This window comes from Abrus precatorius, unplaced genomic scaffold (assembly GCF_003935025.1).
Source record: "Abrus precatorius isolate BTA unplaced genomic scaffold, Abrus_2018 Scaffold6, whole genome shotgun sequence".
NCBI classification, from domain to species: Eukaryota; Viridiplantae; Streptophyta; class Magnoliopsida; order Fabales; family Fabaceae; genus Abrus; species Abrus precatorius.
In genome coordinates this window covers 6,130,101-6,202,189 of record NW_020874406.1, presented here as the reverse complement: position 1 = coordinate 6,202,189, position 72,089 = coordinate 6,130,101, and the positions used below count along the sequence as shown (strand labels likewise).

The window sequence follows — 72,089 nt, the reverse complement described above, 5'->3', positions numbered from 1 at the left end:
AAAAATGGGCTTAAGATAGCTTGTTGGAAAGATATAATTACAAGAATTTCATAAATTTTTATGAATGTTCATAAAGTTGGATGAAAAGGGATTTAAAAATGCATGAAAATAATTACATATAGCATGAAAATAAATTAGTTTTTCTCCTTGATCTTTGTTCCAAATCTTACTCCGAAAGCGGCTATGGAAAGCTAATGAAGTGTACTATGTGAAAGAATAAGGTCAAGTTAAAAGAAGGGGGTTTAGCAAGTGAAATATGCATAATAGATTGCATGCAAGGTAAAAAATGTAGACTTTTTTTATGAAGCTGTGAACTTTGTATTTGTCTCACTATTTTGTGCATATTTTGAGTCCGATCGATAAGCCACAACGTGTGTCAGAAAAATAAGATAAAAAGGAACAAGATGGAAGGTTTACAGGTCAATTTCTCTTCATGAAATTTTTCCAGAAATTCAAGAACATGGTTGTTGGACCAACAAAATTCAGATTGGGTCATACTTATGAGATCAAGTCATTGGATGGTGAAACAGACTCTGAATCAAGCTTGAGATAGTGCGTTGAAAAGATATCTTTATATATTTTATGAAAATCAAAATTTTAGATTAAAAGAGATCAGTACAAAGGGCATAAAAATTGGTTCTTTACAATGTTTCTGCAGAAAAACGTAAAAATAAAGGTACTCATGTACTCTAGGAGGTTGAGGGGGTTAAACGATATCGGATTAAGACTTACGATATAACATTGGAAAGATATTTATGCAGGAACATAGAGGAATGTTTGTATGTCAAATTTAGAGATCACAGAAATTAAAAAGTAGCCTCCTTCAATGTTGAAATGCAAAAAACGTAGAGCAAAGAAGCGATCTCACTGTTTTCATTATAACTTGTGAATCTTATGTTCGTTTTGAGTGAAACTACTTGCGTTTGAAACCTTTTCCAATGCAAAATTCAAATATACAATTATTGGGTGCAGAAAAATAAGTTTAGATGGTCAAAAATGTTTCACACAGTGGATGCAATGAGGGAGGTTTAAAGCTTAGAGGAGGTGCAAGAACCTTGGCTTATGCGTGGAGAGGGAAGTGTTTAAGGCTTTGGTCGTGAAGGATGGCAGTTTCCAGCCTAAAGGTCACCAGAAAATAAAGAGAAATGGTGAAGAGAGAATCGAGAGAGAGTGTGAGAAAGAGCTTACATGGTGAGGGAAAAAGGAAGAAAGTGGAATAAATTTGGTCTTGCCACCTTTCTTCCTTTTCAACACATGGCTTCCACGTGGCGTCACGCATGCAATGGCTTCTTCTTTCTTTGACACATGGTTGCCACATGGTGTCATGCATGCAAGGGCTTCTTCTTTCTTTGACACATAATTGTCACATGGCACCACGAATGCAAGGCCTTCTTCCTTCTCTGAGTGGCACACATGCAAGGTCTCGCCACCTTTCGCTACCTATCTCATGCATGCATGATATTTTGAGGGCAGTTGGGTCATTTCGTAATTAATTCTATGAAATAAAATTTTGAAAAACCATGTTAAAGCAAAATCTACCTTGCTGAGGTTTGAACACAGAGACTTTCAACTCCAGACTGAGGACTAACCCTTCTACTACTACACCACCTTTGCAAATGCATATAGCATTTGCAACTTAAATATAATTATGGAACTTCTAAATCCAAAGCATTGAGATCTGTCTTTCAAAAAAATAAACACATATCGATGAATTATTTATAAAATACATTGAATTATGTAACGCCCCGATTTTCGTAGCCTAATTGTTATCTGATAGAGTCGTGAATTTCTCGCAGTTTCGACCTGCCACTGTCGGAATAGATAGTTAGATATTAGACTCTAATCGATCGTCTCAATTCGTAGAGAGCCCTGCATTTTAGAATGACTGCATGCATGATACTCGGTCCCGACATCGTCCAATAATCCCTAATCTTGTTCCGTTGTGAATTTCAAGAAAACGCTTTGAAAATTGTGCCAAAAAGTGTTTTTACCTTTACTTTTCAAAAAAGTTACTTTTGCCTTAAAAGACGTGTAAAGTTAGTAATGATTGCTTAGATTTTGCCATAATTACTTGGATCCTGTAATGATTGCACTTTTCGCCGTAATCATTACTTAGCCGTCGCAATGATTGCACTTTTTCATCGTAGTCAGTGCCGAGCCGCTGCAATCATTGCGCCGAATCTTCCAAAATCTATTTCTGGCCAATAGAATTTCATGCAAGTGTCTCGTTTTCCGATTCGAGGACGCCTTGAAATTTGAAACTTCCTTTTGTGTTTTTCGAGGAGCCGCCATTATAAATTTTACCTTTTTCAGAATTTGTACCAAGTCTCGTCGCATTTATGACGACCAATCACATTGCATGCAATCTTAGTTTTAGAAAATCCATGCAAGCTAAAAGTTTGAACCCTTGAACCGCATGCATGATCTTGTACTAACCTAGGCCAATTTCCATTTTTGGTAGCCGAAAATTCCACACTTGTTTCTTGCCAAATTTGTTCATTCAACCTTATTTTGTTAAAATCGTGTGCATGGCTTCATGAAATCCTATCCCTAGTTTTCATTGGCTAACCGAAAATTCCATGCTTGATTCTTGTCACTTTGCACACAAAATTAACACATTCTCCTTGCTTTTGGGAGCTAGAATCCGTGAGGATGGTTTCAAATATTCACAAGTCCCTAAATTACTATTCTCCTTGAAAGTTTGCACCCAATATTCCCTTGGACCCCTCACCCTTCACGTCCACTTTTGCACCATGGGAAACATGCAAATTTAGAAGCGCACTAAACCAATTTCAGCAAGCAAAGATACCCCAATTGGCCACCCAAAACCGTGAGCATTTCTTCCTCACTTTGCATCCATCACACCACCAAACACATGCAACTTTCTCTCAATCTCACCCATTCTCTCAAAGACTAAGCCGAGAGCCACCATCCTCTCAAGCACTCTTTTCCTTTCCTTTTCTCAAGGCAAAAACTGAGAGGACCAACCCTTACAAGTTCCTCCATTTTCGTGCAAATCTCTCAAGGACATTTTTGGTGGAGAATTTTGGAGTCTTTGGTGCAACCTTTTCTTGGATTCAGCTTTGCACTTGAAGATCTTGGAGTTCAAGCCTTTTCTCCATCCATTTTTCATGTCCAAAACAAGGCAAGGGGGAGTTCGCACCTTGCTTCAATTTATTTGCCATTTTCTTTGTGTTTTTCGTAATTGTACCATGAAAGCTCTATACTTTGCCTCTTGGAAATCTTTGGTGATGTGAATGAATCCTTGCATGATGGTTTTGGAATTTTCTTGCCTCAAAGTCCTAGTCTTTACCCTTGCACATAAATTTACCCTTAAAAGTTACGATTTTTATGATTGCATGCCCATTTCTCTTTGAACCTTGTCTCGGTTTTTGACTTGTACCTTGCTGAAATTTTTTTTAGAATGCTTCCAATACTTGAAATGGTGATTCGAAAGTGTGTGCGTCCATGGCAACCCTTGCATGTTGTTTTCCATTTGGAAAGTCTTGATTTTTCCTCTTGCATGTGTTAGATCTTCAAAAAGTTTCCATTTGTTGGCCTTGCACGTTGATTTCATATAGTGGATGCCTTGGTTTTGATCTCTTTGTGCTTGCATTCTTGTTTAAAATGTACCCTTTCTTTGGAATAGTAAAGTCGTGACCTTGCATGGCTATTTGAACCTTGTTCCTTGCGTTTTTCTCCTTGAATTCCATATCTAATGAAATTGGTACTTGGATGATGTTAGGAAGTGAATGCATGTTCATTCTAAAGTGTGTAAGTGTAGAAATTTAGAGGAATTTAATGGTATTTAGGGGCTGGACAGAACGCTATTTTTTAAGTAAAAGGTGGATTATCTCTTGTAATTTGGTGTGATTACCTTTGGAAATGATGTGTGAACATAAGGCAAGTGTCTTATGAAAATGTGTTACCAAAACTTGGCCTTGCTTGCCTCGGTTTTTATCCTTGGAATGACTAGATTATTCCAAAACTTTTTATAAAAAATTTCCTTATATGCCTTAGTTAAAATAAGGTTTTGATCAAAGGAGAAAGAGGCTTTTACTTGGCTGAAATTTAGGAAAGTTTACTTGATGTGTGTAAAGAGACGTTTGGAAAAATCATGGTAAGAAATTGTGTTTTGTTGGTGTGCATTTTGCTGTATGATGTGAAGTGTTATCATGGCAAGGATATGTGAAAACTTTGATTTCTACCTATGTGTGAGGTGCTGGAAAAAGTGTGCATGATATGAAAATATTACTAGCTATGCTTGGTATTTCTTACATGAAAGATAGTGACATGTGTGCTGAAATGTGTTAGTGAAATAGTGGTTGTATGGTTTAATACATGGCTGAAAATTATATGAATTGCGTGCTAAGAGTCATGAATGTGCCATGAACTCACCTAATAGTTCAATCATGCATCATTGCATCTCAATGGAATGAAATCTTGATAAATTTGATGAATGTGGAAAAAGTGCAACCTTGACATTAAAAGTGCTATGATGATAATGAACTTGTGCCCTTGGGGCTTGGAAATGGGATTGAATTGTGGCTTGATGAATGGATGAGGTGAATTATGTAATGAAACCGAGAATGTGGAATGGTTGGTGGAGTGTATGAATTGTGAGCAAAGAAAGAAGAACCAAGAGAGATGATTAAGAGTGTTGTGAGTTTGCTTGAATTGTTTAAAGGATTAGAAGGAGCTAAGATTGACCAATTCTCCTTGATTGAGTGTGAAAAATCGAGAGGTAAAATACTTAGAATTTATGTGGATTAGTCTAATTAATTAAAGGATTAGAGGGAGCTTAAGTTTGGTTGGAATTTCTTAATTGGAGAGTGAACAACCGAGAGAAGAAACCAAGTGAGTGTGGAACTTAGTGAAAATTATTGGAAACTTAGATGGAACTAGAGGTTAATTCAATTGGGGAATCATTTAGGGTGAACCTTGAATAGCGAGAATGTCAAAGTAAAAAGTGAGACTCGATTCGAATGATAAGTAATGAATCGAATGGATTGCCACATTGGAATGTATTTTGCTGCACTTGAATGACTGTGATTGTGGAATCTATCCACGAGAATGTTGGAAATACCATGGAATCTATCCATGTGATTAATGAGGCTCATGGAACCTATCCATGTTTGCTAAGCCATTAGCTTGTGTTGTGCATCGTTCTATTTTATTCGATGCTATGCTGCTGTGCTAATTTTGATAAAATGAGAAAACTATTGAATAAGACTAAAGATGCCACCTCATGCATCATTTCATTGCTCGAAACGACTCGAAGGCACTTACAATCGCACAGCTTGAAGGTGTCGTTGGTTCGGTCCCGAGATTGACCTACAGGGGGTGGTGAAAGGGGATCTGGAGACTCAAGTGGTAACAGGTAAGAGGCGCGCCTGCAGCCGAGTCATGATCCACCTGCAGACCTTAGCTAAACCCGACAAGGACCGCGCATTCTATGGTTGTCGAGGTCCATTCCTGAAGAGACCCACTGAGGGGCCAAACGCCATTGGTGTTCTTTGATGCTGAGCGCATCCGGTATATATATAAATTTTATACTGTTGTGCAGAACGATGCAGGGAATGGAGTCCTCCGATCGCCTTTCCGACTCAATTGTTGAACTCTATGGTACCAACTGGGAGAGTCGCCAGTTATAGAGGATGGGATCCCCATGCATTCATATGCACATTATTGAAACATGAGAGAATATCTCTGTGAGGCTGAAACTTGCATCCATGCATCATATGCATTACTGTTAGGTAGTGAATTGGTTGTGATTATGGAATTCCTTGTGAGTGCTAGTATTGAGTATTCGTTTGATTTCTTCCATATATATCTATATGTCCTATGATGATGGAATGCCCTGATTATTCTGAGACTGCTATGAATTGTGGTGATTGATCTGCCTGCGCTTAAAATGCCGCCTTCCTTGGGGTATGGCAATTATATGATGTTTGTGTTTGGAGAACTCACCCCTTAGATTTGTGTTGTTTGTATCCCTTTTCTATATGTTATAGATGGCCAGGCACAGCACGAGGGTGATGGCCCTTCCGTCTGAGGAAGACATGTAGGAGTTCGACGCCGCGACCCATCAGAGTATCTTCCGTGGCTTCGCACTCGTCATTAATGGGAAGTATAGTGGAGGCTCATGGATCACTGAGTATGTAGCTGATACCCCTGTTGAGATCATCTTTTCTGCACCCCCTGGAGACCCGCAGTTACCTTACCCTGCTCCACCCATTTCTCTATCACCCACCTTTGTTGATCCCCATACACCTACCCCTGTGACCGCACCTGCACCTGTTAAGAAGGATGTGCATGTGGTGGAATCCTCAGTTAGGTGTGAGGCTAGACCTTCCTCTCCACCTCCTACCTATCCACCTCCTCATTCACCTCTTGCCACCTCCCGTTCGCCTCCTCGCACTGCTGGTTGGATTGATGATAGTAATGGAGAGCCTTCTATTGCTGCCACATCTTCTTCCCCTACCTCTTCCGAGGAATCTGACTCGATAGGAGATTATGCTCCATATTTTGTGAGATTGGGTGACGAGATGATTTTGTATTAGGGGAACTGCTCTTAGGGAGTCAGATTACTTTATTTTATATGCCTCCAACTATGTGGTTTTATTTGAGTACTTGGGATTATGTTACTAACTATTTCACTACTTTATCGTATGGAATTATTCAGTGATGTCGAGATGTTGATGTTATATTATTATGTTATAATTGTTATGATTTAAGGTAATAAACCTCTATGTGAAAGAGGGAATGTCGAATGCAATAATTTGTGCACGTTAACTCTCTTTACAAAAAAAAAAAAAAAATCCTCAGATTTTGGTGTTTTCTGAAAATAAAGTATCAGAGACATATTTGACTATGTTAGTATTTTGGGTCGTTATAAATTATCTTTGAGAAAAAGAGAAAATCGCATTATACACACGAACATGGAGGGAGCAAAAATGAGTATGTTACAAAATACACAATTATTAATGAAGGTAAAAGTAATAAAACAATTATCATTACTCAAGAGCTTTTAGCATCTTTTAATTAGTTCTATTTTCTTCATGGAGTAATCAATTATTCATTCTTTAATTTTATGGTTGAACATTAGGAGTTTCATGTCTTTAGTCCAAATAGTGTCATAAGGTACATCATCCCTTATTGGAATACTAGTTAGGATAGTTTAATATGGTTTCTCTACTTGCAACACAAGTTAGACCGACTTGGTTTTATGTCAAAACTTGGGTATTATTATGTCCGCACTGGTAATTGTAACATCCTTATCTCAAGATTCCGTACAATGTATATATTATACTTTATAATTTGATGTAAAATACGAAATTTGTGTACAATGGCTCTATTATAACAAATTACTAAAATCTTCATCTCACTTGTAGTAATTTGTACAAATATTTCTATTCTGATTAGTATAAATGGTACAACAAATATTTTAAATGGTGTATTAAACATAATAAAAATTCATAATTTAATAGATTGTACATTTCATAAATCAAGTTTAATAATTTACAAACTATTTATCATGATATACGAGACTTGAAATAATAATTACATTACCAAAACAACTACATCATATATATAAAATTACAACCCAAAGCAGTCTCAACTCATAAACCAATATTGAAGACTGGTTTTATTCATCACCCCCATGCCAACTCTCTATCTCGGCTAGATCCTTTGAATCCAGATTATCATCTGAACCTAGATAACGATCACCCGAATCAACTCTAACCTCTGTGTCAGTAACGTGCTCAAAGGTCCATCAGGTTGGTCTTCCTAGATGATCGTGGTCGTGATAGGTGAAAAGATAAGTGAGAGTTGCTGGAGTTCTAACAGTACCTTTATACATATATACACATAGAATCTAGTGTATTCTACTCCTAGGAAAGTCAAAAGGAATACTACAAGAGAAATCCATCTCTATCTTAACAAAAACTCTAGATTAATCTTCTATAAGTACATCAAATTTAAAATAATTTACTCTATGATATTCATTAAATACATAATTTAATCTAAAATATACAGAACTGTCTATTAGTCTAACTCTTCCTTGAGGCTCTGTCATCCTAATTCCCTGAAATTATTAGTAAGGATGAGCATCTATTCTATCATTTTTCAAACATTATATCATAAAATCATAAGTTATAGTATAAAGGCAACATAATTCATTTTCACACTAAATTCACATTACAAACATATTCACACATACATCATTCATAACTCATTATCTATTATCCGTTTTCTCATCCCAATACGCACTCCCAGTACACTGTGATCATAGATATCGATGCTTCTATCACTTCTTGAGGTCTTACTCAACTAGGTAAATAGTCATCGGTTAGCCCATGCACATGGATACAACATATATAATAATCAAGCCCCTTAGCAAAGGCATAGTCAGGAGTCTAGTCAGGAAACGAGTGTGAAGCTATGTGACGCATTCGCTTTCAGAAAAAGTGTGTACACATACGCGATGTTGCTCACCACCCTACATTTTCCCCAGATTTTCGTCCTCTCTAGACTTTATACTCCTAGTGTATCTCTGTAACTATTCACATTAGATTTTATTCATATCCTACTCTTAGGTCATTCTCTTTCTCATTCATAAGATCGTGCTTAGTAAAACACTTTCAAACTAATTTCATTTTACTTATATATTTATAGATACAATTTCAACTGTAATCCTTCATTTCCACATCATTTCCTCATAGCATTTTACTCAGACATATTTTATAAAATCACACAAATCACTTAGTAAGTTTCATAATATTTCACATTGAATAGTTCACATTGAACATGTACCAACCACTTAGTCTAAACAACCAAACAATCCAACTCATCAAACAAACATCTTTTCATCCATTGTTTACACAAAAGATATCTCAACCATCTATTATCATACCGTATTCACATAACAGTGCTCTATGAGTATAAAATGAATATTGTAATATAACGATAAAATATAGCTTTCCTTACCTCGAAGATGAGCTCACAGAGAGATATTGAAAAGGATTGAAGTTCACGGATGGAAGTTCTTCTGAGCATCAAGAGATATCCATAAGAACAAAAACATGGAAAACAATTGGAGAAACTCAAGTTTAATCTGAAGAAACTTACTTGGAGTCCCTTAACATCAATGTCCAAGCTTGACTTTGAAGAGGAATCAGAGTTTCTAAGGCTTTTATCTAGGAAAAAGGAAGAGAGAGTTTAGAGAAAGCTTGAGAGAAGGACGTGACTTTGAAATAGAATAAATTTCTCATGCGAAAAATCTTTTAAATACCCCTCAGTCTCGCAAGTTCTCACTTGAGCGAGGGACATCTTGCCTAAGCGGGATGGTGTTCAAAGAGCATGATATTTCTTCTATGGGTCCTCGCCTAAGCGACCCACCTCGCTTGGACGAAAATTCCATCTCGCCTGGGCGAGGTGATAGTTAAGCAACATTTATCTTATCTCGCTTGAGCGAGAATAATTTCACTTGAGCGAGATAGCTCTATAACTTTGTATTTCTGCACTCTCAAGCTCGCCTAGGGGAAATTTACCTTGCCTGAGTGAGATCTCTTGCACCAAAACTCCTCTAAAATCCTCTATTTCTCTTCTAAATATATTCTAATACTACTTAACACTAATCAAAGTATAATTTACTGAAAAATGAAAAGAGGATGTTACATTAATAACTTAACTAATCATTTTTTGATCCATTCTTGTAGCTAGAGTTATTCAAACAATTTGTTGTATAATTATTTCATAATCATTTCATCATATCAATAACATTTTCAAATCATAGTCTTTCGAATAAGGCATAAATCACATGCCTGACTCAATACATAATCTCCTTATATAGGAGAAAGATTCATCATCATCAACTTGGTCATTCCAAATTTTTTAGCTTATATGTCACATATTGAAAATTTTATAACATTCATTTGAAGTCCAAAAATAATGAAACTAGTGGGTTAAATTTTCATGAAGTGTCTCTTTTTATACAAGTATAAAAGCATAAATCAATCATATACAAATTGTAATACAAGTCTCAAGTTCCAATTGCATGTCCTAAAATACCATTTTCTAACACTTGTTTAGTAAATAATTCATATTTAATTCAATTTAACTCCAAATTCATTGAAATCAATTGGTAATTACTCTTAAGACAATCCTATCTTCAAATAATGTCTATTATTTAATTTTGAACAATCCCTGCAACTTACAAAATTTACAATTTGGTCTTTAAATATTGCTATTTTGCAAAAATGCCCTCCTTATCAAAGATTCATCAATTTTAGACATGTTACACATTTTCCCCAACATTCCTTGGAAATTCACATGTACATATAGCAACATTCATAGTTATTCGGCCCTATTATTTTTTTCTCAAATTCTTATACTTTTAAAATCGAGTTTAAAAGTAAAAAGTGTGATACTTCCTCATTCTTTTGTTCAATATTTCAAATTTTAATTTATTTTTTCTCAAAATCTCCAACGTGACTTGGTTCTGTCCATATGGAAAAAATAAAATTTCAACAATTATTTTTGTAACGCCCCAAATTTTGTAATATAATTATTGTTATTTATATAAATCTGAATGCGTAATGATGGTGATTTGTGTGTAATGAGTATGAATATGTGTATATATATGTATGTTGTGGATGTGTGTATATATATGTGTATGCATGACTGGATAGGGTTGAAAATGGGTTAAGTACCTAAGTACAGGGTGTAATACTGGGCTGTCCTTGTTGCAGCGAGAAGATTCTCGTTGTAGCGAGAGGGCTCTAGGAGGAAGGACTAAAATTGTCTCCTTCTTGCTGCAGCGAGAGACGTCTCGCTGTAGCAACAGAGCAACAGTTTGGGGTACATTTTTGGGTGCAGTCTCGTTGTAGCGAAAGGGTCTCGTTGTAGCGAAAGGGTCTCGCTGTAGCGAGATTCTGCAGAAACTAAGGTACAATTTCAACTGAGATTTTCGCTGCAGCATGTAGCGAGAGTGTCGTGACCAGAAAAGGATTTAAAGGGGTTAGAGTTCGGGGAGGGTTATTTCTCCCTTTCCCTTCAAAGTCCCTTGGATCCTCTCATTCCCAAACCCTTTTCCACCGATTAAATTGCCTCTAAAGTCGTTCGAAAGCTAGATTGAAAGTTGAATTCGTGTGGGGAACGCTTTGAGGTGAGTTTTAAACGGTTAGGATTTTTGTTTTTCCTCTCTTTTTGGTGATTTCTGGGATTTTCATGAAGTTTCTCCATGTACTTAGGACAAAATCCATGAAGGGGATCACTTCTTGGTGGATTTAACGTGTGGGTCTTCAATCCAAGGTAAGGGGGGACTCTACCTATCTTAAATGTGTTGTAATTCTTGTGTGTTTTGTTAATTAATGCAATGTGGCTAAGATAGAGAGTAAGAATTGTGTGTTTGATGGAAATTGGTGTGCAATGTGATGTGTGCTGGAATAGTTAGGCCCCGTGGGGGTGATTGTGTGTGATAGAATGCCATTGATTGGTAAATTAATGTTATTGTGAATAAATGAAGGCTATGTGCCAAGTACTGTGAATTGAATATAGGTTGTGTGCCTTGTGCAAGCATGAATATTGCGTGTGTGAATGGAATATATGTGAATGGGGCATGTAACGCCGTTGTAATGTGCTGTAAATGGTTCAGCAATACACTGGGGTGTGGAAGATGAGGACGGTAGAAATACCTTAGGGAGGAGAGAATGGTGGTGATATCGACTATGGAACGGGTGCACCACGGGTTATACACTCTCTTCCTGACTAAACCTCTGACCACTATCTTTGCTGAACGACCTCTGACTGCCCACATGGTATCCGTGAGGCGGGGGTAACCGGTGACCATTCATGGTGTAAATCTGTGATCACAGTACTACAGAGAGTGTGGCTAGCGTGCATATGCATGGGTTTGTGTATTATACTTATGGATATGAAATGTTGCCGATGCCGTGAGTGCATTGGTGTTAAATTGACATGAGTTCACTACAATAAAAATAATTTTTAGTGACAATTATTTAGTAACCATAAATTATTTGCCAGTAAATTATTTTTAAATATAAATTAATATATTTATTAAATATTAGTCGGCATAAATTAAATTTATAGTAACTATTATTATAAATGGCCGTTAATAAATATTTAAATTACATTCTTACTTTTTACTTCTGATAATTATTTTTGTATTTTTTCACTCGACACTCTTACGCTCTCATTCTTAATTGTAATACATTTGTTTTCAAAATCAAGGATCAACAATAGAGTTACGATGGCGTGATACAACAGAGCTCCATTGATTTCTATTCATAGGGTATGGGTTTTAGCTTTCACTTATAGTCTGATTCAGCTTTCACTTTGTAAGGTATGAGTTTCTTCCATTCTTTGGATTTCTACTTGCTCGACACTCATTTTACTCTCATTCTGCATAATATAATGCATTCCATGGCAAGCGTGAGGTGAGTTTTAAATCTCACTATCTCTTGATTTTCAGATCTATAAGGCGAGTTTCCGATCTTGCTCTATCTCTTGATTTTCAGATCTATAAGGTGAGTTTCCGATCTTGCTCAATCTCTTGATTTTTAGTTTCCACTCCGTGTTCTTTTGTTTTTTCTGTGGGTGATGTTTCAGATCTTGCTCAATCTTTGTTAATATGCAAGATATGTTCTCTCTGTTTCGTTGGGTATTTTTTTGGTAGATAGAATTAGCGGTTTCCTTTTCTCTCTGTATTGAACTAACCAGAATTATTGCGATTACTTAATGCTTAGTGAAATTATTGGATTGGGGTGAAGAAAGCCAAAGGACACAAGCAGAAGTTGCTTCTTTGAGGGCGGCGTTTATACAGGAAGTTGTTGTTTGGCAAAAACTTGATCATCCCAATGTCACAAAGGTTGATTTCAATTTCTTTATTTCAACCTCAATTTATGTTACTTTGTTTGTGTTGTTTCAAAGTTGCATATGCTAACATTATTTGCATGGAGGGATCCATCAAAACAAGAACTTCTTGCCATCTGAGGTCATATGAACATATATTATTTCAGCTAAGAGTATCATTTTCGTATCAGTTTGTGTATTATGCCTATGTGTCCCTGCTTTCAGTTTTAGTTGGCTTTTCATAGTTGTATGTAATGTCTTTCAAGGGTGTCAAGTGATTAGGTGTTTTGATAATTATTTTAATACTCAAGGATACTAAGTTATGTTCGTTTCACATTTCACGGGACTTCCTTCTTAACTATGTTTGTCATCACCTTCCCACCTCCCTCTTTTGCATTTGTTTCACTTACATTCAACTTGAATTTTCTTGCTATTATGAAAAGGAATTCTCTCTTTCTGGCTGTGGAGGGCCATTTAATTATTGTTATTATGATTGTCATTTTAAAAATTCTCATGGACATTGTTTCAAGAGCAAGTGGTATGCAGGTTGCTTGCTGAAATGGTATTCTAGAAATACAAGTATTTATGGAAGTGAAAAGAATAGAAACTTATAATATCAAAGTTTGTTCACAAGACATGAAATTCCTAGATATGTTTTAGTTGTTGTTTTATCCAATTGATTCAAGATTGCTGTTTTAGTTGAACAACAACAAAGTGCTTTCCCTCTAGGTGGAGTCACCTGTTTATGTTAAACAAAAAACTTGTAAATAAATAAACCATCCTTACAACATTTTTTTAATTTTACTTATTATGAAAGCTTCTAGTCTTCAGCTTTCTATAATTTATGATGAATCTGTTTTTTGAAAAGATTGATATATTTATTATCATGTTCTCTTCTAAATGATCTTCAAGCTTTTTTTGATTGAAAAGATATCATGTATCTTCATTACATTTGAGTACATTCATTTGGTATGCTGGGGAGTCCTGCTCTGGTCTTTGCCATTGAGTTTATGCCATTTTCATATCAAGGTATTATCAGATATGGTGTTGAAACATTATGGAATTTGGGTAGTAAGAATCTTAAATTATGATGATGCTTGAGGTTTTTTTTTAAATTATATTTTCTATTCATTTCCTGATACACTGTTTTATATACAGAAACATAATTTATATATCTTTTTCTTTGAAATAAGTTTTAATTTGGAAAAAAAGTTTCACGTCGGAACACGATTCTTTATATATTACAGGAATAAAGAAGTGGAAGTTGTTTATCTATAATGACCATTATAGGAAGTTTTATAATTGTATATTCATTATTCTACCAAAAACGGCTTCAATAGAAATTCCATCACTTTTTTGTTGAACAAGTTGAATTATTTATTTTTCTCACAGAACACCTTTATAACTAAATTTCATTTTGAAACTAAAATATTATTTGATATAGGAGAATTTCACAAACCAATTCTCTTTTGCAACTAAACATTTTTTCATTAATATATTTTGAATTAAATTGTTCGTTTGAATGTGGTATATGACTAATTTTTATTACGAATTTCATTTTTTTTGTTTTGAACAAATTTTTTAAGTTAAAAATATCAGGATGTGACTAAATATATAGATTAGATGCTGCTTCTTTGAAAATTTGAAGTCTTTTCTGGCGGGCTTGAATTCAAGGTGAAAGTCCCTGCTAAGAAGAGTCAATTCAACGTGATTCTTTATGTATAGTGGTACAGTGATAAAAATAGTGAAAGGTGCTGATTTTGTTCCTGGTGGAAAAGAAATTCATATTTGGATGGATCAAAATTATGAGACTATTGCTTACTTTTGACTACAAACCTGAGCTATTACTTATGTCCCTTAAATGACTATTTTGACTACAAACTTTTCTATTCATTTTAAATTATATTTTTGGAGAATACTAATCAGTATCAGGATATTGATTAAAAATAAAAAAACAGATTTGATCGACCTTCTATCCTATATTATCATTTGTGTCCTTATTATGGACTAGTAGTTGGTCGCAGATTGTAATTTCAGTTGAACTCTACTTATATTAATATAATTTAGAAGTTTATGTTAAGAATTATAATGCTGCTATTTGAATGCACACGCCATGTGGAGACCATTTTAGTTTGTGTTCTTTGATTGGTTTTTTAGATTCTGTTCGGATACTTGTTGTTGAGGGTTATACGAATCTTGGAAAATTGTTGGAGTCTCAAGATTGTGTGGCACATATTCTTCCAGTCAAAGTAAATTTCAGGTTAAACACTTTATTTTAAATAATTTAAGTACTTTGATTGTCTTTTTCATTTTGATATTGAAATATTTAAATTAATTTTTTTTATGATAGTTATCAAATAGTCATGGACAATCCTAGAAGTAGAAGATGGATGGATTATGATAGAGTTAGTAAAGAATATTTGGATGGAGTTGAAAATTTTTTAGATCATGCCTTTCATAAAAAATCTGGAGAAACAATTCAGTGTCCTTGTAAAAAATGAGCCTGAGTATGTTATGAATTGCAATGCTTGTTATACTTAGGAAATTATGCAAGAAAAGTTGAATAATGGTGAGTCCTCGTCAAATGAACAAATTGGTGGAAGTGTTGCTTGGGAAGGAGATGTGTATTCCAAGTGTTGGGAAATGAAAGAGGTGGCTATGTTTGTGGTTTGGGACTTGGTCCAACTCCTTCTTTGCTATGGGGTAGTAAATCTTTCTTAAAAAATATTGTTATGGATAATACATCTAATGAAGCTATCCAAAGGTTAGAGCAAGAGATAAAAGAACTAAAGGAAAAACATTATGCTGAAATGAGTTTGATGAAACAAAATCAAGACAAGTTACTCTCAGAGTTGTCTTTCATGAGACAAGTTATGGGTAATTTTTTTACTATCGAGTTACCTGGAACTCAAAATTGTAGTGGAAGCTCATTTAGACATGTAAGGTTCTCAAATTAAGCTTTTAAATTTTATTTTTGCTTAAAATGTGTTACTATAAGACAAGTTTATTTCTCATAACATAATATTTTCTAGATTCCTGATACTTATAGTGGCCCTGAACAAGTAGGACAAGCACTTCACTCACATGGTGCTAATGAAAAGGGTGCACTTTCTCATGGTATTATATCTTTTAATGTTTTTCATATCTTTACCCACTTTAATTATAAAATCTTTTGTGGTATTTGTGTAATGTGTAGCAACTCTTGAAAAGTTAAGTGGTGAAAGAGGTGGAGATTCAGAAGTTTCGTGTCATGGTTCAGTTTGATAAGTATATTAATTACATGTCATATTATATATTACATATTACTATTTTATGATGCTAAAATTGATGAAATAAAATCAAGACAATTCAGTTTAACTGTTGATTTTTTTATATATATTTTCTTGTTAAGGAATTGAGATTAACTTTGACAGCTGAAAATTGATGAAAGTTAGCTTTTGTTTTCAAAGAATTCAATGTAGGGTCTAATTTTGTATACTTCCACCTTTTTTTTTTTTGTTAACAGAACAAGAAGGATAGAAAAAAGGAGAGAGAAGTTGGGATTTTGAAGAAAGATCCTGAAGAAAGCTGTCCAATACCAGCTAGGTATATGGTTGAAATACTCCACATTAGATTTGGGTAATTCTCCCCCTTGTGCTAACTTTTGAGATTGAGTTATGCTGGTCTGTTTTTTATAGATAGAACATGATTTTTGTTTCTGCCATGCTTGGCTTTTGCTCCCATCCCCTTTAATAAACTATTCAATAACAACGAGCAGTGAAGAATGTTGTCTCCAGTCACATTTAATCATTTCCCTGTAATTGTTTTGACACTTGGTCAAATGTGTGTTAATCATTATTAAATTCCAGCATAAAGGGAATATGTCCATTAACATAATCAGAAGTGCTATTAATCAACTTAGTTAATTGGGGTGAGGTGTAATATCTAAAGCCAGACGGGGTTGGGGTTCAGTTTCATAGTATGAAGTGAGTGTAATGTGCTCTAATTTTAATATAGAGGACTAAAATGTTAGTCTGAACTCATACCTTAGACTAAAATGTAGACCTATCATAATCTTATAGACTCTGTTTGCAAGTGCCAAGTGTTTTAAAGTACTTTTGAACATTTTTTTTAAATGCTTTTCTTATTGTCTTTGTAAAGCTGGAAAGACTTCTGAAGGCAGACTCAAGGTCTTGTATTATTTTTGTGATAGACTTTGTAACTAAAGTAATACTACAATAAATTTAGGTTAAAGCTTTACTACTTTTTCAAACTCTACCCAGGCACTTTCAGATGTCTATACCATGGGAAGAGAGATTGGAAAGCTTGATGGCATAAAAGTTGGGCTTGTTGGAGACCTTGCCAATGGCAGGACAATTCAGACTTCTCTTATGCAAAGACATAGTTTGTAATTGTTTTGACAACTCTGAATAACAATATGAAAGAAAATGACAATTGTTAGATACAATCCTTTTACTTTGATATTACATTGAGAATTATTCGAAGTAGATTATAGCATTGCTTTCACGTTACGTGTTTAGATCTTGGAGCATTTTAATGTTTAGATGATTTGAGTTGTGTTAATTTAGAGTAAGCTATCTATATATCTTATGGTGCTTAGTTATATTATTTTTTAGGATTTAAAATTTATGAGGGTAAGTGCTATATGACTAACATTTCCAACTTTAAACAAATTAAGCATTTTAATTTTTAGCAATCAAATTATTAATATTTAAAATATTATAAATTATAAAAAAATAATTTTAAATTTTTAGCGGCAATAATAAAAGCTAGTAAATGAATAAAAAAATTAATTTTAAAATTAATTTTAGTGGCCATTTAAATTGTCATTAACATTTGCCATTATAAATTAAGGTTTTTAGCGGCAATAAATTAAATTTTTACCAGCATTCTTTAAAATGGTCAGTAAAATTTTTACCGACATTAAATACAATGGCAAATAATTTTTTGTCGGTAAAATTTTTAATGACTATTTTTATTGCCACTAAAAATTATAAAAATTGCCATTAAAAATTATTTGTGTTGTAGTGGTTGTATGATAATACTGCCTGTGATTGTGTTTGTTTAATGTATTAGAAATGTGCTGGAGGTAAGACTCTACGTTGACTATGTGTTTTTGGTAGTGTAGAGTACTCACCCTTACATTCATTTTTCAAGTAATCAAAATGATCAGCACCAGACTCAGTGAAAGGGTGGATGGAACTGCTACAGGACTTAGGAAATTATTTTGAAAACTGTTGTATTTGAATAAGTCTTATAGCAGCTGTTTGATGAAATTGTAATCCTTTTTTTTTATTTGAAATGTTTGATGAAACTTTGATTAAAAATAGAAGTTTTATTATTTCAAAAATTTGCAGAATTCTTTATTTATTGAAATTAAATTTAAGGTGTTTCAAATTTTCATGATTAACTTGATTTTAAGTTTATTTTTATTCAATGACTTGTTTAGTAAATTCTAAAAATTCACTTATTTATGCTCTTTTATTTTCAAAACTTTTTTTAAAGTCTATAAATGAATAAAAAAACTAATCTCTAATTAAATAAGAAATTTCATAATATAATAGAAAATTTTTAAATAAAAATAACATTTAAAATATCCTTATGATATTTTAATGGTAACATCTCTATTGTCGTTATTGAAAATTATTTTCTTAGTTTTTTTTTAATGTATCATTGTATATCAATGACCTTGAAATTTTTATCAAAATAAAAGAGTAACGAATTTCCTTGACTCAAAACTTCAATTAGTAAACATATTTTTCTATATTATGAATAAATATTCTCCTTCCTTACCTATTTCACTCTTTTTGAAGCTTATCCACACCTTCTCTAAGTGATTAGGTCTACGTACAGAAAAGGTTAAATATGGACTTTTCTACAAATATTTAAAATATATTTAACAATTTATTTATATATATTAATTTTAAATAATAAAATATTAAAAATTTAAATGATGTACATTGACATGAAAGTGATGAGTTGAGTCAAATAGAGTTAGACAATAAAATATAAATCCTAACTTTAAAAAAATTTAAGAATTGAATCCTAACAAAAAGAAATTTTGAAGACTTATCATTGATAGTGTTACTTTTATAGGGACTAAAAATATAATTAAACTTAAAAATGTATATTTTATAAAAGAGAGAATAAATTAAAAGTATATTTTTCACAAATTCTAATTAAGTCTTTAAACACTACTTAATAACTTTAAAGTTAAAACAAATTATTAAAAAATATACATTGATTGTTGGAATAAAAGTATACATTTTTTTGGTCCAAATATAGTTTTCTTTGGACTAAAAGGGATTTCTTTTCTTTTATTTTTTAATTAAAAATAAAAACAGTGCAAAAGTTGACGCGTAACCACCAAATTCAAGAAATCTTAATAGTTGCTGTATTACTGAGATCAAAGACAAGATGGAAAACATACTGTTCATTGCTGCTATTGTACGAATAAAAATTAGTAAGACAAGAAGTGAAGTGATGACGTTCAACTGCATAAGAACTTGGCTAACAAAATCAAGCGCTGAAATTGAGAAGAGCTGCAAATGGTGGATATCTCATGTGTATGCCAGCCTATGCAACGTTAATTCGTTGTATACATAAGAATAGTAATTAATCCACTTTCACTAAGAAACAAAAATGGGGGAAGGGGGAACGGTACATGAAAATATTCACACGTGATAAGAATCAACGTTCGCCACCTTAGTATAAAGATTATGTATATTATAATAGCCTTCTTGTGATTGGTAGACAATTATATACTAAGAAACTAAACGTACAGAATCGGACATTCATTAATTATCATTAAAATAACTATGAGAGAATATATATATATATATACAGTAGTATGATCAGAATCAACGTAACTATGCATATATTAATAATTAGGCTATTAGTATTCTTGTGATTGGTAGACAGTTACTAAGACACGCAAACGAGCTTTGGTGATCCCGTTAACAAAAAAGCGCTTGTAATATCCGCCAAAGTTTAATCAATAATATTATGAGCGACGTAGCCTAGAACAAATTAAGAATTATGTATAACAACACTACTACAGCTAGTCGTGAGAATCAAAACATTGTCCTCCAAATTTATATAAAGTCTCACACATAGCTTGATCCAATTATATGTACTCTATACATAGCCTCATCAATTAGTCTTATAAACACTAATTGATTCATTGTAAGGGGGGGAAATGGCTGTGGTGGGTGTTCCACTTCCCTCAAACCTTTTGCCAACTGATTCAAGCCCTGAATGGATGAGCAAAGCAGATAATGCATGGCAGCTAATGGCTGCAACACTAGTGGGCATGCAAAGTGTGCCGGGGCTTATAATTTTGTATGGTGGAGCAGTTAAGAAGAAATGGGCAGTGAATTCAGCATTCATGTCACTCTATGCTTTTGCATGTGTGTTTTTCTGTTGGGTTGTGTGGGGATATAGAATGTCTTTTGGTGATCAACTTTTTCCCTTTTGGGGAAAGCCTGCTGGGGCACTAGATGAGGTTTATCTTTTCAAGCCAGCATTTCTGGGGCTCTTCCCAAATGCTACAATGGTGTATTTCCAATGTGTCTTTGCTGCCATTACTTTAATTCTCATTGCTGGGGCTTTGTTGGGGCGCATGAACTTTTATGCTTGGATGATGTTTGTGCCTTTGTGGCTCACATTCTCTTACACCTTCACAGCTTTTAGCATATGGAGCACTAATGGTTTTCTATCCAAAATGGGGATAATCGATTACTCAGGTGGATATGTCATCCATTTGTCTTCTGGGGTTGCTGGATTCACAGCTGCATTTTGGGTATGCAAGATCTTTTTACGCTCCTTCAAATATTTTTAGATTTAATTACAGCACTGATCTATCACATTTTTTATTCAAATTTAATCTTTTAACTTTTTTTATTATAATCAATTCTTTAAATTTTTTAATTGTTATAATTATTTTTTTTAATATGTTATTTTGCATAAAACTTTCCAAAACAAAATTTTCTCAAAATTTCTATAAAGGAACCATTAAACGATTGAAAGTCTTCTTTTGCTCTAAACTCGATAATTAGAATTAATTCACAACATTTAACTTCATACCTTCCAAAATCTTTTAAATTTTACAAAATTTTACTTTCAAACCTTTTAAATCATTTTCTTATCAAAACTCTAAATTTTTAATCATTTTAAGTAAAAAAAATGGTTTTGAGAGTTTTTATTATAGAAATACTACGCTAGAATAAAGATCTAAGAGCGGTTCCATTTTAAATTAGAGAACGTTTAGAACTGCTCTTAAATCTTGCTATCTGATATGTTATATTTAAAAGAGCGGTTAAACAACCACTCTCAAAAGTTCAGATTAGAGAGCGGTTTCGTATGAAACCGTTCTCCAAAATATAAATGTAGACCGCGAATCTGAAATTTGAAATTGATTTTTTTTTTTTTAGTTTTCTGATGTAAAGTAGAATTAATTTATTATTACGTTTAAATCAAAATTTGGAATTGATTTATTTGAGTTTTTTTCATTTTTATCACAAATCAAAATTGAATCTTGAGTTTATACGTTTGGTGTTAGCCAAACAGTCTACATCTGCATGAACCAAACAGAAAAAAAAAAATTAGTAGGATAATTTTTAACATTAATAGAGAGAAAAAAGAAAGAAAGATAGAATCAATGATTCACCGTTAACAAAGAAAAAAAAAAAAAAAGAGAGAATGAAAAAGTACCTACAGATGTAAAAAAAAAACTAATTTGTTAGCGTAGAAAATATGAAGAGAGCAGACTAACAAAGAATGAAAAGGTAACTATAGATATTGAAAAAACTAATTGTTAGCATAGAGAAGATGAAGAGAGCAGGCTAACAGAGAATGAAGAGATACTTACATATGTGGAAAAAAAATTGTGTTAGTGAGAGAAGATAAAAAGAACAGGCTAACAGAAAAGATGAAGAGAACATAAGAGAGCAGAGAAGATGAACAAAACTTACAGTAAAAGAGATCAACTTTGTTAGCTAAAAAGAAGAAATATGTTGAGCGTGTTTCATTTATAAACAATTTTAATGACTTTAGAGAGCGTTCTTTATTAACCGCTTCCAATATGTGACTTTAGAGAGCGGTTAATAGAGAACCGCTTTTAGAAGTATAGTTCTGAGAGCGGAACCGCTCTCAAATATATAGATCTGAGAGCGGTTCTCTGTTAACCTCTCTCAAAAGTATAGATCTAAGAGGTTCTCTGTTAATCGCTCTCAGAAGTATAGATCTAAGAGCGGTTAATAGAGAACCGCTCTCTAAATATATAATTATAAAACAGTTTTTACTAACTGTTGTCTAAGTTAGCACTCCAAAAACTCATTTTTGGCATAGTGTTGATCAAAGTGTAATTTAAAAGGTGACAAAAGTATTTAATTGTAATAGTAAGAACTTATGACACTAAATTAGTGTAAAAAAAAGTTGTGAAGGATAAAATTACACATTGATCAAAATGAAGGGACAAGAATATGATTCAAAATTGTGTGAATAATCACTTTATAGAAATTAAAATTTTCTTAGATAAATGAAAATTGAAGACCAAAGTCTACTGATCTTATTATATATCATATAACAATCTCTTGCAACCCAATAGTAAGGATATTTCAAAATAAACTTAATTAAATGGAAAAAAAGAGTTTGTGTTGATATTTAATTATAAAATGTCATAATAAAATAATTACTAAATGTTATAATAATTTGTGTTAGAAGTCATGTGTAAAGTAATTTCTAATTATGTTTGACATGTTAGGTTGGGCCACGCCTAAACAAGGACAGGGAAAGGTTCCCTCCAAACAACATCCTTCTTATGTTAGCAGGGGCAGGGCTGTTGTGGATGGGGTGGACAGGCTTCAACGGGGGAGACCCTTACTCAGTTGGCATTGATGCTTCCTTAGCTGTGTTGAATACTCATGCTTGCACTGCCACCAGTTTACTCACTTGGGTCATCCTTGATGTCATTTTCTTCCGAAAGCCTTCTGTAATTGGTGCTGTTCAAGGCATGATCACTGGTTTGGTTTGCATAACCCCTGCAGCAGGTTTGTGTGTTTATCAATCTTCGTTTAAATCCTATGAAATTTTCTGTTCAAGGTGATGGTAACCTTCAGTTAATATTTGTCTCCAAATCTCACATTCTCATTTATTCAAATATAAATGAAGTAGAATAGCTTGTTAGCAATAAAATATTGCAACTATAGTATTGGGCCTACGTGTTGTGCCAAAGAAACCCATGTAACTCATTCAACACCAAATCTTTCACTGTTTACGAAATTGTTTTTTTTTTTTAAAATAAACTCCAATGGGTTAGATAAAAATGTAAACCTAGATATTGTCTTGAAAATTATAGATAAATAGACATAGTCACAAAGAGATAAATAAATATAAAAAAAATTATTTGACGTTTAAAGTTTGTTTGATAGAGAGATAATAGGATAGGATGATCATAATTCATCCTACTCTATTTTATTTTTTATATTGTTAATTATTAAAATATGATAATTTTATTTTATTGAGTTATTTTATCTTATTATCATAGTCTAAAATTTTATCACGAAGGAATGATAGAATAAGAATTATTAAGATATTTATTTATTTTTTATTACATGCTTACTCATATTTTATACTTTCTTTAATATTTTATAAATAATTATATGAGCATTTTTAACAAAATAATATTTTTAAAACTTATACATATTTTTAAAACAACTATGTTTTTTAACAAAAGTATATTTTTTTAAAAAAGCATTTGTAAAAAATTATTTTAATCATTTTATAAAATGTATTTATAATTTTTTATAATTTTTGTTCTAATTCTAATTTCTTTCTTCAAAATAAATTTTAATTGTAAAAAATGAATAAAATTATTATAATTTAATATCAAATTTTAATATCATATATCTATCTATCTATCTATCTATATATATATATATATATGAAAGTATCTTTAATTTTTAATATATGTATTTATTAAAGTAAAAAAATTAATTAAAAATTATTTTTTAAAAATTTATTAATTTTGATAAAAGATTAATTTTTTAGTTAAATATAATTTATATTTGTTCTTTTTTTAATCTCAAACATTCAAATAAAAACCTATCGTCATCTGTTTTAATTTTCCATTGTACATTAGACATAATAGAATATCTTATCTTTATTCATCTACCTGTTTTATCATTTTTTTTATCCTATCATATCAATTAAATTATCTCTAACTATATAACATTCATTTAAATGAGATGTATAATTAAATATTTTTTCTTAAAGCTATCACTACTTAAAATTTTTACAACAATTTTTTGCAAATCGTTTTTTTATTTATTATCATCACTTTACTCATTTTATCACACTTTTCTATCTTTTTTTTTCTCCTTATATATCTCCTTTTTTTTTAACTGTTATTGTAACATATATTGTAAGAAATTTAAATATGAAAAACATTATCCTTCTAACAATATATGTAGCTAAGAAATCACCATATTTAGACTTTGAGTGCATTAATCACACACGAAGCTCAAATGTCTGAGCACTGAGCAGAAATTGATAAGCATGGTTGATGGTGTTTACTTCCTATATTGTTCAGGGGTTGTGCAAGCATGGGCAGCACTTATAATGGGGATCTTCTCAGGCTCAATTCCTTGGGTCACCATGATGGTGATCCACAAGAGATCGAAGTTGCTGCAGAAGGTTGATGATACAATGGCAGTGTTGCACACTCATGCCATTGCAGGAACCTTAGGAGGACTCCTCACTGGACTCTTTGCAGAGCCAAAACTGAACAAATTGTTCTACGGAAATTACAATCAATACGTTGGTCTATTTTATGGCCTCAATATGAACATGACTGGAACCGGGTTCAGGCAAATGGGAATCCAAATCCTTGGGATTTTCTTTGTTGTCCTTGTTAATCTTGTAAGCACAAGTTTGATTTGCCTCTTCATTCGACTTTTTGTTCCGTTAAGAATGTCTGAAGAGGACATGGAAATAGGTGATGAGGCTGCTCATGGTGAAGAAGCATATGCAATCTGGGGTCAGGGTGATAAGCTTGAAAATTCAAGCTCAAAGTATGGAAGTTCATTATATGATGATGTTGAGTCAGGGGCCAACAAGAACAAACGTGGTGGCATGGTTGAGATGATGTAATACTCTCATATAATGTCATTTCTCTAGGTATAGCTAGGTCTTGTTTCGAAAAAACCAATAAAAGCTCACGCATCATTGCTTATTGGGTCCTACATCTTTGGTATTTCACTTTTCCCTATGTTCATTCTTCACAACAAATGAATAAGATCAGTAATGGAAAGGTTCTTCAGAAGTTTTGTTTTGTGGAAACATGTTACGAGAAGAATTGACATCGTAGTCCTCGGTTATATATGGCTAAATCATATGGGATTTTTCACTATGCTTCCTTAATTTGGAACGTCTTTCTATGCCATCTAATTTTCTCAGCTCAAATTTGTAACCAGTGGACTCAGCAAGATATATGATCCTCAACAGCTGTATGTTATAAAAAAATGTTATTTAATTTTTGGGTAGATAGTGTGACTGGTAAGAGTTAGTAAATACATTTCAGCTTGAATAATTAAATTTTAGACTTCAACAAGCTTGTATGTTATCACTAAGTCAGTTTAGAGTACTCAACTTCTACTTGCATAGCAAAGTGAGTAGAATCTTTCTCTACACTCGTAGATCAGTAAATATATAATTGTTAAAGGACATTGCTACAATTCAGGCCAATGACAGAAAAAAATAAACAACTGAGTGGAATTGATTGGTGTTAGATTATTTTAATAATCTATATAGTGACTTATGTAATTTATAGGATAACTCTACTTAAAGATTTAATATAATGATTTTAAACATAAAATATAAAATCAATGGAAGTATAATTATAAACACAATTATAAGAAAATTCTCCATTCAAATAAATAAGACAACAGTTACAAAAATAGGAGTTATGTAATCACATCCTCTCAACCATCAGCGAGGGATTGCAAGAAGAAAGAAGAGTTGAAAAAATAATACTAAGAGCTCAAGAACATTAAAGGGAGATCACATCAAAGAACAATAAATTCAAGTTATTACTCTCTTTTGGATTGATTGATTTTTGTTATCTCACTATTGTATGATAGTTTAGAGTATAATTATAATAAACCAAAAGGTCTTAAACGCTTAGAATAATTGTTTGTCAGATTTGTATGATGATCATAATGGCACATTTACGAAATATGGATTGGGTGCACCCCTATGTGTCAAAGAAGCATAGTTGTGAATAACTATTAGCATGCTCGTGCATAAGTAAAGGCAAAATCGTGCATGATGAGAGACACAATTGTGCTTCATAACATGACCGTGCATAAGGAATAGTACAATCTGCTTCACAATGAAATACGAAACATACTTCATTAAATTTATAGATCGATTTAGAATTATATTGAAGTAAGTTTTAGTCACCAAAGTGATTGAATCTACAAGTTAGTTAATTTTAAATTATATATGATCATAATAGGAAAATCACAATTTAATGCTTAATTATATGAGTAGCTTGTTAGTCATTAAAGTGGCTTGGCTTTAAAGGATTATTTAAGTATATAATTGTGTGTTATAAATTGTTCATAAGTGCGTGATGCTGTAAAGTAATGTGAAATTTGGAATGAACAATTTAGCTCATTAATTATAATGTTAGGAGATCACCTAAAGGTGGATCATTGCCTATAATTAATGACATTAAAGAGGCATGTAGGCACTTTATAGAATGTTTGTATATCATTGTATTTAAGTATTGTCCAAAGGTGAACTTAGATGCATAATTGATGTTGGTTGACTATTTGAACCCATTAAATTTATTCAAAGCATAAATGTTAAACATGTGTTAAATATTGCAGTTTCTATGAATGTGTTTGGCATAATCAATGATATAGTGAAGTTCAATGGACTGAATTATGATGATTGGGCTGAGCAAGTTCGATTTGAGCTAGGTGTTATAAACTTAAACCTAGCAATCATCGTGGAAGAACAGTTTGTAGTCATTACATATACTAGCATGGAAGACGAAAAAAACTCTTTATGAGACTTTTGTCTCGTGGACTTAGAATAATTCCCTTTGAGAATTTTTATTTCGACACGTTTTAAGGAAAACATGAGCTTTACCCTGTCTCTTGGACATAGAATAATTTCTCTTGTTGATTCCTATTTTGACAAATGTTAAGGAAAATCTGTGAGCTTCACCCTGTCTCTTGGAGTTAGAATAATTTTCCTTGTCGATTCCTGTTTCAACAAAGTTTTAAGAAAAATCTATGAGTTTCATCTTGTCTCATGGACTTAGAATAATTTTCTTTGTCAACTCTTTTTTTGACAAATTTTAGGAAAGATTCGTGAGCTCCATCTTGTTTCATGGACTTAGAATAATTTCTCTTTTCAATTTCTTTTTAGACAAGTTTTGGCTATTTTCAATATTGAAAATTCCCAAAAGTCCTTGAAAAGCAACCTTCTTTTCAACAAAAATTAAAGCAGTTCTCATGACCCGTCAAAACTTTTCAAAATGTAGCTTTCTATTCGACAGAGAATGAGGCTCTTCTTACAATCCTCCAAAGCTCCTCGAAATGTAGTCTTCCTTCAACAAAGAATGAGGCTTTTCTATCACTCTTCATAGAAATATGTCGAAGAGTATTTTTTTTAACAAGTTTTTTAAACTTAGATTTTTTATAAGTCCCGACCTTGTCAAGATGTAGGAACCTAGAATTCTCTTTGTTTTTAGTTGAAAGACATGTTCATGCTACTGATCTTTGAAGTGTATTTCTCTTCGAAAAGGTATAGTTTATTTTCTACTACGAGAATCTAATAAAGACTTTGATAACTTAAAAAATTTTCCTTTTCTTAAACATCAATTAAACTAATTGAGTGAACAAGGCTTTAACGTATGTTTGAGAAATTTAACATGAACAAGTAAAGAAAACTCAAATATAGTTACATGACTAAATAACATACTTAATAATCTGAGTTGTATAAATGAAACTTGAATATTTTTCCTAAAGTAGGAAACTTATTACTTAATATTGAATTCCTTATAAGTAGTCAAAAAATTGAATCAAAGGAATTAGTAATAATATTGTAGTTACAAGTAGAAAAGAATACATTTTTTATTTCCTTCTCATGTGAATGTCGATAAATTATTGTGCATAAATGTGAAAAAAAAAATAGAACCAAATTTGTATCAAATTGTCAAGAGCTGGAATATATATATATAATTATCTCTATTTTTACTTAGCACCTGTTTGGTAGATAAGTGAATAAAATATAGTAACTAATTGTATTATATTTCTAGTGTTTATTAAACTACGTTATATAATAACTTCTCTTGTAAAATTATTTTATCTTAATAATTTAAATTTATAATTTGAGAGGGATGGTGGACTATAAATTTTTGAGACAGTTTTTCTTTTTATTCTTATTGATGACTCATATATTTTTTTTATGTTTTAAATAAAAAATTATTATTTAAAAATATTTTTAATAAAAATAGTTTACAATTCCATAAAATATAATTTTAAATATTTATAATTTATTTTTAATTTAATTATAATTTATTAAAAAATTAATTGTGAAATAATTTTTAAGAAAATTATTACAATTTTAAAATATTTGTACAGAAAAATAATTTTTTAATTTTTAATGATTATATTGCTATTAAAAAATCAGAAAATTCTATTAAACATTAATTTTAAGAATCATAATAGTTTTAATAAAAAAGATAATTTTTATTTAATATGATTTTATCTATTTATATTTTTCTTTATCGAAATGTCATATGATTTCCTTCCGTCTGTTTCCAGGCAGTTCACACTTAATAAAGAAGACCTTTTTTTTGTCCCATTGCGGGGCTTTCTCCTTTTGGTTAGTTTCGCTTAAAACTGACACTTGTCTTCTCCATCCTTCTTCCCTTTAAACTACACTCTCTCTCACGCGCGCGCACGCTCTTCCTCTAAATTCCTTTCTCGCTAGCATAGCACTGTCCCTTACCCCGATCCTCGTGAAGGTGAGTCCCTCCTCTTCTCTTTCTTCTTTGCCTCTCGTTTTGGTTGAGTTGTTCTTGTGGATATAGACACGCAATATAATTCAAAACTAATTTAACGGGTTCTTATAATCTTCAAAAATTGTGAAATTGTCTTTATACTAATCAATTCTCCTTACAATGTAATTCCATTCCTACTACCAAACGGATGGAAAATGATCAAGTTGCAAACACTAAGATGCATTTGTCATCAAAATTCCAGATTGAATTCAGTGTGACACTGTAGGGGCCAAATAAATAAATAAACGCTTTTTGTTTTCTCTGTGTTCAAGTTATTGTTGTGGCTAAAATGAACTGCTTAATTTTCAAATGATTGTAAGATGTACATGTATAAAAAAAATAAAATTTTATATACACTGAGATCCTATAGTTAGTGGCTATGCCATTGATATATTACATATTTCATACTTTTTATGCACGATCACCAGCTGCAGTATTGTCTAAGAGACTAAAACTAATAAAATTGGAACTAGAAATACAATCAGATTGGCATCATATTCACTATGTCCAGAAGCACTACCAAAATGATTTTGTAAGTTGTGATCACGTGGCTTCCTTGTCTTAGTGTTTAGGTTGGTTTTTAAATTTTTTCACTCCATTGTATTTCTTTAACTTTTTGGTGTTCCAATTGTAATGTGACTCTTATAAACATTCCTATTTCTGTCATTTACAGCAGAAAAATGCCAGATGTTCAGTTGGGAAGACACACGATCAGATCACATGGAACTAAAGTGGCAAGGACACATATGCATGACTGGTTTATTCTTTTGCTTCTTGTTATCATTGATGTCATCTTGAATGTGATAGAGCCATTTCACCGTTTTGTTGGAGAGGGGATGCTGACTGACCTGAGATACCCATTGAAAGATAATACTATACCCTTTTGGGCTGTTCCAGTATGTTTTGCTTCTACCAACTATTCTTCCTTTTTGAGATTATTTTAATGGACCTTGATTGACGTTCAAGATAAGAACTCTCGAGTTTTAAATTTTCGGACAGATAGTAGCAATATTGTTGCCAATAGCTATCATTCTTGTTTACTATTTCATCCGAAAGGATGTTTATGACTTTCACAATGCTATCTTGGGTACTTTTCTGACCTTTAGACATCTTTTTCTATCCTTCTTATTTTCATATCACTTTGTTTTATCCTAACAAGTGTATAGCCAAATGCATATTCAGGCCTTCTATTTTCTGTACTCATTACTGCGGTGATAACGGATGCTATCAAAGATGGTGTTGGACGGCCACGCCCAGATTTCTTTTGGCGTTGTTTCCCTGATGGAAAAGGGGTGGGTTTTCAATTTTATGAGCACACACGCGCACACGTATACATACATATGCACACACACAAAGATATATATATATATATATTGCTTTTACTTAGTGAGATCTGCTCTGCAGCCTCTGCTTCAGAAACATAGCATTGATTCGTGATATGTACAGGTGTTTGATCCAGTAACAAGGGATGTTAGATGTACCGGAGATAAGAGTGTTATTAAGGAAGGGCACAAAAGTTTTCCTAGTGGACATACCTCTTGTAAGTACCCTGAAGTCTGGACAATCTCAAGGTCTATGTGGGACTTAGTAGTTTTTATTTTAACGCATGATTTATATTGCCTACATTTATTTGATTTGAAATAATGGTCTTATTGCCCTTGATGATAATCTTAAGCTTAAACTCACAAAGCATACCGGGTTCTAGAGGAAACAGTTAAGGAAGAACTGAATATTCATTGATCAAATCATTTACCCCATCATAGTATGATAGATCTTTTCAAGAACTGATTAATTAGATGATAATAAAAATAAACTCCCATTCTGCATGTCAAAATTAATAACAATAAAATCTATGGATGGACCATTCAGTATAGGAATCTCAAGGATTCAAATCCTGTGTCAAGAATGAATTTTTTCCATGTAATAATTAAATACTAAATATAATTTAATCACATTGCTGTAAATTGTCATTGACGTGTCTGGTTCAAAAGATTATTATTTTTTTAAATTGCATACCTTTTATTTAGTTATACTACTTCCAGAAGTTTGAAGTGTTTGATACTCATGGAACACTTGGACTCTCAAACTTATTAAATTGGATTTGTCTACTGTATGACCAACAATTATATCAGAACTAGCATATGATTTTTGTTGTCATTGGGCATTTGGTCTATCTTGGGTTGTAAATGAGCTATTTACGTAGTTTTTTTCTCATTTTATAATATATTTTGAGAAAGATTCAATTATTGGTATGCAGGGTCCTTTGCTGGACTTGGTTTTCTTGCATTGTATCTATCTGGGAAAATTAGGGCATTTGACCATAGGGGCCATGTTGCAAAGCTTTGTATTGTTTTCTTTCCACTTCTCATTGCAGCCATGATTGCTGTCTCCCGTGTGGATGATTATTGGCATCATTGGCAAGATGTTTTTGCTGGAGGGCTCATTGGTATGTTAAAGCCTAGACTTTTCTTTGTTTGATATATTAATATGCAAATATACATTTGTCTTGATATTTATATGTAAGCTTTATGTAGGTTTTACAGTTGCTTCCTTCTGTTACTTGCAATTCTTTCCACCTCCGTATGACACAGATGGTATGTCCCTTAAATTTAATTATTATGTGTTGATATTCTTGTTACAACCTGCTTTTTCTTATGCATGTTAAGATGGATTATGCATTATAGTTTAATATACTAAATAGTCACCATCACTGTTTTTGAAGAAATATTTTAGTTATACATCACAACCTTAAGGCCTCAATAGAAGCAGCCAACTGTGGTTGTAATATTGAATTTCCGGGCAATAATTGACTTCATTGTTTTATGATCGTTATCTGATTTATATATCCTTTATTTATGTCTCTTGCTATGCTATTGTGAAGAAAAGTATTAGTAACAAGATTCACTTCAGGGGAAAAGCATGCTTTGTCAAACTTTAGAAAGGAATAATTCTCAAACACATTCTAGGTGCCAGGCTGTTGTTGCAGGGAAATACCATTCTAAAATCTGTAGCTGAGGATGTTATTTTCTGGTTAACAAAGCCATGTTAGGTCTCACTGGGCCTTGGATGTGGAAAACATTTAGTAGAAATAAGGTGCAGAATGGGAATTAGAAAGAGACATTAGTTCTGGGAGAGCAGATTGACGTGTAATGTTTCATATAGTGTGGGGAAGAGATCTCACGAGTAAGTTTTGCTTTTAATGTTTGTGGTTGGCGAGGGTGTGAACCTTTGTAGGAGCTTTGCTCTAGGTGTTGTAAAATTGATTTTGCAGTATTTTATTCTTTGTTAATAACAAAATTCATATCCTTTCCATTTTGGTCTGACTGAAGTGTATTTGACTGAATTTACTTGTGAAACTCAAAAATCAGCTTCAATTGGAAGTAGGGTTCCTACTGTTTCAATATTAATATGATTTTTAAAATTTGTGTGCTGACTGAGGTTATATATTTGTTGATTACCTATGTCTGCTTGATGAAGATTTTATTGTTTGAAAAAATCTGGAATTGCGTGCTTATGACTTGTAGGGCACAAAATTGTTTTTTCTTGAATAACATTATGGTGTTGAGTTTGATACATTAATTTTGGTAGGAATTGAGTTTACTATGAAATTAAAAGGCAAAAAGTCCAAAGAAACAACTCTTGTTACAGAACAATATGTAGAACAAAAGAAAATAAACTAGTAGTGTTACTGGGTTAGCAGGTTCAATGCGTGCGGAAGGAGTTAAAAGTATTTTTCTAGGAGAGAGACAAGGGGGACATGTGGGCTGTGGCAAAGGATATGGGGGGAAAGGTAGTTAGGCTGAATGGGCAGGATCCTGGAGCCCATGATGGGGTTTGGAAATGGGGAATTCTGTTATAAGGAGAGAGAGAGAGGGGAGAAGGAGGATAGCAAGAAAAAACTCATGACTAATTTGGCCTCGAGGTTGGGCAAGGAAATTATGGTTCCTTGATTTCTATTTCTTTTCTTCAGTATAATTGAAACCTTCTTTATTTCTTTTAATTGTTGTCTTTATCATTGGTCCAACCTGCCGGATACAAATGGGGAGGATAATGGGGACGATAACCAAGAATTGCTTGAATGGAGTGGAGCAGAGTTTGACTTTGCTTGAGACAAAGCTATCAGACTTGTCCTCATCGGCGAATCTCATCAATAAGAACCAAAAAAAATTGGATCAAAAGTTGAAGGAACAGGAAGAATTTTGAAAATACATTGCAGGATTGGTACAGCATTTGGAGAAGATGCCGCAAAATGATGAAGAGCAGGAATCTTCAAGTTCACCACCGTCTTTGAAGCGTGTGACAATTACTGGATAAAATGGTTTCACATTAACGCTCACGATGTCAAACATTGTGGGAACGTTGAATGACTTATTTTTATTTGCAAAGTGAATTGAATTGCCTGTGTTTGACGGGACTGATCCATGAGGGTGTCTAACGACAGCGGAACTTTTTTTTTCAAATCAACCAAACTCCGGAAGAAGTGAAAATTCAGCTAGCCCAAGTGAGTATGGAGGGCATAGCATTCAGAATTGCTGGAACGATTTAGTGGGTTGGAGACTCAAAACCCTTATGCAGAATTGGCTGCTTGACAGTTTATGAAAAATTGGATTGAGGCAGGGTTCTCTTATTATTGCAGATAAGTGTCGTGTGTAACCTCAAATCTCAGTTCATTGAGCAATTGTTTAAGCCAAATAAATTCACAAGTGGCTCAACCATGGCTCAATGCTTTGTTTCTACCCTATATATGCAACCACACTTTTTCGCTTTTGCTTTTCTAGGGAATCACATTTTCTCAATCTACAGCTAAATACCTCACAACCTGTGCATGTTCTTTCTTTGTCTTCATGTAAGAGACCTATGATGAATTTCTGCACTTTAGCTACAAAGCAGAGTATGTATTTATAATAGCAATCATTAATATACGAATTAAATAAAAGAATATATAATTACTGTAATTACAAAAATGTTAAATTTCCTATTTACAACATTGCTAGAATTACAAATTTTCAGCAATTACTTTGCTTCACATGTTAAATTGCCTGTGAGCATTTTGACTTTAAACGTTTTTTTTTATAGGTTGGGGACCTCATGAATATTTCCAGATGTTGGCTGAATCTAGTAATGGGGTTCAAACTTCAAACAATAACGACAATCTTTATTCGCATAATGCTGAGCTTCAGACTGCATCTGTCTATATCCCACCTCAACATGATGGTGATACCGTACGAGTTAATAGATGGGATTCAAACCTCACGGGTTAGATGGATCACGAAATGCAAGGATACACTGATATGGGAAAGATCACCCGATGTCCATAATCTGTAACAAATATGAGTGTTTGTGTAAGTTTCCTTTGCAGATTAACGACACTAGCATCGTTGGCTGTTAAAAGTGAACATTGTACTTAGATTGAGATGTTTGTTGGATTAGGAATATCTTGTTAGTTGTCTTTCCTAGCCATCTTGCATGTTAGTCGGTAGATTTCACTGTAATCATGTCCATATCACATTAATAATTGAGGAGGGTTGGATGCGTCCCACAGGATAAAGGCATCTCAAAATATATATGATTTTCTGGTACAATGCTTACACTTCGAGACAAATTTGATAGTGACTCGTATTAAGACTCATCTTGAGTTATGAATATTTTTGTTCTAGGAATTAAGCATAAACTTGAAGAACATAGAGAAAAGAGAGAATCCTATGAAAGAAAAATTTCCAAATGATTTTATTGAGATTTCTTAGAGATTTGCAAAAGTGATTATTACAAGATATGAATTGAAGATGGATTATTTACTTAACTTGCTGTTTATAGCCAACTAACTAACCGACTTAAAAGTTTTATTTCATATCATCTTGTAAATATAATTTGTGAAATAGGATAACAAAAAGTTTCTATAAAATAAGCTTGTCTCCGAAGTGTACTGATAATAAAAATTATTTATTATTGAATTAATTTAAGGGATATAATAATCCTAATCTTTATACAAAATTTAAAGATAGTGATATCCTTATTTATGCAGTTGTGAGTTAAACTTCACTTAATGGTTCTTACTCAACCATAATTGAATGTCTTCAAGAATCGTTAGAACTTCTACGTGCCTAAATAAAAGTGGCATTTAAGGCATGTTTTAATCATAAAAAATCCACTCCAAAAATAGGTTTGCACTTTTACTTTTATTTATAGTAAGCCTTTGTAGGAAAAGGTTGATGTCTGAGTTTGTAGCAGGAAAAGTTGACGTTCCGATTTCGAAATACACATATAAAAGATTTATAATCGTACTTTAAAAAAAATGAGAAGTTTGAACGTGTAACTTGTGAAAATCCAAAACCTTTCCGGCTTTACTTAACCAATCCGCTAAGATGATAATTGGAGTGTAAGGAATATCAATCTTTAATGCACTTTTAGTCATTAAAAATTAAGGGTAAAAATGGTAGAAAGAAAAGTGTATGCGACCAAGGGCACGACGAAAAAAGAAAAGGAAGGAAAAATGATGAATAAAAAATAGGAAAGATGAAAAATAAAGATTAAAAGAGTTGTTACAATAATTTTGAAAGAATTTTGGAAAATTTTAAAAAAATATAGTCTATTCAACTAGATCGAGTTTGAGAGTCTAATTACACATGAGAAAAGTATTAACACTTACGAGTTGATGTTTATAAAAGTAATTATCTAAATTGTGCAAAGATCTAAATATCATTTCATTCCTAAATTTGATATTTTTTTTTTAAAGAGTGAGAAAAATAGGTTTTAAAATAATTTAGTCCAAAAAAATTTTATACATGCTCATGTGTATTCTCCAGTGTAATGGAGAAATTAAGGATTACAATTTTGTTTGAAAAATTAAAAATGAAATCTTTATTAAAAGGCATTATAAGGAAATTGAAGGTAAAACCCTTTTTTGAGAGATATTTTTAAAAAAAAATTGAAGTAAACTTCCTAAGGGTGTTAAAGTGATTTACCGAAGATATTATTATTTTAAATTTTTTAAAACAAGATAAAAAAATTAATTTTATCATTATATAATTTATGAATGATAGAATAGTTTATACATGATTATCATTAATCATTATGTGAATTTAAAATTTTTTTTTGAGAAAATGATATGAAAACATCCATATGTTTGACTTTATAATCGGTAAATGATAAAGTAAATTATACATCACTTTATACATTCCTCAAGCATCAGTTTTGACAATTTTGAATGCTTGAGGAATATGGAGATAATGACTTTGGACTTGATTTCTTTTACAACATTGGTATGAATGTCAGTCTATGAAAGAAGATTTTTTTTAAGTCTATCATGTAAAGGCTTAATAATATTATTGAGATGATGAATGGATTCTCCTACATAATTGAGACATCCTAAAAACTTTTGTAACTGGATTTTGTCAAGGATTCTATTTGAAAATTTATTAGCAAATTCAATAGATCTAACAATACGAATGATGGTCCCTTGATGAATGTTATGACCAAGAAACCTAACATTAGTTTGAAACAAATTGATTTTTTGACTTTGAAACAGTAAGACCATTCTGTTTGACAATATTAATGAAAATATTTATATACTTAAAATGCTGATCAATCGAATGAGAAAAAATTAAGACATCATCAATGTAGACAATGACAAATTTGGAATAACGATTAAAAATATCGTTCATAATTTTCTGGAATTCAAAAGGAGTATTTTTTAGACCAAAGGGCATTACATTCCACTCGTATTGCCCACTCATATTGCCTAAAGGGGACAATGAAGGCAGTTTTATACATGTCTTCTTTACTGATTTGGATTTGTCAAAATCCATATTTCATATCAAATTTGGAGAAAATCTTAGTAAAATTGAGTCTGTTAAGAAGATCTTTTTTGTTAGAAATAGGATACCTAATCCACTGAAGAGCTTGGCAAAGAGATTTGTAGTTGATAACTAACCCAGGAGTACCTCTTTCTAATTCTACCTATTTATTAACATAAAATGTAGAGCACGACCAAGGACTCTTATTCTTTCTGATAAGTTTTTTGTCTAAGAAATCTTTGATCTCTTTCTGACAATATTGAAGGAGTTCTTCATTCATCTGAATAGGTCTCGCCTTAGTAGGAATCTGCTTTCTCTAAAATCAGCTTCATACAGGAGATTAACTATATGTTTCTTCCTATTTCAGAAGGTGTTGGAAAGGTCAGAACATATAGAAGATTAGACAAACTCTAAAAGAGATTAAATCTTCTTCTGAAGTGATGGATTCTTCAGTTGTTTATCAATGTTAGCAAAAGAAACTTCTTTCAGAAAATTAATTTGGTTAATTTTGTTTTGAATGAAATTAATATTCCTAGTAAAAGGTTTACTAGAAAATTTGAAAGTTATTTGCTTTCCTAAGTGGTAAGTCGAAATTCCATCTTTTGAAATCTGAAGCGGGAAAAGGGCTTTAATAAAATGTTTACTAGAAAAGTGATGGATTCTTTAGTTGTTTATCAATGTTAGCAAAAGAAACTTCTTTCAGAAAATTGATTTGGTTAATTTTGTTTTGAATGAAATTAATATTCCTAGTAAAAGGTTTACTAGAAAATTTGAAAGTTATTTTCTTTCCTAAATGGTAAGTTGAAATTCCATCTTTTGAAATCTGAAGTAGGAAAAGGGCTTTAATAAAAGGTGTTCCCAAAATAACTTCATTTTTTAAATTCTTAATAAGGAGAAAGTTTGTTTCTACCTTAAAACCTTGATTTTCAATAATAACTTTAGATAATTTATAATTAATCTTAAGTTTAGAGTCACTTGCAGTGCTGAGTTTTTCAGAAATTTTTTTTAAAATGTTTAGTAGGAATTAATCCTTCTAAAATACAGTTTGAATCAACACCAGTATCGAAAAGTGCTAAAGTATCAAGAATAAAATCATCAATAATGATTCTGATATTAATGTAAAATTTTTGAATTTTGACCTTGTTGATCAAATTCATTAAAATTTCTTCTGAGTTATCAAAATCAATTTTCTCACAATCTTTCTTTTCATAAGGTTGTTCTTCCCCAACTTCAGTTTCATCATCATCTTCAAGTTGTGAAAGAATAACTTGATGAATTTGTTGTTGTTTTTTGATTTCTTGAATTTCTTTCTTAAGATTGTTGATCTTAATTTGAAGATCTTAGATAGTGATTGGTTTTATACTAGAATTATTTTCTAGTCTTTTAAAAATGCTAGTTATATCAAATTTGTTTGCTGTAAAAAGTTCTTTTGATTTTTGTTTGATTTCTAAAACATCTTTAAATTTACTAAGAAAATTTTTTCTTTCTTGAGGATCAGAAATAGAATTGATAGCTTCAAAAAGAAGATCTTGTTCTTTTGTTAAAACATTGATTTCTGAGGCAATTGGGTTAAAATGTTTAAGAAGTAACGACCTTTTATGTATGTATTCTCCTCTACTTCTTCTCTTATGTTCAAATATATATATACATATATATAAAGAAAGAAGGAGTAAGTGACTAGTTGTATATGAAATATGTAAAGCATCCTAAAAGCTTCATTTATAAATTTAGGGGTTGTTTGTTAATGGTCATGGCTTACCCCTCCCTCCTTTGTGTGCCCTTCCTTTTTAGTTATCTCACCTGAGTTTACTAAAACCTCTTTTGCCACATTATAACATGAAAAAGACGTCATGATTTTTACATATATTCAATTTATTTAGTATAGTGTCAGTTTATAGTCAATTTACGATGATTTACTACTAACTCATATTATGATATTAAGGTAGATTACTCCAATATTGTCATTTGGTGAGAGGACTAAGAAACAACACAACAACTCTTGATTCTATCAAGGAAATGGTAAATATCATGATCCAATTAATGCAAGAGATGTGTAAAGGAAATAATAGGAATGAGAACAACATATTGCTAAAATTTAAATGTAATAATCTCCCAACATTTAAAGAAGGATAAGATCTTGAGGGAGCTGAGTTGTGGCTCTAGAAAATAAAAAAGATATTTGATGTTATGAATTATGCATATTTGTAAAAGGTGACTTTCTATCTATATGCTAGAAGGAGAGGCAGATACAAGCCTATATGAAGATTGGGCAAAAGCAAGAGTAACGCTATCTGGTAAGTTAAGGCTCCTACTTTTTTAAGAATCTAAGAAGGTTCAATGAAATTTAGGGCTCAAGTTTTTAGACTTTAGGACTCTACGTACCCTAGTTGTAGGTGCAACTTTCAAAAACATAATCTCTCTCTTGACATTTAAGGGGTCGCCTCTACTTGTCATAGTAACTCTTTTGTGGACTCTATGCAACTCTCATCTTCTCACATACCATCTTAATCTTTTTCATGGTCTGTTGGATCATCTCAAGTCCAATGAGCAAGTTCTCTCTGCTCTAATTACCTCTTTGCTCTAAGATACAAGCTCAAAGTAAGTCCTATAATGACTAAATCGTTCTCTCTTATTAACCATTTGTTTGAGAATGATAAGTTAAACTAAGTTCTAGCTTAGTCCCTAATGCTTCATGTAGGTCTCTCCAAAATCTCAAAGTGAAACATAGGTCTTGATCATATATGATACTTAAAGGCACTTGATACAATCGTACCATTTCTTTGATATAGATTTATGTCAATTTCTCTAAGGAATACTTGATGTTGATGGAAATAAAATGACCACACATGGTGAGTCTATCCACAATAACTAATACAACATTTCTAAAGTCATAGTGAAGCTAATATTTAACCTTATTTTAATGCATTATTAAGATTAACTTGCTTAAACTTCATTAAAAATGTTATTTTAAATTTATAAATTAGAATATTTTGTAATTTTTTTATCCAAAATGCAAATAATTGTAAATTTTAAGTAAATTTATTATAAATTAAACTTATTTGTATTATTTTATTTTAAGGACAAAAACAAAATAGAGAATGTTTTAAAGACACTAACAAATTAAAAAAGATGGACAATAGACTGAGCATTCCAATGTTGACCTACTTTTGTGTAAAGTTGCAGCAAAACATTGAGCATTCCAACACCTATTCAATAGAGAAGAACTAAAATTTTCATGATTTTAGGTATTCTGATGCCCAGATTTAGCGTTCAAACAGACAAAGTTAGATGCTCATTCCAATGTTGGTTTCAAGTATTTCAACACTAGACATCAACTACAAAAATGTTGAATAATGGTTTTGATGTGTTCCAATGCCCATTCCAACATCCGAACACTCAATATAATTATGAAATCTATAAATAGATGTCATGGAGACCTATTTTGATATATTCACATTTTTTCTAATTTTCATTTTTTAGGAATTTTTTCTTTAGTTTTTCTTTGTCTTATAGGTTTGGAAGACCATTTTTTAGTTCCTAAATTCTCAAAAAGATTTTATTCTATTGTCATTGTATTGTTGTAATGTTTGTGCATTTGTACTTGAATTACTTCATTATTTCTAGCAATTTGTAAAGGATTATTCCTATAATTATTGAATCAAACTGATTGAGGTTACTTGTATGAATGTAGTATTAATTACAATAGACATTTTGGTTTAGTGTTCAGATTTAGGGTAAATTCTTGTACTTCAACATTACCTAGATATAGGAATGAATTGCATTATGGTTGTTAACATTTTGAATTTCTGATATATCAATTTTTCTAACCAGAAATTAGGGTAGAACATTAAGACATCAAATTTTACTAACTAGAAAGTAGATATTTAGATTATACAATCTTGACTATAAAACTAGGTTAGATTTGTTGTTTCTATTCCAAAATTGCATGATAAATTGTATAATTCATTTATGCTTTGCTTCTTTTTAGATAAAATGAGTGTCTAATTCATAATAGACACATTAGTTTTATACTAAAAAATGGAATAACTTTCATTGTTAGCCTAAAAGTTTACGCATAGGGTTTAGGATTTCAATGTAGTCAAATTAATTAAGGATCATGCAATTCTTGTGTGAATTCTAAATATGAACTATTCTATTGAATTAAGATCTAGAAGAGATTATATACATGTTATGTTTGTAATGTTATTTTGCATTTGTTTCATATTAGTTTGCATCACATGCATCATTTTCACCGATTATATCATTCTACATTCCTTGCATCATTTTGCATTAAAAAAAACCTAAAAAAATTCAAATAATCCAAATAGTAAAAATTGTAAATAGTTTTACTTGTATGATGTATAATTTTCTAAGCTTAATAAGAAATTATTAACTAATTGGCTAAATTTTTGTAAGAACTATAACTTGATATACACATTAAAACACCATGAAGTTGTTTACATTTGTTATTCACACCAAGGTTTTAGCACTGTTAACGTAGACAATAATGAAATAAGGTAACCTTTGTAATAACCAAGACTAAGACCATAGAGGCAATATGCTAGCAAAGGAAGCAATACACCAATGCCCATAAGAGTGTTACCTTGGGAACAACAACACAAATACCTGACGATTAATAATATTGAGCCTAACACTAAGCTGATTGATTGTATTGTATCAGAAAATATTAATATCACTGATCAATTAATAATATCAGAACTGCTCTCTAAAGTTATCTTTAGTAAGTTGTTATATTATTTTATTTTACAAGTGACTATTTCAAAAGATGTAAAATGACATAGTGACAAAGGCAACTCCTTTAGTCCAATATTAATTGGCTAATAAATACCCTGCACAAGGTGGATTTTGGGCAACATAGTTTGTGAGTATATTGCCAACTAAGGTAGTGTTTATAATGGCTACGATGGATGATGTTGTAGAACCATAATTAAGTAACTCTTAATAAATGAAGGGAGCAATTCTACCTTGTCTAGAGTAAGAGAATAAAAGTATGATTTTATCCTTATTTGTTGTAGAATGTTAGCTAATAACATGCATCTATGGTTTTTTAGTGGCTTCTTGACGTGTTTTCACGTGCATGGAAATACAAGTGATACACTTTGACGGTTATTTCAATTTCTAATTTGAGATTATCAAATTTCTAGAGTGGAAATATTAAAAAATTTGGAAATCTAACTGTAATTAAATTCCAACCTTATAGACAATGGAATTATTTTTTATACTTAAGTTAGTACTTGTAGTGGTAGTAAGCTAGTATCCTTAATTTAGTAATAATAAAATGAGCATTTTATTTACTAAGAATAATTAAAAGTACATTTATAAATAGATGTTACAAAAAATTCTCTCCTATAACCATGATTGACTATGAATTTTCAACTTTACCACCTAGAATTTTTTTTTCAACTACTCATTATTCAAAAGACACAAGATTTTCACAAACATTTGCTTTCATTTGATTTAGTATTTAAGGTTCAAATATGGATTCAAAGTCCAAGATAAGCAACCAACTAAACTCAATAATATAAATATACTTACATGTTAATTCTGAGATGTCTCTATTTCATAATAGTTCTTTCTCAATTCTTATAGTAAGTTTAAGGATAAAATAAAAATATTATCCATAATCACAATCCTTAATGTAATACATTATCATAAATATCATACATAATTTAATATCTTATAGGCGTCATGTCTATAATGCATGATAAATTATTATAGACCTTCTACACTTTTTCTAATTATTTAAATATTACACGTAATAACGAAAATAAGGTGATTAAGAAAGTCTTAAACACATAACACATATAAAAGATAAAGTTTCTCTTCTCTACTTGATATCTTTCTCAATCATTTAATCCATTGAAAGGAGGGTCATCATCAAGTCCTATATATGTTGCTCTAAAGTAGAGAGGAAAAAGCACCTCAACTCTAACTTGACGTTGTATGACATCTCGATTAACATGAGTTATTTACAATAGTTATAGTTAACATAATGAAACCTATAAATATAATGGTCGGATTGGAGTCATTGAACTCCATTCTCTCACTCGTACTAAAGGTCAAGGTTTGCGTAGGGTTGTTTGGTGGATCTCCACTAATTCTGCATCCATATACATTTATATACATTTATATACATTTAGTGGACATATCACAAAGAGAAGGGACAAGTACAAACATTCATAAAGCATATCACAAGGTAATACTTATGCATAAATGAATAAAAATACATCTAAATAGTCAATCAAATAATAAAAAAAACTAATCAATCATTTCAATGTCTTTTGTTTATAAATTCTTGATGGAATAATTAATTGATTATAAAAAAAAATTGGGTTGAGATTGAGAGTTCTGTATCTACAGTTCAGCTAGTGCCATAGGTACATCTCCTTTTACTGAAGACATAACATAAGTGCACATTTTTCATTTTATGCTCACTACTAGCAACCTGCACTCAAACCAATTAAGGTATGCTATAGTTCCTGTCAAGATAGACTAGCAAAGTTCTCACTGCCTACAACATAAGTTAGTCATGCTTGGTCCCTTGTAGTTATTGGGTACTCTAATGTCATATATTTATATTCACATTTATAGTTCTATTTTGATTCTTAAACACTTTTCATATGTTTTACTTTTATAGTTTTTACCATTTCCTAGTAATTGAAATAAATTGGGCTCATTATACACAACTACTTTAATTTTGTGTTTTTGGCTATTCTGACCTTTGACTACTCTTTTAACTATAACTTTTTCTACATATATCGTTTTTGTCTGATTTTAGTTGAATTCAATTCTACACATCTACGGATTTAAAATGCATATAAGGATTTTGGATTTGGAGTTATTTTCAATTTTCTATGATTTTTTGAAGTTGAGGAATATGTGCTTGATTTTGTATATGAGATTACATTTGAACCCTTGTTATTAAATATTTATATTTAGGCTTTTAGATACAATTAAGGCTGGAATTTTGGCCATTTATGTAATATCCTCATTTTGTAATTTATTATAATTGTAATTAATGTTATTTGTTTGTGCATGTTATTTGAAATTAGAAGTGTTTAATTTATGTGAATTGTAGGATATCTCGCTGTAGCGAGAATGAGGCGATGAAAATGGACCCTTCTGGAGCCCTCTCACTGTAGTTAGAATCTCTCGCTATAGAAAGAATGTTCTCGCTATAACTAGAATGACTGACAGCAAAGGAAGAAAACTTCTGATTTTTTCGCTGTAACGAGAACTTCTCGTTGTAGCGAGAAAGTCACGAATTTGAGAGATATTTCAAGAACTCTTACCTAAAAATCTTCATTTTTCAACTAAATCACATATCCCTCTCCATCCTCTTCGTTGCCTCCCTCTCCTTTCTTAGAGAAAACCTCCAATAACTCTGGATCTCCTTCAAATTTGAGCTCAAACATCTGTTCTTCTCGGATCTAAGTAAGTTTCTAGGGCTCATCCCTTGGATCTCTTTCCTGTTTCTCTTTTCTTTTTGTCATAATAGAAATATACCTTGTGATGTTAAGAATAACTCTAGTCCTTGGGTAGTATTTTAGATCGAAATGTGGAGTTTTTCTTTAGAGCACACGAAGAACATAGTTTTTTAAATTCATTTCCAGGTAAGGGGAGTTTATCCTAAACTCTAATTTCAGTATTTTGTTTTGGATAATAGAACCCCAATGATTCTTTAAATTGAATTACTAAAAATGAAGTTTTAGGTATGAGGAACTAATAATTTAATTCAAAAATCATTTAGATAAGACTTTATAGTGAAAAGATAAGTAACTAAGCTTTTGGGGAATTTTTAAAATTTTACTATTATTTATGTATGAACAAATGATATTGAACTTTAGGATATACGACTTTTTTATTACTGAGAAAATGTGTATGTTGTGTTGTACAATTAGACTGAGTCCAGAGGTTTTCGATCTCCGACACATTGTATTGATTTGTGTGGTATAAAATTGTTTGAGAATCTTTTGTGCTAGATGAATGTTTGTTGATGACTGAGGTATGTTGAAATGGAGGAAATTAGGTTATTGATGAAAAGTGTTATATTATTCTCAAAAGAAGAAAGAGTTTTATGTATAAAAGTAAATGATATGACATTATGAAGGAATTATGAGAGATGTGATTGTAATACATGAGTCAGATGGATTGATGGTTGTTATTATGATACAGGTGTTGTGGTACATCGAAAGGTATACTCATAGTACGTTATTGTAATATATTAAGTTGTGAAATCAAGACTCACGTATTATGACACGTTGATCTATGAGAAAGGTATAGAGAAGAATGAGAATGAAAATAAAATGAGAAATGTTGAGAAAGAGAAATAGAATAAGTATAGATAGCCACAGAGATACACTGGAGTGTGGAAGACGGGGGCGATTGAGAAATCTGGAAGAAATAAAGGTGGTGGATGTCTTTTCATGATTGCGTAAGAATTAATGACAATAGAGAGAAAAGACACCACAGGCCTCACACTCATTCCTGACCTAAACCCCTGACTACACCTTTGCTAAAAGGGGCCAGGCCAGCACACGTGTGTATCTATGTATTGTGACATATTAATTGAAATGATAGGATATAGGTATAATAACATACAGGTCAATATAGAAATGTATGTATAGTGAGTGAATTGTTGTATATTCTCTAATTGATGGTTGCCTTATTGCCTGCGCTTGGATATGATATGTTTTAATATGAGTTGTTCACTATTGGTAATGAATTTGAATAGGATATTAGGCAATAACTTTAGTTCTTTTAAGATAATTTATAATAAAAGAGACTTAATGAGGCAGAAAATACTCACCCTTACTAATATTTTTAGGTAATAAAAGAAAGGAGATAGAGATGGTTGATCCATTCTAGGGTCATACATTGTGGAAAAGGAACTGCTCAAATGTAATTAAATTAAATGTAATAGATGTATAAATCTTTTGATGTATTTTATTTCATTGATGGACAAATTTGAATTTGAAAAATGTTATAAATTTGTTAAATTTATTAATTGGTATTCTCATATTGTACCATTTCGGCAAAGTTGTACAAATTATTACCATTTTTTTTATATATTTTAATAATGTAAATTATTTAAAGGAATTATTGATATAGAAAAGAAGAATGCTACAATTTAGTTTACCCTAATCAAAACTTATAAATAGACTAATAAAGGTTTTTAGGTATGCAATTTTATATTTTTAATTTTTATATTTGGCTCTATTAGAATCTTTATTTTCCATTTTCCTCAATTTCTCTCATCTTCTTCTCATTCACGCTTGGGTTACAGCTTCAATGGAATGCTAAACTTCTCCCTCAATCCGCGGAATCTAGATGATGTAAAATCCAATTTATGTTTTGAACACAATTTCTCCAAGTTTGTTCTTCTCTTCTCTAATATCAAATGTGATTCATGATTATGATTAACTTTTCTGTGGGTTAAAATTCAAATTAAGATTCGATTAATATTTTGATTTGTTAATTAAATTTGGGTTAGGTTAAATGATAATTTAATTTGTAAGTTTGGTTCAATTAGGTTATTCGATTGAATTAATGATTGGATTAGGTAATTGTTCAAATTTGAATTAAACCTTTGAGATACTGTGATAATCAAAATAACATGCATTTGTGAATCTGTTTTTCATCAAGTTAATTACGTATTAAATTTACTTTAATTGATTTGAAATTCACAAACCCCAAAACTGTTACTTGCATTGTCTCAAAATTCTTAGAGAAACTTAGTTATTTTGGTAGTGATTCAACATTTGTCTATCACACTTTTCCATCGCTTATAATCACACTAACACTATTTGCTCTTTATCTGTACAGTGACGTATTCAACCTCTTTCCTTATGAATTAATTCATATCCACAATCATAAACACTAACAATTTTATAGCCATTATCTTGTCCAATAGGTACATTATCACATCTCTATATCATAAGAACAATCAATTTCATGGACATAGACATGGCTAATATCATAATTTTTCAGATTTCATGCACCAACTTGTAAAATTCATAACTAAATCATTACAAGTCCAAAAATTATGAAATCACTAGGATTTTCTTTCTATAAGTGTCTACTTTCATATAAAAGTACAAGAAAAATTCAAACACTTCTAGAAAGATAAACAAAACTCATTTCAATTCCAAAATTTATTAAAATAGTGAGGTTATTCTCCTCCACATATCTATTTTCAAGTAAAAATACTTTCATAATTTAGACACATTATAGATGTCCTAAGTTCTAATCTCTATCTGTATGTCACAAGTTATCACATTTCAGCAACAAAATATTGAAAAAATAATAGTTCATTCAATAAACCGCCAAGAATCAGAAAATCATTGGTGTAACACCCTCTTTTTCATTTATTTAGTAATTGGTGAATTGTTTGATATTAGATAATGTTGGGATATGTTTTAGGAATGATTTATGGGTGTTTGGTAGAGGTCTGGTGCAAGGGTCTCACTCAAGCAAGACTGAGCGTGCATAACTATAAAATTTCAAGGTATTCTTGCTCAAGTGATATAAGTCTTACTCAAGTAAGAATAGGAAAAGTTCAACCCAATTGCCCTGTCGCCTAGGCGAGATGAGTCACTTAAACGAAGACTCATAGAAAAAATGGTCAACTCTCTGGATGCCTTCTTGCTCAAGCAAGAATGACTCTCGCTTAGGCAAGAATAGCAACAAAAAAAAAAAACTTGGGGAACCATTGTCTGGTTTTCTCGCCTAGGCAAGAATGGTCTCGCTCAAGTAAGAGTGTGCAAGAATTTAAGGGTATTTAAAGGATTCTAAACCAAAAACTTGCATTATAATCCAATAAACCTTTCCTAACTCTTTTTCTTTGAACTCTCTCTTCCCTTCTCTCAGAGAAACTCCTCTAAACTCTAAACTTGTTTTGAATCCAAGCTTAAATCTCCAGTCTACGGAATCGCTAGTCAGTATCTCAAAACTTGACTCATCGTTCTCATTTATATATATGTGTGTGTGTGTGTGTGTACATTGTAAACTGAGGGTGCCTTGTAACATCCTTATTTTTAATTAACATAATAACAGAAATTTAAATCAGAAGAAAACTTGAATAGTAAGACATTAGCCTTTAAAACTGGTTAAGAGAACATCAAATAATATGGTCATATTTGTTTTCATAATGTACAGTAGATATCAGTACCTCCAAATATACATAAGAGTTATCAAAATACATTAGGACCATTCATTTATATTTACAAATACTCAAAATAGTACTGGTCCAAATGAGCAGTCTACCCACCAATGACTAAGTGGCACTAATCTTCCCTATGCCAACCCTCGATCATCGCTAGGTCTTCAGAATTCAGCTCGTCATCTGAGCTAAGGTACAGATCACCCGGATCGGTGGTGACCTGAGTACTCGTAATCTCCTCGATCGTCCATCGCGATGGTATTCTGGAATGATCGTAATCATGGTACGTGACTAGATACGTTACTGCTACTGGGGTTCTCTCAGTGCCAGAAAAGATATAAATATAGAGGGTATGATCGATTCGATGCACAGACAAATCAAAAGGGATGCTAAAAGCTAACTCCAACTCCATCATAACTACCTCACTAGGTACCTCACTATCATAAATAAGAATTTTAAAGTAACTAAGTTTCTGGTACTTGCCAAATACATCATTTACATTATCTATTATTGAACTATCTACTACTATCATTCACTTTATGGGTGTTGTCATCTGGATTCCCTAAAATGGTTACGTAAGGATGAGTCTCTACATTCATTACCAAGCATACATATACAGAGAATTCAATAATACAGATAAAACATGCAACATGCATCATATAACAATTCAGTTATGCATTCAAATTATGTTTATCTCTATTTATCCTTTCGATACTCATTTCCATATTCAATTCTATTCTCAACTACACTGTCATTTCCACTACCCCTGGGATCCCTCGAGGTCTTCCTTAGCATAGATAGTCGCTGGATAGCCGCAGCTACACAGATACAACATGTGTCGACCCGGCCCCTTTTAGCAAAAGCATGGTTAGGAGTATTAGTCAGGAAATAAGTGTGAGGCCTGTGGTGCTCCTACTCTCATTTGTGTTGCGTAATTCAAGAGGAGCATCCACCACCCTCATTTTTCCAAGACTTCTCAGTCTTCTCCATATTTCATATTCCCAGTGTACCTTTGAACTATCTATACTTGTCCTTATCATATTCCCTTTATCTATATTTTTCCATTATCTGTTTACTAATTTATTATTCACACTTTTATCTCTCTATTTTACTCTAGTTCCATTATTATATCATACATCATTCAATTATTGTCGAGAGTTAGTCCCCTCGGACTCAGTCCACCACATACATGCATGTACACTCAAATCAATGATCATACACTTCATCAAACACTACAAAACATGCTTCAAACATAACAAAAACACGTTCTTATCCAAAATACATTCAAAATCATGCATTTCATCACAACCTTTTCATGAATACAAACATAAAAATTTATTGGTAACAAAATAGAGCTTTCTTTACCTTGAAATGGAGGTTTAGTAAAGGGTTTTTGAGGATTCTTGCTCTAAATGTTATGTTCTTCCTAAATATCACAAGAGACCTCATTTAGAGAAGGAGAATCAAGAAAATAACCAAAGGATTGGAGAACCAAGCTTCAAAAACTTACCAAAGAGCAAGGAAAGTGATCTTCGAGACTTTGATCGGAGAAAAGTTGGGGGTTTTCAAGAATTTGCTGAGAAAATGAGGAGAAAAGTCAGAGAGAACGCATGGGAGTCGTACTTGGATTATAATCCAAGTTTCTTAACTTGAAAACCCTTAAATACCCCTCAACTCGCGACATTCTCGCTATAGCGAGCCAATTCTTGCTACAGCGAATAATTTTCGCTACAGTGAGACATTCTCTCGCTACAGCGAAAAAACCAGACAAAATTGCTCTTTGCTGTCTGTCATTCTAGCTACAGCGAGAGAGCACCAGAATGCCTGATTTTGATGCTGATTTCTTGCTACAACGAGACACATCTCGCTACAGGGAAAAATCTTGCAACTCACCAATCTAAAACTCTCCTAATTTTAAGCAACATACATTAATAACTCATATCAAGTATAAAATTAATAATTAATAAAGTAGGGATGTTACATGCCTAACCTTCAACAATGAATGATTGGTACATGATATAGGCAGTGAATTTGAATTAAATAGAAAGAGAAAAAGATGAACAACATGTTAGTATGAAAGTAGCAAACTCAGGTTATGATGACTAAGGAAAAAGACCAAATTCATAATGATAAAATTAAAAAGTGATAAATTCAAAATATAATGAGAAATATGAGAAAGAGAAAAGAAAGATGATAAGGACAAGTGTGGATAGTTCAGCAATATACTAGGAGTGTGAAAGATAGAGACGATTTTAGAAATCTTAGGGAAATAAGGGCGGTGGATGTTTTCTTTGATTTGCGCATAACTAATTAGAGTAAAAGGACCACAGGCTTCACACTTGTTTCTTAACCTAAACTTCTAACCATACTCTTGCTAAAAGGAGCCAAGTCGACACATGTTGTATCCATGTAGCTGTGGCTATCCAGCAACTATCTATACTAAGGAAGACATCAAGGGATCTTAGGAGCAGTGAAAGTTTGGAATGAGAAATTTAAGAATAGTAGAAAGGAAAATAGAATAAATTCATAACATTAGTGATTGTTGTATGTACATGAAAATGAAATTGTATTTCTTATTGATTGATGTGTTTTCATGTTTGTATTGCTTGATCTTATTGTGAATCATGTTTAGTAATGAGAAAAGAGGCTCATCCTTACAAAACCTTACAGGAAATAAAGATGACAGATCCCCAAAGACTCGTTAAGTTATCAGAGTTGATCATTAGTAGTAGACTAAACTATGTACGTAAGGAGTGACAACAGTTATGCCATTACAGTTTCATTGTAAATAGCAATGATGGCTCAGATATTGTATTTACTTTAGAAATGACAATAAGATATGATGTTCCCTTTGATTATTCTAGTAGTGGTAGAATCTACCATACCATTTGCTTGACATATACAAAGGTTTGGTCAGACTACTAGATACAATAAATTACGTATACACTTTTTTGAATCATGACCAACATGGAAGACTGAACTATTTTACTGCAGAGCGAATCACGGATACTAAAGTGGTAGTTGACACATGTGATCTTGATGAAGATGAGGACATATCCCCAAAAGAACTAGCAGAGATAAATGGATGGTTTAAGGATGACAACTAGGATCGCCTTCAGTCTTTTGGTGTGGATATATTGCTCATTAGAATTTACTATATTTTGTATTTTGTTAATGGTGTAGATGAGTCCTAATGCATTTTGAAATCATATGTTGTAAATATTAAACTATTGTATACTAATGAAACCCATATACATGGATATTATTTCAGCTTTTTATCTAATTTTATTTGTTTCCTATTGCCTTGTTACTGGGAAATTTTATGAGTCTGGGTAAGAAAAAAAAGATTTTAAATTTTTCACACGTTGTACTTGAATCAAATAAATTTTAATTTATTTCCCCTTTTCGATATAAAATTATTTCATTAAATTATATAAATAAATAAGGATGTTACAATTAGCGTTCATTCCTTTTTAACATCTAGTTTCATAATAAAATAAAATAAAATAAATCACTCTATGTTTTAAAATGAAACACAATTTCACTTTGTTGGTCACAAAGTTTTATTTCTTTGTATCAATTCAGTAAAAAAATCATAACTATTTTATTTTAAATCCAAAAATCAAAAAATCCATGGGAATATTTTACTTTAAATGTCTTTTTTCATAACAAATATAAATAAAATAATGAAACTTATGAATTTCAAAATGAAGACAGTTTTGGTCATACTATTCTCAAAAAATTATTTTCATACAATAGTATATTTGAAAATCATTATTAATTCATTTCAAATTCAAATTGAGTAAAGCCAGTGAAAAATTTCTCCTAATTCAATCTTCTAAACAAATAAATTATCTACAAAAATGTTTACAACTAATTCCCTATATTTTTCAAATATTACAATTTAGTACTTAACATTATTTAGAGAAAGGTCTTTTTTTCCAAACTTAGTAATTTTTAGGTTCTCCAACACATTTCCAATGGTTTCTCAACCCATAATCCATATTTCTAAAAGGTATAAAACATTCTTTTGGTTCTATCACACATGTGGTCAAATAGTTTGAATTTTTAAGACATATTTTGCGTAAAAATCATGCTATTTCGTCATTTCAAAGGTTCAATCTTTTGAATTTGTTCTTAGATATTTGTCCTCATCATATTTTTTTATATACAGTCCAATGGTTTCAAATATGTCCAAGGTTCTAAACGTCCTTTTTATAGTCACTTTTCATTTTTAGTCCATTTTTTTCTTAAAGTTCCTTATTAAAACTTTAAAAATATATTAAAAATATCTTTTAAATTCAAAATAACCTAACCAAAAAGAAAATCATTGATCTCACTTAGACAAGGGTAAAAATCAATCATACAACCAAGTTATACCTTTAAAATAGCATTTATAGAAAATAACACATTTTATAATAAAAATATCTAAGTTCACACAAAAATTTCCAAAAATCATGTGAAATGAAGGTGAAATTTCTTAGAAACTTTGACAATAAGTCATGCAATCAATTGGAAAACCACATGTACCTAATCATGCTTAAGAGATATATTTAGTCAAAATAAATCATAGCCTAATCCTAGCTAGACAAGCTTATCCCCTAAAAATCAATCAAGTTAAATCAAGTCAAGAGTGTAATGATTAGAAATTTTACTAACGATTAGGATTAGTTCCAATCCAATTGGAATCTTGAACCATGACAATTTCCCTCCAAATAGGACTAGGATAAATTCTTATAGTAACTAAAAGAATTGGGAGGCAACTAGGAAAGTTGAGATGTAATTAGATAAGAAATCAAAGGACAAAAGTTATGATGGAGGAAATTTTTTGTCTTTGCAAAGTGGCACATGTGTAGCCTTGTGCAATAATCTTAAAATGGACCTAAATTGAAACTTAAACACTTGGATAAAAGTGAGAGAGCTCTTCGTGAGGTACAAGAGGAAATCAAGCCAAGAAAAATTTTAAAGCTCACGCACAAAAAGAGAAGTTATTTTCAAGTGAAAGTGGAGCAACCATGCAAGAGTAAAATAATTTTCCAAACTTAGCAAAATCTAGCAACCTTCAAACACCCCAAAGCTATCTCAACACAAACCATTTGAACTCGACCAAGTTGGTTCTGTAACATCCCTATTTTTATTATTTATTAGTTTTGTATTTGGTATGAGTTGTTAATGTATGTTACTTGAAATTATGAGAGTTTTAGATGTTTAAGTTGCAGGATTTCTCGCTGTAGCGAGAAATTAGCTTCCAAAATCAAGCATTCTGATGCTCTCTCGCTGTAGTAAGGATGCTCTTGTTGTAGCTAGAATGACAAACAACAAAGTGTAATTTTGTCTAATTTTTTCGCTGTAGCGAGAGAAGGTCTCGCTGTAGCGAGAATATTGCGAATTGAGGGGTACTTAAGGGTTTCCAAGTTAAGAAACTTGGATTATAATCTAAGTCCTGACCCTTCTACGTTCTCTCTGACTTCTCTCCTTATTTTCTCAACAAATCCTTGAAAAACCTCAACTTTTCTCCGATCAAAGCTTGGAGGATCATTTCCCTCGTTCTTTGGTAAGTTTTTAGAGCTTGATTCTCTATTTCTTTGGTTATTTTCTTGTTCTTTGATCAATTGGATTTTTATAACATTATTTTCTCTAATTCCTAGCTCATTAATCCTCTTTTGTGCCTAATTGGTTGAATTGGATCATTTTATGATGTTTGAATTTTATTTGGGCTTTATTTAATTTTTCCAGTATTTGGCAAATTCTGATACTATTTTGGTTTTTGGACCATATCTTGAGTTTTAGAACTCTTTTAATTGTAATTCTTCATTTGTAGGAAAGCTAAGAGAAAGGTGCACAATTCCTATGAAGAGGTCAGAAACCAATTCCGATGATAAGAAACTGAAACTGGGCCTGGAAAAAGTCAAAACACTGCAGTCGCGGATCCTGAGCAAGGTGCACTATTTGGGCCATATCTCAGTCCACAGATATCCGATTAAGCCTATTCCAGTGGCGTTTTGAAGCTAACATCCAAGGCTACAATTTTCCTTCACGAACCAAAAAGAGGCCGTTTTCATAGCCGAAAAAAAGGAACAAAGTGACGAACGGAAATTTTGAATTTTGAATTTTGAATTTTGAATTTTAAGTTGTTTTTGGCTCCTCTCCTTTCTTCTTCCTCTCTTCTCTCTCATTTTTTTTTCTCCGTTTTTAATTTTCATTTTCCTCCATTAATGGAGGCTTAGACTTTCATCTAGTCCAAGGATTAAAAGGGACGTGACACTCTTGAGGATCGGTTTCGCAATTTATTCAACAACAAATTCGGCTTCATCTCTTCCTTCTTTCTCCTTTTGCTAATTATGATTTCGAATTGAAGTTCTTCGTTTGAATTGATAATTGCGCAATTGTTTGATTATATATTATTCGGTTGATGTATGTAATTAATTCTTGAAGAAGTGTGAATTAGATTTTCAGATTTGGGATCTAAGATTAATGGCATTGGTGAATTAAATTAACACAAATTAATTAGGTTCTAGAGGTTTCTGAACTTTGAGCGAATTGTGTGTTAATCGAATGCATGAGGGTTCTCGTGTGAATGCTTAATTTGAATTGAGGTTTCATTCGAATTTAATGTTAATCACTAATTTGTTAGTTGATGCATCTTCTTGGAATCCGGTGATAGAGTAGTCGTAGTTCTTCTAAATTCTTGGATTAGAGTTTTTAATTATTTTTAACTTTTGATTTTAATTAGTTATTCTATAAATCAAACCCCCTCTAAAAATTTTATAATCGTATAACGTTATCATCGTTGGGAGACGACTCGGATTGCACCACTTACTACATAATTTTTATGCAATTCAATTTTTATTAATTTGTCCAAGAGCGACACTCGCGATCATTCTTCCTTATCTAAAGAGAAACTCTTGTGATATTTAGGAAGAACTCAGTCTTTTGAGCAAGATCTGTCAAAAACCCTTTACTAAATCTTTAGTTCAAAGTAAGGAGAGCTTTATTTTGTTACTAAGGAAGTGGTATGCTTGTATTCATGAAGAGGTTGTGATGAAATGTATGATTTTAAGTGTATGTTGGATGAAAACATAATTTTGTTATATTTGAAGCCTGTTTTGTGATGTTTGATGATGTGTATAATTTTTATTTTGATTGTATATGCATGTACATAGTAGACTAAGTCCGAGGGAACTAACTCTCGGCAATGATTGATTTATGTGTAATATAATAATGAAATAGAGTAAAAGAAAGATATAAAAGCATGAATAATATGTGAATAAATAGATAGTGAAAAATATAGAGACGAGATGAGAAATATGGAAAGAGAAAGTGAAATGAGAATAGAATATGATAAGGATGAGTATAGATAGTTCAGAGATACACTGGAGTGTAAAAGATGGAGACAACTAAGAAGTCTTGGGGAAATGAGGGTGGTGGATGCTCCTCTTGAATTGTGCAAAACAAATGAGAGTAGAAGCACCATAGGCCTCACACTCGTTTCCTGACTAATACTTCTGACCATATTTTTGCTAAAAAGGGCCAGGTCGGCACACATTATATCTGTGTAGCTGTGACTATCTATGCTAAAGAAGACCTCGAGGGATCTCAGGAGCAATGAAAGTGAAATGAGAATCCAAAGTATTGAGAAAGAGATGAAGAGTAATAAGTTGAATACTTAAAGATTTTTGCATGAATATGAGTATGACTTTGTAACATGATTGATTGTTGTATTATCTTTGTTTTACTGTGTGAATGTATGCTTGGTAATATAAATAGAGACTTATCCTTACGTAAACATTTCAGGGAACCCAGATGACAGCACCCACCGAGAGGATTAGATTAGTAGATAATTCTGTAACTAATAGACTGAATTATGTATTTAATGAGTATCAAAGACTTTGTTTCTTTAGGGTTGCTATAGATGTAAATGATGTACCTAGTGATACTATTATGATGGAAATGGAATTAGCTTTTAGTGTCCCTTTTGATTTCCCTTCAAGTAGAATCCATCGTACTCTTTGTGTATATATATTTCCTAGTACTGTGAGGACCCGAACAGCTTTGACCTACCTGTTCACGTACCATGACCACGATCATCTTGAGAGGCCATCTCATTGGACGTTTGAGCGGATCACTAGTGCCCAAGTTACTGCAGACCCTGGTGACCTGTATCTCGGATCGAATAATGATCTGGACTCCGATGATAGAGAGATGGCACGGGGACGACTAGTGTCTCTCTGGTTGTGTGTTGGATATACTGCTCATTAGGACTTATCATATTTTGTATTTTGTAAATGTTGAAAAGTGAGTCCTAATGTATTTTGATGTATATTTGATAAGATTAGTCCACTGTAAACTCTTCAGAACCATATATTTATTAATGTTATTTCATGTTTCTTTTTTAACTTGTTTAATTTTCTTGGATTTGTTTCTCTAAATTTTTATAAGTATAAAGGAAAATCAATGAAATGTTCTTTAATTACATGCTTCATACTCGACTCGCAAATGAATTTGAAGTAATTATTTCTTTTTAACTAATAACTTATTTTCTTATGATTTTGTATAAAAGAAGGATGTTACAGGATCATCCATCAAGCTACTTTAAAAATCTCAAACACAACAACAAACTCCACCAAAACACAAGTTACCTCACAAAACAATCAACATTTTTATTGGAGATCTTGATCATATGTGATAGAAGACCAAAGGGAGTGGAGACCACTTTTAAAGGAGGGACAAAGAGCAAGTAAAGCAAAGAAAGAAGATTTTACAAAGATCTAGCAATGATCAACCCAAAAACCAAGTAAGGGGTATTATTCATAAATTAAGGGAATAATTTGTTAAAATGATTTTTGAGTCAAAGAGGAACCCTTAACCCTTTTTGTATGATAAAAATTGTTCATATTTAGTATATCTATAAAAATGATTTTGATTGAAACAAGAAAACTCAAGAAAATCACTAAAACAACAAAAACAGAAAAATTTGCAAAAAAAAAAAAAAACGATAATAAATTGTAAAATGATGTTTTGATGAGATTGTGTTAATGAATTTGCTTGTTATGTGTTATTTTTATATTATTATAATATATACATGTGGATCTATGCTTTATAATTGGTTAAATAAATTTTTGGGAATTTTTTACAAACTTGAATATTTTTTGTCATAAAATATGTATTATTTTCTATAAATGTTAATTTAAAAGTATTAATTGAAATTTTAACCTTTGATTTGTATTTCTATAACTTGATTTTAGTATTACCTAAGCAAGATCTATGATTTTCTTTTTGGTTGAAATTATTTTGAATTTAAAAGATATTTTTAATGTATTTTTGAAATTTTTATAAGGAACTTTAAAAAGAAATGAACTAAAAATGAAAAGTGACCATAAAAAAACTTTGGGAACCTTGGACATATTTGAAACCCCTAAACCATATGAAAAATATGATAACGACAAAGATCTAAAAACAAATTTGGAAGATTGAACCTTTAAAATGATGAAATACTATGATTTTGATCTAAAATATGCTTAAAAATTCAAGACACTTGACCACATGAGTGGTAGGATCAAAATAATATTTTTGACCTTGTGGGGACATGAATTATGACTTGTAAACCCATTGGAAAGGACAACTTAAAATTTACCAAGTTTTGAAAAAGGACCTTTTTGCAAGTTTGAAGACTAAATTGTAATGTTTGAAAAATATAGGGACTTCTTGTAAAAAATTGTAGATATTTTATTTACATATAAAACTAAATTATAAGAAATGTATCACTTATTTTACTTAATTTAGATTTAAAATGAATTAATTATGATTTTTCAAATACATTGTTGTATGAAAATGATTTCGTAGGAACAACATGAGTAAAACTATCTTCGTTTTGGAATCCGAGAACTATAGGGACCAAACATGGCTAACTTGTGACGTAGGCAGTGAAAATTTTATTAACCTATCCTGACAAGCACTAGAATATATGATGATTGGTTTGAGTGTGGGCTATTGGTAGTGACCATAACATAAAATTATGCACTGATAAAGTGAGAAGATGTATCTATAGCACTAGTTGAATTGCAGACATAAAACTCCTAATCTCAACCTAGAATTCTAATGTTGGATAATATCCATGAGAAATTCACAAACAAAAGACATTGAAATGGTTAATTATTATTTGGTTGAATTTTTGTTCATTTAAGTATAAGTATTGCCTTGTGATATGATTTATGAATGTTTATACTTATCTCTTTTCTTTGTGATGTATCCATTAAATGTTTATGGATGCAGAATGAGTGAATTTGCACCAAATACCCCCTATGCAAACCTTGACCTTTAATATAGTAACAAGAAAATGAAGCTCTAATAACTCCAATTAGACCATTATCTTTATGGATTTTATTATATTGATTATAACTATTATAAATAACACCTATGTTACTCTAGTGGTTATACAGGGTCAAGCTAGAGTTAAGGTGCCTTTTCCTCTTTGCTATGTAGCGGCATACTCGAAACATCATGATGACCCTTCTCGTGATAGACTAGAGGATTGAGGAAGGGATCAAGTAGAGAGGAAAACATTATCTTTTTATATGTATTATGTGTTTAATGTAACACCCTCAACGTTGTTACTCTTATATTAAAAAATAGAAAATTTGGTACAGGGTAAACCATTGTGACACTCAGGCGCTAGGCGAGGGCGGGGAGTGATCGTCGGTGCAATGTGGCACGGACAAGGAGCGGTTACCTGGCAGGCTTCCGGCAATAAGGGGCACGTGAATGAATCGAACTTACATCAGAATGAGAGGGGGATCCAAAGATTTTGTATACAGTTAAGGATAACTTAAAGGAATTGATTAGGACTACCTAGACCAACAAAATACATTTACTTTTCGGTGGCTTATCACTTAAGAACTCAAAAGTTAAGCGAGATAGGATAAAGTTTCCTTAACTTTTCTCTCGCCCAAGCGAGATAGAGCTCGCCCAGGGAAGAAATTGCAGGAAAAATAGGAAACTTTCTAGACCCATTCTCACTTAGACAAAAATATTAGAAAACTGGGTAAACCATTGTTTGGTTTTCTTGCTTAGGCAAGGAGGGCCTCACCTAAGCAAGAGTTGACCTCGCTCAAGTGAGAACTCGTTTTCTTAAGTGAGAATGTGTGAGTTTGGATGGGTGTTTAAGGAACTTCACACTTGAGAAATTTCATTTAGAACCAAACAACCTTTCCTCTCATTTCTCTCTATTTTCTCATGTTTTTTACCTAGATAAAACTCTCTCGAACTCCGAACCTCTTCTAGATCCAAGCATGAATGTCTATTCCATTCGGATCCTAAGGGATCTTGGTCTTTCAGACAAAATCCTCAATCAAAAGCCTATTTCAAAGTAAGGGGAGTTAATCCCAAACCCTAACTCTTATTTTGTATTTTGACTTAAAAACTTCAATAATTTTGCTTTGAATAGTAAATCCCTCATATTTATTAAGATTTCAATGTAAAAATAGGATTTTTTAGCACGAAAACCCGATGATCTATTTCTGAAATCACTTAGATAAGATTTTTATAGCAAAAGTTATGAATAACACAAGTTTTTAAGAAAATTTACAATTTTGATATTGATATGTATGTATTATTAATGTTGGATTATGACTTTGAACAATATGTGATAGAAGGTGCTAAACCTCAAGATAGATGATTTTATAAAAAGACTAAGAGAGTGTGATTTCCAACAATTTATATGTGGTTTAGTTCAATGTATGTTAAATTGTGTGACTAGTTTGAGCCAGAAGGTGCCTGACCTTCAACACATTTCATTGATTTGTATGATGTGAAATAGGTGGATGAGTTATCTTTATTAGAATAATATATTACAATGAAACGTGGATCTTTGTTTGGAAATCAATGTATGTTGAAAGTTTATGAAAAATGTTTAATTGCCCTTGAATGAAAATGTTTTTTTAATGAAAAATTGTGAATAGAGGACTAATGTGAATGAGTATGTATGAAAAAAAAATAAAAGTTATTTATGTTATCAAAGTGGAAAAAGAAATGTTGATAAATTGTGTATAATGTGAAAATGCTAAGAAAGTGAATGTCATGAGAAATGTTGATAAATTGTGTATAATGTGAAAATTGTAACTATCTATTTAGTGTCTCAACATTTCTCATGACACCTATTTTTTCAGCATTTCACACTACAGTTTTTTTCTCAATATTTTTTATTTCATTTTTCATATCCTTTTCATCGATCAGCATGTTATAATACGTGAGTTATAATTTATATAAGTCCATGTATTACAATACATGATTATAAGTACACCCTTAGGCTATGTCTAAGAATTGAGTTTATGAGGGGAGGAGAGGGGAAGAGAAGGGTTAGGAGGGTTAACACTTGTTTGTGGTGAGTTGCTTAATTAGGAGTGAGAGGTTTCGGGGGTTTATCTAAACTCTCCAAAGCCCTTCTAATGCTAGTTTTTTGAGTTTCCTCAATATGGCAGTTTTTTAGGAGTTATCTTTCTCTCACTTTTTCATACTCTTTCATGATTAGGATTATAATTTTTTTTTAAATATTAATTTTTCAAGTGAGATGTTTATAAAATTTATAAAAAATAAAAATATTAATTTTAAAATATTAATTTATTTAAAAAATTATTAATTTTAAAATTATTAATTTTTTTGAGAAAGATAAATATTTATTTTTATTTTTTGTAAAAATAAAAAATATAAATAAAAGATATAAAATATAATAATATCATTTATATAATTAAATCTTTCATCACCCATCCCTCTCAATATTCAACATTCAAACAAGGGAAGGGTTTAACCCCCTTCCCCCTCTCTTTCCCTTCAAACCCTTCCCTTCCCTCCCCCTCTAAATTTCCAAACAAAGTCTTAGATACATTACAATACCTATATCGTAATCATACCTATTAGTTGTTTGTGACTCACGTATTATAAAAACACATCTCATAATTTTATAATCATGTCATATCATCTCCTTTATACATGATCCTTTCTCTTTATCCAAAAACATTCAAACCTTTTTCATCAATACAATAAATCTATCAACTTCAACGTACTTTAACTATCGTACCACATCTATATATTTACTATATCATCTAGTACAAAGATCATTACAATTTTATACACACAGATCAATACAATATGTTGAAAGTCAGACACCTCTAAATTCAAATTAGTCGTACAATTCAATATACACACTTCTCATTATTGATAAAGTTGTCTATCCTAGTGTTTAGCATCATTCAATATGCACAATATGTCTATTATTCTAAAAATATCAAACAACAATCTTCACTATCTCTAAATATTGTTTACTAGTAAAATTGTAATATTTCTCAAAAACGGTTCTTTTCAAAGCTTTTGCTACAAATTGCATTTAGCTAGTTTTGAAAATAATCATGGGTTTTCATGTCAAAATTGCTATTTTCTACACTTGAGAATTTTAGGAAAAGCATTAGTATTTTCAAACCCAAAATAGTAAAAAAGAGTTAGAGTTTGAGATAAACTCTCCCTACCTAGAAATGAGTCTCTTAAACCAAGTTCTCTTAGAGATTCAAGAGAGAAGTACAACATCCTTGATGAAGGATATCATCTTATAGATCAAGATTTCCTTAAGTATTTCAAAACATAACACTTTAGATAAGAGAAAATTGAGAAATAGGAAAGAAGTTGGAACCAAGCTCTAAGAAATCTTACTTGGATCTAGATGGAATAAACGTACGAGCTTGGATCTGAAAAAGATTTAGAGTTTGAGAGAGTTTTCTTAGAGAGGAGAAGGGGAGAGAACAAAATGAGATGAGGAGAGAAGGTTGTTTGATGAGAAAAATGGAAGTTCCAGCACTGAGGTCCCCTAAATACCCTTCTAAACCTATGCATTCTCGCTTGAGCGAGCCCTACTCTCATATGGACGAGACCTTTCTCGCTTGGACGAACAAACCAAACAATGGAATTACTTAGTTTTCTATTATTCTTGTTTAAGCAAGAACATTCTCACCTAAGTGAGAGGTTATCTCGCTTAAGCAAGCTCCATCTTGCTTGAGTGAAAATAGGCCCAAAGAACTCTTTGTTTTTCCTACAACTCCTTGCTTGGGCGAGAGGACACTTGGGCCAACCTTCTCCTTTCTCACTTGAGTGAGACTCATCTTACCTGAGCGAGAATGTTCCAGAATGCTTTTTTTTTAGAAAACTCTATCTCGCTTAAGCGAGACCCATCCACTTAAGTGAGAAAATCCTGCACCAAGACTCCTATTTTTCTCACACAAGAGCAACAAATTTGAGGGTGTTACATTTAGTCAAGTTTGGTCAGGATCTTTTTTCTCTCTAGTTACTTTTCATCAAGCCCTAAGGCTTTGTTTGAGAGTTTGGAGGGGGAGGAAAGGGAAGGGTTTGAAGGGAGAAGGAAGGGAAGAGAAGGGAAGGAGAAGAAGGTTAAACCCCTCCCTTGTTTGAATGTTTAATATTGAGAAGGGAGAGTGACTATGAGGTTTACTTATATAAATAATTTTAAAATTAATATTTTTATTTTTATTTTTTTTTTAAAAAAATTATTACTTGAAAAACTAACATCTAAAAAAAAAGTTAAAAAAATCCTAGTTGTAAAATAATATGAAAAAGTGGGAGAGAAAAAACCCCCAAAATGAAAAAACTCAAGAAACAAGTTTTTGGAGGGTTTTGGAAGGTTTAGAAAAATCCTTAACCTCTCCTTTTTTTGTACTTGGACTTTTGTGATATTTAGATCCCTAAGTCTAATATATAGTAAAATAAATAGTTAAATGAGTATAAATGACTTATTCTAATAAAAAAGATATTATTGAATACAGTTAAAAGGATTTATTCTAATATTTTCACAAGTGTCAATGAAATAAATATTAACTCTAATAATTCAAAGACTTAAATAATTGTTAATTTAACAAATACTTATTCTTTTAAAAGTTAAAAGTATGTATTTTTATTTTTTTATTGAAAATTTGTTTGTTAGACAAATTAATATTATTAACATTTTTAAAAAAATAGTGTCTTCAAGCTTTCTTAAAAAAACATAATTTTTTTAATATATTTCAATATAAACTGTATAGAGTAAAATAAATATTAAAGTAAAATAATATTATTTATTTTATTAATTTAATAAATCAAACTTATTCTTAAAGCTTCAAAAATTATATTTCTATAATTTTATAAAAACATAATCATACTCTTTACTTGTTAAGAAAAAAAAAAATTAGTTGAAGATTTACGAACTTCCATCCAGTTATGAATTGGAGGTGCAGCTTGTAAGGAGTGAATGTCTCAACTCTTACAAAGACGTGCTTTAAAAATCTTACGTGTCTGTTTTATAAGCGCTTATGATAAAACCAGTTATTGTTTAATTTATAATTATAATATTACGATAATTTTTTTCAGCTTAAATTTTAATTAACTTTTTTTTATCATTTTTTATTAAATATTATAATTACTGTCTTTTTAAGAGATATATTTTTATTATTACCCACACCTAATTGTTCTGATTATTAAATAATAATATATTTAGATTGTTTTCAACTAATTGCATTCATTTAGTAAAATAACTAATAATTTCTTAAATTTTACTTTTGTTACATTGAAAAGGAATAAAATGTATCATAAAATTATTGAATTAATTTGTAATCATCATTATCTATATTTTTATGAAAATACTAATCATAATTTATATTTTAATAAATTAATGAGAAATATTGTCTTAAATTATTACTTTATCAAGTTTTAGAAAAATAATTATTATTTTTATTATTGTAATAATTTAATATATAGTTTAAACTAATTATAACTATATTTTAGTTTATTTTAAAATCACTCACACAATATTAATTATATCTTATAAAATTATAAGTATATTTGAATTAATATTTTAAATTAGTTTTATTGAATATTATTTTATTAATATTTTTAAATTATTAATTAAACTATATTATATAGTTTTAATAAATATAATTTTAACTATAATGATATTAATAATTTGATTCCAAAAATTATATTGACCAGTTGTCATATTTTTTTATTACATTGTGTTGTCATGTTTTAGGATTATTTATTTATCAGTTAAAATATATAATCAATGTTTTTTTTTATAAATTAGTATATTAAAAAAAATTACATTTAATTTTTATACAAATGTTCAGTTACTTTTTAATATATTTATTATAATTTTTTTAAAAAATATAACTTAATAAACAATAATTTTCAATTATAATATTATAAATATTAAAAATAAAAAATATAAATTTTTTAAATATAAAAACTAATTTAACAAATGAGGATAAAGTTTCTGTAAAAAATTTATATTTTATTATTGGCGAAGAATTGCTATTTTGGACAGAAGGGTGAGGGCAAAAGACAGAACCCCCGAGAAGAGGGCTTGACAGAAAGATTTGGGCGGGTGCAGCAGTCAACGACCGAGATTCCGAGGTGCAGTCCAACCGTTGGAGACCGAAAGATAGTTTAAGCCTAAGCGAGAAGGATAGCGCCATTTGGATTTGCTTTTGGTTTTGGCTTTGGCTTGAAATACGTCAAAGACTTGTAAGGATACGTCATCGACTTTGAATACCTTATATTTTATCGCTTTCGTGTTTTTCCCTCCCTCCTCCTTCTCTCACGTATTAGTGAAAATCTAATAATTCTTGGGGTTTTCCTCGTTCGAAGATCAATCAACTGGGTTTGAGATGGTGAAGGAGACCGAGTACTATGATGTTCTGGGTGTCAGCCCCACGGCATCCGAAGCCGAGATTAAGAAAGCTTATTACATGAAGGTATTAATCTAACACATCGATCCATTTCTTTTCCGCGTTGTTTTCTCGTCGTATCCATGGATGTACTTGATAATTTGATTATTGGACCCATGTTTTGGTATCTATTTTGCTTTGCTAGCTATCTCAAACCACCGTAGATCCGTGTTGTTCCATTTACCTGTTTGTTTAGACAGAAATAGCACATGCGTTTGCCTTATGGTTGGATCTGTCCATTTTGTGGCTTTCAAAAAGAGATGTTTACTCGTTGCTAGCTTACATACGATGAAATTGACGTGCTTCTACAGATAATGGCAATCTAATCTTCTTTTGTACTTTATTTAAAGTTGTGATGGTTTTCATCCTGGACCAAGCTTCAAAATATGATCAAGTAGTTTCATCGTGTTATTTATTTCTCTTCTATCCTATATGTGCAGGCACGGCAAGTGCATCCAGATAAAAACCCAAATGACCCTCTTGCTGCCCAAAATTTTCAGGCAAGAATGTTATAATTTTAGTTTAGAACTGTTTTAAGGCACAGAATGGCATCTTACCTGGCACAGAATGGTATGTTACCTGGATTGTTTTGTTAATTGATGAAGAAACCTTTCCTTTTTGCAAGAAATTATTAAATGATATAAGTGGTTTGGTCTTGCACCAGTACTAACTAGTAAGTAAATACCCATCCAACTAATTAACATTGGCTTATTTTTCTTGCCAATATGACCATTTAGTTTAGAACGATAATTCTTGAGATCATTTTCATGTTAACATGGCATAACTTGCCTTCTTGAACAAGTGAACCTATACATTTTATCTTGAAATTCATCTATTGGCATATTTACCTTGTTGAATATTACAGAAATGTTAACATTTGAAACTTCTGTGTATTGCATTTAACTCAAAAGGCATAAATTTATACAAATATATAGAAATCTATATTAATTTCAAAATCTTACCTAATAAAGGTAACTCTGATATTACTTTCCTGATTACCTTATTTACATATCAATGGGTCTGATTAACATATTTACATATTAACACTCACCATCAAGCTGGAGCATGCATATCATATGCACCAAACTTGTAACAAATATATTCCACTTGAGGTCTCTTCAATAACTTAGTAAACACATAAGCCAACTGGTCATTGGAGCTAGCAAAGCTTGTTGTAAGTTGCCGAGTTCACCTGAGAGAACCTTTTCTCTAATAAAATGACTATCATTGTTTATGTGTATGCATAGGTAATATCATTATGTGTTGATACCATTTTGTTAATCTCACTATCTTTCATTGTATATTGCACATAGCTTAAGTTTTACCATTGTTAATTAACTTTTGTTGCCCTTAGTTATTTCCTATATGTTTTATACTATGGTTTTAGGCTTTAGGTGAGGCTTACCAAGTCCTAAGTGATCCAACTCAAAGGCAAGCTTACGATGCTCATGGAAAATCAGGAATCTCGACGTTTGTTTCCTTTCCCTTTTTTCACTTCATAGTACTGTACTTAAATCCTATTTGGAAGAGCTTATGAATAGTTTATAAAAACAGTTTATGATTATTAAGTTGATTTTAGTTTATTTCAATAATTTTCTTGGTATAGCTTATCAAAATAGGTTGTTTTCAACTTATTTCAATTAATGAGATCATTAAATTTATGAGATAAGTCATCATTTAAGAATAGCTTACTGAATAAGTGCCTAAATAAGTTGCGTATCTAAACAAACCCTTTATCATGGTCGTTAAACTCGTGTTTTAACCTGTAAACTCTTATGATTTTACAATCTTAGGATGGTAATTGTGTTAAATCACATGTAAGCTCATGGTTGCGTAAACTCAGGTAGAGTCGGATAAATTTGGGTAAACTCATGAGTTTACACCTGGTTTTATGAGTTTATCAAAACAAAGGGAAAATCACATTTTTTCACCAAAATAATTCTATTTGGAATTAGGGTACCACTTTTCTTCCCTCTCTGCAAGTTGTGAAACACCATATTTACAAGTGGGGCACCAAAATTACATTATCATTATATGATTTAGCTTTTTAAGCAGTAAACCCTTATGAGTTTACAAATTGAGTTTACAAGTCAGGTTTACGGACACTACACGAGTTCATGTAAACTTTTGAGTTTAACAACCTTGCCCTTAATAATTGAATATCAAGGGTGATAGAATGTGGAACTTTTTTATCTTGTTAAGGGCTATTGTAACATTTTAGAGAAGAAGCATTTCACTTGTGCTGATTTTTTATATCCTTTTTTCTCTTTTTTTCAGTGAAGCAATTATTGATCCTGCAGCAATCTTTGCCATGCTCTTTGGTAGTGAGCTTTTTGAGGAATATATAGGCCAGTTAGCCATGGCATCAATGGCTTCAATGGACATTTTTACTGAAGGGGAACAATTTGATACTAAAAAGTTGCAAGAGAAAATGAGGGTATATCTATAATCTTTCTAACAACTGCATTCTCTTATGACTATTTTAACATATTACCAACATATTTCTCATGCTTCTACCAAGATTTGTGTGTGTGAATACACGTACATACAACACATATATGTATGTATTATATTTCTGTTTGGGCCACACTTCACTAATAATTTAGGATTCTAATGTGACCATGCATCATATCACACCACTCATAGTATATCATTGCCTAATTTGCCACAACTAAATGAAATGTTCCCTCTAAAGTTAAGGCTTTTGCTTGGACAATGGTTCTTATGTTATGGGGATTAATACCGATCAGTTGCTAATGATATGCAAACTGATAGGTTCACAAAGGTGTAACATAGAAAGAAAGGGAAAAGAATAGGCAGGAAATTTGTTAGTGGCCATTAGGTGGTTCTCTGTAATAATCTTTGTGATAAATAGCATTGAGGAAGTAGTGAAACATATGTTTTTGTAATTGATCCTTGGGAAAGGTTAGGAGAGTGGAGTTCTCTCAAATAACACTGGAATACTAAGTGTAATAATATTGGTTGGGGAATTAGGGTTCCTCAATAAAAATTTCAAGAACTATTTTCTGTACTCTATACCAGTTTCTATCACAAACCTCGTAATGAAATTTATCCTAATTCTTCTCAGCTTAAGGCTTGTTTCAACATTAGTGCTTGGTAGGAATTGGGATCAACACTAACATAAAAAATTAAGAATGGGAAATACTAACTCAATACTTTTTGATTAAGAGTAGAGGGAGAGAGAGAGAGGAAGGGAAACTGAGAGTATTATTGAAAATATAAACTGAATATAGAGTTCTGAAAAAGATACAGAATGTACATGATGGTCAACTATGCAAGAAGCTACTTAATTCTCAGATGCAATTACAAAGAGCTAATAGATAAGGTCCAGGCCAAGAGGTTGGACCTAGCGGTGGTTGAAATGAATAGGTTGAATCCAGTGGTGCTTAAAAGAAAGAATTTACATGTAATTGATACTAAATCAATTCACCAGTTGAGAGCAAAGTATTAACTATGGCTTTGATTTACTTAGATATCTTATGATTTTTTTCCCTTGGTGAAAATGTTAACATAATCAAAGTAGCAAATTACCGTATGATGCTATTGTGGCCTATTTGTCTTTTCTTTTCAGCATTCTTTATTGTGTATAGAGATATATATAACATGTTGATGCTATTGCTAAAATCATTTTTTCAATCTCTACTGATGATTAAGTACAGAATATGGATAAATTCCTTCTTGCTGCTTCATGCAACTAAGATAATGACTTTTTGGAGTTTTTATTACAAACCTAAAAGCAAGAAAGCTATAAAAATAAGAAAAAAGAGAGAAAGAGAATAAACCTGCAAAGGTATATTGAATCTCAATATTAAAAAGGACTAAGGAGAGAAATCTCCTTCCTAGGGTTTTCACTTCAACAAACAGTTTTGGTGACTAGATTTGATGAGAAATAGCAGCAAGTATTACATTTATTATCTACTATTTGTATTGGAACATTTTTTATTCCCAGATGTTTGCATAGTCATCTTGAAGGAATTATTTGTTATATATTCATCCTGCTATTTTTTATTGCTGTTTTAACAGATTTATTCTTCCTTCAGGTTGTTCAGAAGGAAAGAGAAGAAAAGCTTGCAGAGATATTGAAAAGTAGACTCAACCAATATGTCCAAGGAAACAAAGAGGACTTTGTTAATCTTGCAGAAGCTGAAGTTGCCCGGCTATCCAATGCAGGTACTATACCCTAAGAATAATTTCAGACATGCAGGAAACATGCGGAGCAAAAACATTGTGTAGCTGCAAAATTACTATACGGCTCATTTTGATGCTTTTTTCATCAGAAATATCAAACTGTGGTTGCAAAAAGCAAACAAAATTAACAGTTCTTTTGTTTATGGAATCATGATGTGGTTCATAAATTGACTTAACATGATATGGAAAAAGCATAGCCTAATCTCAAGTATTTTAATATCTGTATTGAAGAATACCAACCTAACTCTCTTAGCAGGATTGTAACTGAGGTACATTTGCTGAATACATTAGTTGTCATTATACAGCTTATGGGGTTGATATGTTGAATACCATTGGCTACATATACGCAAGGCAGGCAGCAAAAGAGCTTGGGAAGAAAGCAATTTATTTGGGTGTGCCTTTTGTTGCTGAGTGGTTTAGAAACAAAGGGCACTCTATTAAATCTCAAGTTACAGCAGCAACAGGTGAGCAAATTTTGTACTCTAAAGCCCTTCATAGCTGTGATATGGTTTCTTCATGCTAATCATGTGATTAACTTCATATCATGTTTTCATTTGCTATTTTACTCCCTTTTGTTTTCCACATTGCATATTACTGAGGCTTGGGCGTATCAAATTGACCTTGCCCATAAAGGCTTTGCAAAACAGTGAGCCTACAATGTACAGTTTATTTAGTCCATTGGTGTATTTTGTTTTATCACAATGCATTTTTTGGTGTTGTTTTACTCTCAAATTGCTATGTGATTGAACTGTGTTATGGCCTCTGTTTTGTGTTCTACTAGTGGCTGTTTCAGTGGAATTGTCATTTCATTACTGCTTCAGTGCAATTTTCATTTCAGTATGTACTTGTTATTTATCCTTGTTCTCACTTCTCTGATCTACTTCACTTTTTATAATTCAAGGGTATGCTTATGTTTTTAAGTCATGATTGACTTTTAGTTTCTGGTTTTGAATCATGGGTATTTCATTTTATCGAACATATCCATACCCAGTATGTCTCAATTACTGGTACACATTATATATACTTGGGCACTTATCAATTTTAAGTTTTTGAAATTGTACACAACATGAATACGATTCTAATGAGACTAGGTGCAACTTAGGGTATAACTAGATATGCCTTATGCACCAGCTAGATCATTTCCCCCAAAAAAAGACAGTTTTTCGATTAAATTTAGGGATTTTTTGGCCTTTTTGTCAATTTTCTCATATTTATTTCTCTATTTAATCAAATACATTCATCCTTGTGAGATATGAGATGCAAGTTTGTCATTTTCTTTTATTATAGATGTATTCACAAGAAAATATTTTTCATTTATATTATTTAAATATTATTAGTGTATACCTTTAATTTTAAAAATTGTCATTTTGTGTACCCGTATTCGTACTAGATATTGGTACCATACCTGTATTCAGCACATATATTTCTGGTGTTCCAGTGGAGCAGAGATTCATGCTTTGGAGAGGTTGGCTTGTGAGGAAGGCTTGTTTGACAAACAACAATGTAGAGGAGGGTCTACCCTCAAGGGGGATGGTTGGCCAGGGAGAGATAGAGGAAAAGTGTTATTAAGGATTTAAGGGTTCAAAATTATTGGATCACGAGCAATTTGGTTGGAATGGGAAGGCCTTTTACAAGTGAAATGAAGAGGATGGTTGACATCTTAATAACGAGATGGCTCCTAACACAATTGGGTTTAGTAATTACTACCTTTTCTTCAAAATTATTGGGATTTTCTTGGGGATGATATGCTGAGGGTTTTTAATGAGCTTTATCACAATAGGTTGATTGGTATTTGTATGATTTCATTATCTATTAAAAGGGCCCAATGCACAAGCCTCCCACATAGTGGGATATGTGGAGGGTCATATGCAGCCTAGCCCCTGCAATCCGAGAGGAGGGCATTTACATGATTTGAATCGGACTTCCAGATTACAAGGAAAAACTTTACATAGCCCTAAATTCAATCCTATCTTTTATAAAATGAAAAAAAAGTTCAACCTATTCACCTTCATTCATAGAAGAAAGGTTATTCTATTAAGTCAAAAGAATTTTAGATATTACAGCTTGTTCATGTGTATAAATTCTGATTGAAACCAGGATAAAGGGCCCAGGCCTAACCGCCTAAGTAGATAAAATGTGTAAGTTGCTTATAATTGGAGGAGTATGTGTAGCATGTGAGAAGATATATAAGGAGATAGTGGGATACATGAGAGGCAGCATTGCATTAGTTTGTTGTAAAGCTGTTCAGCTAAGCAAGGAATGGACAAAGCATTACTCTGAAGGAGCCATGAGCTCTGGCCTGGTTAGGGTTTATCTCTTATAGAATATTTGTTATGTAATTCACATTTTAATCAATGCAATTTCTTCTATTTATTATAAATCATTTGAGGGTCCTATCATTTCATCCGACTTGCTGGATACAAACAATGGGTACCAGCACATTACATTCATTTAGTTCTCTATGAAGATTCATGAGGGAATGAATGCCATTTTAGATTCCTTGAAGGAACTTTGACAGGACTTAGTGAATATTGAACAAAGAAAGATAGGTAGCGATTATGCAGAAAAAGAGGCTATGGAAAGAGTTAAAGCAGAAAAATTGTTGCAACCACGGGGCATTCCTCCAAACAACAAAGGATTGGATGGAGGATTTTTTCCTGACAGCAGTTTCAGGCTCGAGGGAAGAAGGGAAGGTGCCAAATGATGAAAACGACATTTGTTTTGGGACATTTGAATGTGGGTAACAAAAGATGACATTTGTTTTGGGACATTTGAACATGGGTAACAAAAGACGAGTAGAGTCCAGTATGTCGCAGGGCAAGGCCATGGTTTGCCCAGATAACTCAACATTTATCATTGAGGCATGTAGGTGGTGGAGATGGCGGATCTTCAACCCTCATAAATTTCAATAGATGGAGGTGAGATCATTCGATTATCCATCTAAACATAGAAAAGGGACAAAGAGGTGCTGGGGGTTTGTTTATTGGAAGGGTATTGAGAATCTTATGAGCCCAAAGGTAATGGGAGCCCAAGTATTACTTTTAATAGATTGGGTTGGATTAAAGCTTTTAAGTTGATAAAGGCCCAAGTACCTATTTGCTTTTATGTTATGTTTAACTCGCAATTAGTCTCTTGTAATAAGAACTGAGGGTATTAAGCTATTCTTCCACAACAACTGCTCAATATCGAAGGTA

At 31.7% G+C, this 72,089-nt stretch overlaps 3 protein-coding genes across 7 annotated transcripts in view; all 3 read left to right on the top strand.

Moving 5' to 3' along the window:
- Positions 1-20,074: 20,074 nt before the first annotated feature.
- LOC113870071 (ammonium transporter 3 member 1-like) lies at positions 20,075-25,026 on the top strand. The gene is made up of 3 exons (XM_027506669.1): positions 20,075-20,677; positions 22,640-22,925; positions 24,467-25,026. The coding sequence occupies exons 1-3, from the start codon at positions 20,075-20,077 to the stop codon at positions 25,024-25,026; spliced, it is 1,449 nt and encodes a 482-aa protein (XP_027362470.1).
- Positions 25,027-28,758: 3,732 nt separating this feature from the next.
- On the top strand, positions 28,759-34,517 carry LOC113869075 (lipid phosphate phosphatase 2-like). 5 transcript variants are annotated; one of them, XM_027505214.1, is made up of 8 exons: positions 28,778-28,918; positions 29,631-29,850; positions 29,954-30,041; positions 30,137-30,246; positions 30,401-30,494; positions 31,212-31,400; positions 31,489-31,548; positions 34,031-34,501. In XM_027505214.1, the coding sequence occupies exons 2-8, from the start codon at positions 29,635-29,637 to the stop codon at positions 34,213-34,215; spliced, it is 942 nt and encodes a 313-aa protein (XP_027361015.1). In that variant the 5' UTR covers positions 28,778-28,918; positions 29,631-29,634; the 3' UTR covers positions 34,216-34,501. The 5 variants fall into 5 exon arrangements, with proteins under 5 accessions (XP_027361017.1, XP_027361015.1, XP_027361013.1 ...); XM_027505212.1 differs by having other exon boundaries at positions 28,780-28,918; positions 29,628-29,850; XM_027505213.1 differs by lacking the exon at positions 28,778-28,918 and adding an exon at positions 29,347-29,526 and having other exon boundaries at positions 29,628-29,850.
- A 29,752-nt stretch (positions 34,518-64,269) lies between these two features.
- Positions 64,270-72,089, top strand: part of LOC113868873 (chaperone protein dnaJ 10-like) — a 12,415-nt gene continuing 4,595 nt past the window's right edge. The window contains exons 1-7 of the mRNA XM_027504838.1: positions 64,270-64,483; positions 64,607-64,713; positions 65,127-65,186; positions 66,074-66,156; positions 66,964-67,123; positions 68,748-68,877; positions 69,201-69,359. Of these exons, the coding sequence (XP_027360639.1) occupies positions 64,627-64,713; positions 65,127-65,186; positions 66,074-66,156; positions 66,964-67,123; positions 68,748-68,877; positions 69,201-69,359 (679 nt within the window). The 5' untranslated portion in view covers positions 64,270-64,483; positions 64,607-64,626. The remainder of the gene's footprint in view (positions 64,484-64,606; positions 64,714-65,126; positions 65,187-66,073; positions 66,157-66,963; positions 67,124-68,747; positions 68,878-69,200; positions 69,360-72,089) is intronic.

Excerpts from the sequence above, each read along its gene's own strand:
- LOC113870071 (XM_027506669.1), top strand. The coding sequence starts at position 20,075 with ATGGCTGTGGTGGGTGTTCCACTTCCCTCAAACCTTTTGCCAACTGAT. Across the intron at positions 20,678-22,639 it reads GATTCACAGCTGCATTTTGG|GTTGGGCCACGCCTAAACAA; the intron begins GTATGCAAGATC and ends TTGACATGTTAG. Across the intron at positions 22,926-24,466 it reads TTGCATAACCCCTGCAGCAG|GGGTTGTGCAAGCATGGGCA; the intron begins GTTTGTGTGTTT and ends TATATTGTTCAG.
- LOC113869075 (XM_027505214.1), top strand. The coding sequence starts at position 29,635 with ATGCCAGATGTTCAGTTGGGAAGACACACGATCAGATCACATGGAACT. Across the intron at positions 29,851-29,953 it reads TACCCTTTTGGGCTGTTCCA|ATAGTAGCAATATTGTTGCC; the intron begins GTATGTTTTGCT and ends ATTTTCGGACAG. Across the intron at positions 30,495-31,211 it reads TCCTAGTGGACATACCTCTT|GGTCCTTTGCTGGACTTGGT; the intron begins GTAAGTACCCTG and ends ATTGGTATGCAG.